This window comes from Tenrec ecaudatus, chromosome 16 (assembly GCF_050624435.1).
Source record: "Tenrec ecaudatus isolate mTenEca1 chromosome 16, mTenEca1.hap1, whole genome shotgun sequence".
Taxonomy (NCBI): Eukaryota; Metazoa; Chordata; class Mammalia; order Afrosoricida; family Tenrecidae; genus Tenrec; species Tenrec ecaudatus.
The window spans coordinates 18,865,071-18,926,244 of record NC_134545.1 but is presented as its reverse complement, the minus strand read 5'-3'; the positions used below and the strand labels follow the sequence as shown (position 1 = coordinate 18,926,244).

The 61,174-nt window shown below is 44.4% G+C and overlaps 2 protein-coding genes across 7 annotated transcripts; one reads left to right on the top strand and one right to left on the bottom strand.

The window, feature by feature from the left end:
- Positions 1–1,542: 1,542 nt before the first annotated feature.
- Positions 1,543–33,295, bottom strand: LOC142429745 (zinc finger protein 77-like). Of its 6 annotated transcripts, XM_075534819.1 has the most exons (7): positions 33,229–33,295; positions 29,282–29,523; positions 22,706–22,781; positions 18,449–18,575; positions 13,338–13,488; positions 12,067–12,509; positions 11,218–11,459 (listed from the first exon to the last, which is right to left on the bottom strand). In XM_075534819.1, the coding sequence occupies exons 3-7, from the start codon at positions 22,724–22,726 to the stop codon at positions 11,356–11,358; spliced, it is 846 nt and encodes a 281-aa protein (XP_075390934.1). In that variant the 5' UTR covers positions 22,727–22,781; positions 29,282–29,523; positions 33,229–33,295; the 3' UTR covers positions 11,218–11,355. The 6 variants fall into 6 exon arrangements, with proteins under 6 accessions (XP_075390933.1, XP_075390929.1, XP_075390930.1 ...); XM_075534814.1 differs by having other exon boundaries at positions 1,546–12,509; XM_075534815.1 differs by having other exon boundaries at positions 1,546–12,506.
- Positions 33,296–47,804: 14,509 nt separating this feature from the next.
- On the top strand, positions 47,805–48,245 carry LOC142429460 (small ribosomal subunit protein uS12-like). The gene has a single exon (XM_075534557.1). The coding sequence runs from the start codon at positions 47,805–47,807 to the stop codon at positions 48,234–48,236; it is 432 nt and encodes a 143-aa protein (XP_075390672.1). The 3' UTR covers positions 48,237–48,245.
- The last annotated feature ends 12,929 nt before the right edge of the window (positions 48,246–61,174 follow it).

Below are 61,174 nucleotides of genomic sequence, written 5' to 3'. Positions count from 1 at the left end.
CACCTATGAAAGTTTATAAGCCAACCACTTCATGCCATTATACCCCCAATTTGGGGTATCCAATTTCTATACTACCCACTTACATCAACCCAGTTCTCTGAGAAGACAATCCTATTTTTTGACATGAAGAGTCTTCATCCCAGTTGGAAGCTTGTGAAGTCTGCATCCATAAGCAAAGTCAAATCCGGACAGGCCATCCCATGAAGTCAGCAACAATATGCACCAGTTCACAGGCTCAAAAAGCTCCAGCTGGTCAGGTTCTGGTCAACTCAATTTGGGCTGCCCCACTCAACCTTCACAGGGTGCCCATTGGTCGCCTTGCCTTTAGACCATGGGGTCTCACCAACTCAACAAGCCTAGCCCCCTCATGCTAGGTCATGAACCTTAGATCAGTCAACCCGCTCTCATCTTCTCCTTTTTTCCCCTGTAAACCAGGTCCTCAGGTGTCAGTGACCAAACTCTACCTTTCTCTTTATTACTGCATTTCTCCACTTCCACTCAACAAGTAGATCCAGGTGGTCACCTACCAAGAATTTCAGCCTGTTCTCAGGCTCCCTTTAACATTCAGTCCCAGAGAGTTTTCTTCATGGTTCCAGATTTTCTCCAGCTTCTGACAAAGACTACTGGTTCCTGAGTATTCCAAAGCACTGGGTGGGCCATATCTTTTCAAAGCTTTTTTATACCCACGAACTAAACCCATCTAAAAATCAAATTTTAATAGTGGAAAACAAGTGGGCTTAAAAACTTTCTATTTTCCTACTTCCCATATTTTCATCAGAAAACAACCGAATAAAGTGTGGCTTTATCTGACCTCTGGATAGATGAAGGAAAACACCACGGGGAGAGGTCAAAAAAACATCTACTCTCCATCTTATGATTTGTTTCTCCAGTACCACACTCCTGGTACCATCATGTATTAGTCTGGCTACTTTAGAGAAACAAATACACAGAAACTCATAATAAGAGAGTTTTATATGAAGGTTATACGAGCAATAAGAAAACATCCCAACCCAGTGCTTCCCAAGCCCACAATTCCAACATTAATCCATATGTCTGACATCAATCCACAAAGGTCTCCTCCATCTCACAAAAGACACTATAATGCCGATTGCAGGAGGAAAGCCGAGTCAGTGAATGTGTCAGCATCTCAGCGCTGGCAGGGGTTTCCGCACGGGTGCTACAGCACTCAGGGCTGCATCGGGGTAGGTCCATGCGGCTTCTCCTCAGGGATGTCTTGCAGGAAGTCATTCCTTGCCAGCTGAAGCAGAGAACTGGCTAATGCAGCTGCACCCTGGTCCGACCATCCCAAAGCAAGAGACCCGAGAAATCTAAAGGCGAAGCTCACTGAGTGACTATACCTCTGCCCTTCAATTAATCCTACATGTGTTTATCGGCCAGATTGGCACAATAAATTAACTAACTCAGCTTGGGGGTGGGATCTGCATGCACACTCGCAATTCTGTGGAGACATGCCCTGCTCCCCCAGTGCCATTTTCGCCCCAACCCCTTTCCCCCCCCCATCCCCCTGACCCTTTCTGTGTGTTGAAATGGCATGTCCATTCTTCGGTTTGGCCTGCCCCCCACCTGACTGCCTATCTCTCAACCCACATTGCTATTTTTAATAGGTTGACACCATGACAATTCCAAAAAGTTCATTGACGTCTATAGGTCTTGGAGATTTAATGAAGACATTGACTTACCATCTTCAAAATGACTCCAAAAGAAATGCTTCAAAGCAGCAAAATCAGATGCCCACTGGTGGCCCTACTGGGCGGTCCATTGCATTTGAGCTTAAATTCTACAACTCTTGGTGGTAAAAAGATGTGATCCATATTTGGAAGTAGCCTTAAATCCATATGGAAGGTTCAAATAAGTTAATATACCATTTGATTTCTTTTTGATTATGCTTAAGCTTGAAGAACATTCACTTCAAAACCATTTTATTGAGAGTTAATATCGATATCATATCATTCCACACTTCAACCCCATCAAGCAGTATTGCACAACTGTTACCACAATCAGGTTGAGAATGATTTCTTCCTTCTTGAACTCGTTGATAACAGCCCTTCAGCCTCCCTCCCCCACTGGACCCACAGCAACCCTTACTGGACTCTTGTCTCCACAGCAGAACATTTACATGCAGCCAAGTTGCTACGCTTAGCTACCGCTCTAGAGCAGTCCCAGGGAGAAGGCCCACTGGTCCACCGAAGTGGGGAATATGGGGAGATTATGCAAAACATTTCCAGACAACTGAGGAACATGTTTGGCATTTCAGGAAAGTAGCCAAACATCCTGTGAAGCTCAACATCTCTTTAAATAGTGTACCTCTCAGGGGGACATGACTAAGGCAACCTGGCTTCTTTTTTTCTCCAACATTTCTATTGGCACACAATTTACGTATCATACGATTGAATATTTCAGTCATTCAAACATGTCAAAGGGAACTGTACGAGGACGACATCTGTCTTAGAGGGTGCCCCTGCCCGCCATGGTTAAATCACCCTTTCAATGAATTGAGCGATCACTATCAGTTCTAGTGCTCCCTCCCCTCTCCAGCAGCATGGGGTTTTAAATCTCTACTACAGACACCACAAAAACAGCCGGAGGAGAAAAAAAAATAACCAGCATCAATCTAGCCTCTTAACAGAAGCCTTGGAGAACACATTGTTCTGTTAAATTGGTATTCCAGGATGCACACCTTCCCAATATGTTTGCTAAAGAAAAAATATGTGCATAAGCAAATGTGGTGAAGAAAGCTGATGGTGCTCGGCTATCAAAAGATATAGCATCTGGGGTCTTAGAGGCTTGAAGATAAACAAGTAGCCATCTAGCTGAGAAGCATCAAAGGCCAAATGGAAGAAGCACATCAGTCTGTCTGACCACGAGGTTAAGAGGGACAACTTATCAGATATCAAAGAACAAAAAAATTATATCAGTGGATGCCCACCTTCCTGATATGATCACTGAAGACAAAAGTGTGCAAAAGGAGATGTGGTGAAGAAAACTGATGGTGCCTTGCTATCAAAATATATAGCATCTGGGGTCTTAAAGGCTTGAAGATAAACAAGAGGTCATCCAGCTCAGAAGCAACAAAGCCCACATGGAAGAAGCACACCAGCCTGTGTGACCATGAGCTGTCAAAGGGATCAGGTATCAAGCATCAAAGAACAAAAAATCATATCATTGTAAATGTGGGTGAGTGCAGAGTGGAGACCCAAAGTTGATCCGTAGGCAACTGGACACCCCCTTACTGAAGGGTTGTGGGGAGGAGCTAAGCCAGTCAGGATGCAGGTTAGCAACGAAGAATCGTATAACTTTCCTCCAGTTATTAAATGCTTCCTTCCCCTCGCACCCCACCCACTATCATGATCCCAATTCTACCTTACAAATCTGGCTAGACCAGAGGATATACATTGGTACAGATAGCAACTGGAAACACAGGTAATCCAGGACAGATTACTCCTTCAGGACCAGTGGTGAGAGTGGTGATGCCTGGAGGGTGGAGGGAATGTGGGGTAGAAAGGAGAAACTGGTTACAAGAATGTACGTATAGTCTCCTCCCTGGGGAATGGACAGCAGAGAAGAGGGTGGGGAAAGATGTCAAAGAGTGTAACATATGACAAAATAATAATAATTTATGAAATATGGAGGGTTTATAGAGGAGGGAGAAGTGGGGAGGGAGGGGAAAATGAGCAGCCAATATTAAGTGCTCAAGTAGAAACAAAGGTTTTCAGAATGATGATGGCAAAAAATGTACATATGTACTTGAAACAATGGATGGATGGATGGATTGTGATAAGAGATGTATGAGCCCCCAGTGAAAAGATTTAATAAAAAAGGGGAGTGGGGGTAGGGTTAGGGATGGGGTGGAAGAGAACTGGATGTAGATAGCAAAGGAGAACATGAGGGATCCTTGTGATGCTGGAAATATTCTGCATTTGTATTAATGTCAATATTTTGGCTTTGAAATTGAACTATATCTTGCAAGAAGTCAGACAAACAATATAGAGGGTTGTTCTGAATTACGGTCACAACTGAATATGAATCTACTATTATGTCAAGCATAAAGTTTGAATTTTAAAAGCTACAGAAGATGAGAAGGAAGGAGAAGAGAAAGAAGTAAAAGAAGAGAGAGAAGAAGGAGAAGAAAGCAAGACAGTCTTGTGATCTTCAAAAAAACACCCCCTGAAGTCCCTATGGAGCACAGCTCTACTTGGACACACGTGTGGTCATCTTGAGTCTGGTGGACTCCAGGAGAGCCCATCCCCTTTGTTTATACAGAGCTGGTTTATATATAGACACAAGCATAGACAAGACAGACATATTGTACACACAGAAATGACAGCCCATGAGGTAAGATGTTAGCAGTCAGGGAAATGGTTAATGGGATGGGAAGGATTTCTACTCTCCCTGCTCTGTTTCTGAACTTTTGCAACCATCTCTGAATGGACAGATTCCCGTTTATGCTCCTCCAGGCCAGTCACCAAGTGAGGATACTGAACTGAGTAACATTCAGGTAAGGAAAAGTTAGGGCTAAATGGGGGAAGGAAGCCACAGAGGGCCAAAGGAACTGTGAGTCAGTGCCGAGCAGAGAATGTCCCAATGGCCAGGGCTTCTGGGGGGACCATCAGCACCAGAAACCTAGCACAGTCTGGATTGCTGACGCACTCTGACCTAGGGTCTCAGTGAAGGCGAGGAGCTCTGACGAAGCCATGGCTCTGGAGACCCCGCATGCTGTCTGCAACACTGGACTCTCACACAGCACAAGCTGGCGCCTGGCCTCTTGGGACCCTCGGCAGGCTGAGGGCAGAAAGGGAGTGAACTTTCATCTGCTGGGGCCCAGTCCCAGGTGGACCCTTGCTCCCCACCTGGAGCCCTGATCACTCTATCCAGGATTGCAATCAATTCCTTCTCCCAGGACCTTTTAGTGGAAGTCATGGTTGGGGTCCTTAGAACATCCTCAATGGAATTTTGCACTCATCTGTCTCAGGGCGCCATTCTGGGGATGAGCCGTGTTTTGTGTCCCGTGAAGCCTAGTTGTGGGCATGTGTGATTCATGTGTGACAGCTCCAGGGAGTGATGCCTGCTATAGAAGCAAGATCGTGCCATCTGCACATCACAGGTGGCGTGGCAGCAACATAACCTCCTGTCAACTTGAGTGGAGGGGTGGAGTCTAGCCTGTGCACAGGTCCTAGCCCATGAGGCCTCTGGATGGAAAATGGCGTCATCCTGAGCATTCTTACACTCCCATCTTATTCCTCCCGGGGGTGAGACACACTCTCCCTGTGAGGCATTCCTGTTGACAAGACAGGGGAGCAATGCTGATGCAGCCAGAGCCTGGAGCCGGAGGAGCCACGTGGAGACCCACGCCAGCGCTGACATGCCTCCACCACCACTGCATCCACAAGACTTTCCACCCATTGGCCTGTGATCTTCCTTCATTTGGCATTATTGCACGTGTTGTCTGAATGTGAAGAGGAATTCATAGATTGGTAACGGGCATTTGGAGTAATATCGGACCTACGGACTTGATCTGGACTGAGCTGGGATGTTTTCTTAATATACAATTGCTTTGATATAAACCTCTTTCTTACACACATCTGAGTGTCTTATCACTCTGTTTCTCCAATCAACCCAGGCTAACACGGGTGGTTAATAAACCTACCTCCACTACAGCTGCCAAGTCTTCTTTCCCCTCTTCAACAGTTTTCTTCACATATGATTGACACATCATGCAACTGACTAGTTCAATCGCATCAAGAAGAGTTGTACAGTCAGCACCACAATGAGTTTGGGAAGATTTTCTTCATTCTGGTATTAATCGTTATTAGCTCCCTATTTATTCCCCCACTTCCCCTACCACACCTGACAAAAATGTTCTATACATTTGCCTATTCTAGATTTATATACAAAAGCATTTAAAAAAACTAACTCACCAACTAACAAGAAAAACATAGTAAAAGAGATAAAAATCTCAATTGAAAGAGAGCAGAAATAAGAAAAAATCTTTTCAAAATGATGATGGTTGTGAATGAGGGGAAGTGCAGATTGGGGACCCAAGACCCATCTGTAAGCAACTGAACATCCCCTTACAAAAGAGTAGCTGGGAGGAAACAAGCCAGTCTGGGTGAAATGTAGCAACAATTAAGCATATAACCTTCCTCTAGTTCTTAAATGTTTCCTTGCCCCCCAACCCCTCTATCATGATCCCATTAGTAATTTACAAATCTGCCTAGGCCAGAGGGTGTACACTGGTATAGATAAGAACTGGAAACACAGGGAATCCAGGAAAGATGATCCCTTCAGGACCAGTTCTGAGAGTTGTGGTGCTGGGAGAGTGGAGGGAGGGTAGGGTGGAAAGGGGAAACCGATTATAAGGATCCACACATAACCTCCTCCCTGGGGGATGAACGACAGAAAAGTGGGTGAAGTGTGTAAGAAATGACAAAATAATAATTTATAAATTACCAAGGGTGGATGAGAGAGGGGGGTGTAGGAGGGAGGGGAAAACCGAGGAGCTAATACCAAGAGCTGAAGCAGAAAGCAATTATTTTGAGAATGATGATGGTAACAAATGTACAAATGCATTTGAAACAATACATCTATGTACGGGTTGTGATCAGAGTTGTATGAGCCACCAATAGAATGATTGTTTTAAATGATGACAACATGCACAAATATGCTCGACACAGTGGATGTTCGCATGGATTATGATAAGAGGTGTATGAGCCCCCAACAAAATTATTAAAACAAAAATAAAATATAGAGATGATAAAACATTCAAAACTAGAACAGATTTGGATGAATCATAAGCTACTATGGTAGGGTACTACATTTTAATCTGCCTGCATCGTTATCCACATTCCAATGTATTCTTCATGTTAGCAAAACTGTTCACATCCCTAGCCCATGGCCAGAGGGAATTCACCAGGGGCTTAGTCCCCGATCACTTAAAAAAAAGCAAACACTGAAACAGCTTTAAAATGGGTCCAAAAGGAGATCATGTAACAAGATATTACCTTTAACCTAATGCCATCTACCATAATCAACTTTACAATGCTCTGATTAAAGGTCCATTCACAGCTCTCGAATATGGTCGGACTAGGAACCCGTCTCAGCTGCTGCCTCTACAATGGTTCTCGATCTTCCTAATGCCACGACCCTTTCATACAGTTCCTCATGTTGTGGTGACCTCCAACCATGAAATTTTCATTGCAACTTCATAATTTTGCTAGTTTTAAATCATCATGTAAATATTTGATATGCAGGATATATTTTCGTTACAATTTGAATGTAAGGAAGGCATAGTGATTAATCACAGAAACAATATGTAATTATATATTAAGTATCTACTTATATTGACAAATAAATGGAATTTTGTTGTGTGGCATGGTGTAGCATGGGGAACAGTCTTCATGCCAGGTACTCCTAAGTGGGCATATCTGCAAGTGGGTGGGCCACCTAGAGACAGAGGAGTGCTGTCTTGGTTCCTAAGACCAACAGAAGTGTTTTTTCCAATGGCCTTAGGCAACCCCTGTGAAAGTGTCATTTCACTCCCAAAAGGTCGGGACCCACAGGTTGAGAACCGCTGTTCCAGAGCTTGTGGACAAACGTAAAGGTCCATGACGTTGGCACACTTCTAGGTTTTGATGACTTTGTCAACATGGTAATAAGAGGTGTCACTGCATTTGAAGTCACACCAGAAGGATGATTACTAAATTAGATCCGATTTTGCTAAATGGAGATAACATGTCTGTTCCTGGGGAAGGACCTGAAGTATGAGTGGATTTTCTTGTCTTATGCCTGCTTTTGTTTAGTTTTCTAAAGTCAAAAAGATGGATTTTTTTTTAAGATGGATTTTTTTTAACATTTCAATTTTGAGATATTTTGCTGCTAAGTTTCCCATTAAAGGGAACTATTTTAAAGATACCTTGTAAATGCTAATTTCTATGTACGATAATCATTATTATCTTGGGAGAATAAAAAGTCAACAGTTTGTTGTTGGAAGATGAAAACAAAAGGTGTCTTTTTCTTTTGGTTAAAAAAAAAAAAAAAGGAGTCCACCATGGAGTTGACCACATTATGTTAGATCCTGTGTGCTACCCAAGTTGACATGAAACTATCACAGTGAGTCTCTAGGCGATGTGCTGATCCAGTTCAATTCAAATCAGAGGCATCAGCTCAGAAGGCTACGGAGAATATTTTTTAGTGTCAGGATTAGGCTTGATAAAGATTTTGGAAGGACAAAGAACAATCAAGAATGCTTATAGGAATTCTACTCAAACTGGAAAGCACATTGGTCAAAGGGCCAGAAATGTTCACGTTAAAGAATTTCACTCGTTCTTTCTCATCTTTTCTCATCCCAGGTATACAACTGTTCATTCTTTCCATCAATTAAGCAAGGACTTTTTGAGAATTTCATGGGTAAACCTTGTGCAATCCACCTGTCCTGATCTTATCACTTTACACAATTTGACCCAGGGCTCAAAGAACCCTGAAAGGGGGGGAAAAAAAACCCCAAAAAACCCAGAAAGGGAACATAAATTGAAATCTTCAAGAACACCAGACTTGCTGAAGTGAAAATGTACAGAAATGGCTAAAATTCTGTGCATGGTATGCCAAGGGGGAGATCTTCAGTCAGGTATTTCCTACAAAAAGGTGTCTTCACACAATGGATGAATGTAGGGATTGTGATAAGAGTTGTATGAGTCCCCAATAAAGTGATTAAAAACAAACAAACAAACAAACAAAGGTGTCTTTAATTTAGTAGGTATACTTCTGGAGTTACATATGACTCGGTGACAGGACTAACACTGCATGTTGTTCAATCGCCATTCTTCTTGCCCGGGATTTGACCACTGTTAGAAACTCAGTGAAGCTAGTTTGTTTTCTAACTTGCCCACACCCTTTTCTCCCTTTCTAGTAGGCCCACCTCATCACTAAGGAACACTGGTCTCTATTCACTGGCTTACTTCTACAAGGAAAATTTCTTGAGCTCATGATCTACCTATGGATAATGTAAAAACTTTACTTCCACAGACTCCTTTTTTCATGTCTTTCAATCACTACCTAAACATCTCCCCACCACCACCATCACCCACCACCCACCCCCATGTATGTCTATGAGCTGCCACAGTGAGGACAGCTATCTATAAAAATGCAGCTGGGGCCCCTCTCCAGACAGTGCCTGCCTCAGAGGTACAGCAACTGGGATGCAATCTCTATTGTAAATTGCATGATGATGAGTGCAATGTACAAAACATAAGTTTAAAACACTTAACCCCACACAATCAAGTGGTGAGCTTGCCCTGGATGAGTTAGAGGGGGAGATTTTCCCCCCAACATATATTATTATTTTTTAATAAATCATTTTACTGGGGGTTCTTACAGCTCTTATAGCAACCCACACATCAATTGTTTCAAGCATTTGTATTTTTCCATCATTTTCAAAAAATCTTTTCTACTTGAGTGCTTATCAGTTTTTCCCCATTATCTCCCCCACACTTGTAAATCCTTGATAAATTATAAATTATTTTTATTTTCATATCTTTTGGGGGGCACGGAGGGCTCATAGTTTTAATTGTTGTTCTGAAACATCCCCCAAGGGCTTCCAATCATGATCTCTGCACACATCAGGAACACCAGGCAACAAGTCCAGGCCCACGAGCCAGCTAACCCGGTGATTGTCTGGCATGCACACTGTAGTCCAGGCTCAATCGACAGCGGGTCTTAGACACTGTCCACTGTCTCTCTTCAGCCATGTTTCTGTGTTCGTCTCCCTGGGGAGGGGGGGTTTGCTAATATGCTGATCACTGTGATTGGCTCCCCCTTTCTACCCCCTTCTCAGAAAGAGAGATTTATAAAAACCACTTTTTTCTATGCAAGAGGCTGATTTTTGAGACCAGGATTAAAAATGTTTAGTCACCATCCTAATAAAACCACTTCACGTGTTTTAATTCTCCCAGAGTTTCCCACGACCTTAGTCATTAGACCTCTCTCCACTGTGAGTTCTCATGTATTTAGTGAGTATGAAGACCAAATAAATGCGTTCCCACATCTTACATTGGAAAAGCAACTCTTCACTGTGAGAAAACCTATCCCTTTGCTAAATTCCTTACATTCTTCAGGCTTCTTTCCACTGTCAATTAACACACTTTGAAAGAGGACTGAGGAGTCACTGAAATCTTTGCCACACTCCTTACATTCTTAAGATCTACTTACTGAGTTCTGTTCAAGGATGGTTGAGGCACGACTAGAGGCTGTGTAGCCCTCTTAGGGTCATAAAGTTTCAACTTACTGTGAGTCCTTATGTTAGTGCGGTGGGATGATTGATCAAATGCTTTCCCATCCATGCTAGTCATAAGACTTCTCTCCACAGTGAATTCTCCTAGGTTCAGGCTGAGCACGGGGTGCAGGCGTGGGCCCATTCATAAGACCTCTGTCCTCTAAGTTCTTCTATGTGGAACGAGGTCTGATGGCTACGTACAGGCCTGGCCTCACGCCTTAATCATAACTTGCCCTCACTGTGAAGTCGCACATGTCTGGTGAAGGATGAATAGTGCTTAAAGCCTTTGCCACAATGCTTACATTCATAAGGCTTCTCTTCACTGTGAGTTCTCAGATGTTTCGTCAGGGACGTAGAGTACCTGAAGTCCCTGCCACACTCCTTGCACTCATAAGGCCTCTCTCCACTGTGAATCCTCATGTGCTTAATGAGGGACGTGGAGTACCTGTAGTCCTTGCCACACTCCTCACATTTATAAGGCCTCTCTCCGCTGTGAAGCCGCTCGTGCTGGATGAGGTGCGAGGCCTGAGTAAAGGCCCTGGCACACACGTCACATTCATAAGTCCTCGCCCCCCTGTGAATTCTCGCGTGTTTCGTGAGGGATGAGGAGGACTTGAAGTCCTTGCCACACTCCTTACATTGGTAAGGTCTCTCTCCGCGGTGAATGGTCTTATGGCGAGTGAGGCTGGAGGGCTTGCTAAAGGCCTTCGCACACTCGTCACACTCATAAGGCTTCTCTCCGTTGTGAACTCTCCTGTGTTCGGTGAGGGAGGCAGTGTCGGTAAAACCTTTGCCACACTCCATGCACTCAAAAAAGCCCTCCCCGCTGTGAATTCTCATATGCTTACTCAGGGCGGAGGAGTTGCTGAAGTCCTTCCCACACTCCTTACACACGTACGGCTTCTCCCCACTGTGAATCCTCTTATGTCGAATGAGGCTCGAGGATTGAGTAAAGGTTTTGCCACATTCGTTACATTCGTAAGGCCTCTCTCCACTGTGAATTTTCTTGTGTAAAATGAGGGATGATTGACGAGTAAACGCCTTGCCACACTCTTTACATTCATACGGCTTCAATCCACTGTGAATTCTTCTATGTACAAGGAGGTTTGAGGAGCGAGAAAAGGCTTTCCCACACTCCTTACATTCAAAAGGCCTCTCTCCACTGTGAATTCTCCTGTGTGAAATAAGGGGTGAGTGATGAGTGAAGGTTTTGCCACACTCCTTACATTGATAAGGTCTCTCTCCACTGTGAATCCTACAGTGTGCAATGATATCTGAGTAACTAGTAAAGGCTTTGTTACACTCCTTACATTGATAAGGCTTCTCCCCACTGTGAATTCTCCGATGTCGAATGAGGCCTGAGGATTGGGCAAAGGCTTTGCCACATTCGTTACATTCAAAAGGCTTCTCTCCACTGTGAACCCTTATATGTCTAAGGAGCATGTAGAAAAGAATAAATGTTTTCCCACACACCTTACATTCATAAGGCCGCTCTCCGCTGTGAGTCCTAATGTGTGCAGATAGCTTTGAGGGATAAGAAAAGGTCCTGCCACACTCCTCACATGCGTACGGCCTGTCTCCACTGCAAGTTTTCCTACGATGGATGAGAGATGAGGAATAGGGCCTCTCTCCACTGTGAGTTCGGAGGTGGACAGTGAGCTGTGAAGAATCACAAAAGGCTCTGCCACATTCCTCACATTTGTGAAGGCTCTCTTCGCAGTGAATTCTTTTATGCGCAGCGAGGTCTGAGGACTGACTAAATGACTTTCCACAGAGCTCACCTTCCAAAGGCCTCTCGCCACTGTGGGTTCTCATATGCCTTGCCAAGTGTGCAAACAGAGGAAAGACTTTGCCACATTCCTTACAATCAAAAGGCCTCTCTTCGTTGTGATTACTTGAGGGTTTACCAAAGGTGTTTCCATAGTCCGTCCAGTCCATCTGTTTCTCTCCAATAAGAGTTCTTGGCGTGTTGGAGTGAGGAGGACAACTGCAGCCTGCTCCGTGTTCTCCATCCTGATAGGTGTCATAGTCAGGGTGAAAACTACTGTGACGCTTCAGTGATGGTGAGCGGTCCGTAGAGGATTCTCCACAGTGAGGGGACCTTGAAGGCTGCAGTTCATTAGAACTTGGTTGGAGCAGGTGAAGGTCTGGAATCCAGCTGAGGGTCTGTCCACGCTCATTGTCCTTACTCATTTCACAGACATTCTGCTTGATGTGTCTTCTGCTAACAACAGTAGCACACCATTAAACACATATTGATTACCATGTCACATGACCATCACAATACACGTGTACTTTTACTCTGCATTGCTTCAACTCTCAAAGATTAAGTCAGCTCACAGAGAAGCTCCTATTCCTTTCACTCTATTTCCATCATACGGGGTTTTCTCATTGTACATAAATGAACTGTTTTAAATATTCAATATTCACATACACGTAACTATGGTGTGGAAATTAATAGAATAGATAACATTAAGAGCGACTATATACGAACACAAACACTTGTATATGTATATATTCTTAAACGTATCCATACACACTCACAGACACGGAGTCCATGTCCACTCAAAGTGACCCTGGGGAACACTCTGTGTTTCCGAGACTGTAACTGTGACAGAAGTAGAAGGTGACAGTAGACTGTAACTGGTGACAGATAGAAGGCCCTGTTTTTCACCCAAAAGGTCGCTGGTGGTTTCGAAAGGCAGACGGTGCTTTGAGCAGCCATACTGGGAACCCCTATGGCACCAGGCCCCTCTACAGCCATTAAGCTGAACTTCGGCTGCTCACCAAAATATGATCAACCCATGGCTCCGAGACATTGGGTGACACTGCCATGATTATTCAACAGTGCACAGTTTCAAATCTACACTATGATCCCTACTGTCCATATCTGTATGTGGAAATAGACATACACACATATGTACAAGTACTTATATACACATATACAAGGGTACTTCCAGAAGCTTGTGGGTAATATTAAATTTTCCCACAATTTTAAGACCTAGGGGACAGAAACAGCTTAAAGCACTGCTATCTAGTGAATGATACTCACCTCCCATGAGTGTTCTGCTTGTTATCCTGATCTTCCATGACATGAAATCCACATATTTCTCCTATCATGGAGGACAAGGTGCCATCTTTCAGGAATTGTACTGTTGTATTTTCAGTGGACAGTTTATCTCCATCATCAAGGCTTTGTGAAACTGAACAATGATACAAGTTGTAGTTTAGAAAGTAAACAAAAAGGAAGGGCATTACTCAGAGGACTGTGAGAAAAAGCAGTACAAAAGCCAATTGTTGTTTTAATACTTTGGCAGAGATCAAAATGAAATTGTCTAGGCAATTCTCCCATGAAGACTGAGATTGCCTCACACATCAGTAGGGGCTCATAAGAAGAGCTACAGAAAGGAGTGGGCGCCCTCCACACGGAATGCTCAAAGAGGGACACAGGGAAGATTCTTCTCCAAGAACCGAGGCGTGTTAGTACAAGGGGGACTTAAACAGTCAGTCTGGTGTTCATCCAAACACTAGAAATATAAAATGGTTTTAATTAGATTTCGTTTACTAAAAATCCAAAGGTAACATGGCTACCCTGGCACAAAACTCTGCTCCTATGCTCAATCTGTAGGGATGTGGGAACTCAAGAAGGCAGAGTGGCCCTTAAGATAAAGTAATGCCCATTCAGAAGCTTCACAGGCGGTAGTCTGTTGAGGCCAGACATTGAAGCATGGCCCAATTGAGCTTAGAGAAATGCATGAAGCTTCAAGGGGTGTTGGCTTCCCAAGGATCATTGCAAAAACTAGCTAATCTCTTCCCGCCATCCCTTATCTATCAATTTCTCCTACTGTGCTGGCTTCTCAGTGGCTGTGATGGGTAAGCTATCTCAGTGGTATATCAAATTCCGGCAGGGCCACCCAACGTATCAGGTTTCAGTGGAGCATCCAGGCTAAGAACAGACAATGATAAAGAATTCACCTGCTCACTTAAAAGGAAGTAGCTGCTGCAACCTTATGCATAGCTGGCAAGTACTGTCAGATACTGAAGGCCTAAAGATTGGAAGCAGCACATTTTGGGAGACAGTGCCTGAGGAAGGGCTGCATTCTCAAAGTAGTATCTGCCACTGTGACGTAAACGGAATGAAGCCTAAAGGATTGGCACTTTCAGAATCTTCACTGCTGATTGGCATGACTCAATTCAAGAAGAAACAGTGGTGAAAAGCTGTTAATATAAAGAAATTAGAATACGCTAAATGTGAACCTAGTACAATTAGGAGGGTTCACGTGTAAAATGGAAGGCATAAAGACCCTTATCGTAGGTTTTAGTGAGCAGAAATATACTGATATAGGACATTTTGAATCAAAAAAGCTTGATTAGCTATGCTGGGAATAACACAAACAAGAGGAATATCATGGCATTCAGTGTCACAAAGGACATTTCAAAATCGACTGTGAAATGCAATGCTGTCTGTGATAGGATTACGTCTATCTATCCACCTTCAGAAGATAGCCACAGATACAACTGTTATAAAGTTAATAACCAGGAAAACTAGTAAAGCAAAAACCGAAAAACTCAACAGATGTGTTCAGTCAGAAATCAATGAAACATGCAATCAACATGAATAGAAAATTATTGCAGATTGGAATCAAAGAGTTGGATACAACGGGGAGGGGAGAGTAGTTTGAAAATATGGATTTGGTGACAAAAAACTGGAGATCACAGGATAGAAGTTTGCGCGATCAATGACTTGTACATAGAAAATATATTTTTTCACTAGCAAAAAGATAACTATACACATGGACTTTTGCAGATGGATGCACACACACACAAAAAGGACAAGTTTGAAGAGACAATAAAAACACTGTTCAAGGGCTGACCATGGAAGTGCTCATATGTAAGTTCAAGATAAAGCTGAAGAAAATTAAAATAAGTCCTCGGAAGACAAACTAAGACCTGAGTCTTTTCCATCTGAATTTTAAGAACATCTCACATAGATCTGACAGACTGAACACTAAAGACGACGACGTGAAGAGCTGTGAGAGGACATTAAAGCTATCGCCCATGAAGGCAGCAAAATGTCATGGATGAGACCATGAAATATGCTCTTAATCGGCGTGTAGCTAAAGCAAATGGACGACGAATATGACTTCAAGGGGATAAATTAAAAATGTCAAAGGGCAGATCGAGAACACAAAGTAAAACATGATAATCATACATGTAAAAACCTAGAATGAGATCATCAAAAGGAAGGGGGCATTTAGCATATCTTAAGCTGAAAGAACTCGAGAAAAATCGATGCCTGAAGTTGCAATACCGAATGATTCTATGGGCAAAATATTGAGTGACGGAGGAAGCATTAAACAAGGATGGACAGAATATACACTGTACCAAAAAGTAGTCGACATGTCACCATCTCAGGGGGTAGCACATGAGCAAGGATCACAGGGTCTGAAGGAAGAAGTTCAACTGCAGAGGGAGCACTAGCCTTAAAAAAGCTCCAGGGTTGATGGAGGGCCAACTGAAGAGTTTCAGCAAGCTGATGACGCTCTGGAAGCAGTCACTTGTTTATGCCAGGAAATCTGGAAGACAGCGACTTGTCCAACTGACTTGAAGAGATCTGTGTACCCAAGTGAAAGAAAGGTGGCCCAACAGAAAGCTCAAATGACACAGCAATGTCACTGACATCACATTCTAGTAAAATGTTGCTGACGCTCATCCAACAATGTTTGCACCAGTGCCCCGACGGGGAGCTGTGAGAGGGTCAGGCCAGATTCAGAAGACACCTTGGAAAAAGAGCTCCCATTGCTGGCGTCAGATGGAACTTGGCTCAATGCAAGAATACAGAACACGGTTGACTTGTGTTTCCCTGACTATGCAGAGGGACTGGACTCTGTAGAGCATAATAAACTGTGGATGATAACCTAGAGGAGAATGCAGGGAGAGAGAGAGGCAGCTGTGAGAACACAACAAAGGGATACTGGATGCACTAAAATCAGGGAAGGTCGGGGTCAGTTGTATCCTCTCACCACACTTGATCCATCTGCCTGCTGAGCAAATCATCAGGGAAGCTGGATCCCGTACAGAAGACTGTGGCATCGGGATTGGAGGCAGGCTTATTAACAGCCGACCATATGCCTGTGACACAACCTTGCTTGCTGAAAGTGCCAAGGATGTGAAGGACTTGCTGATGAGCATCAAGGACTGCACTTGGTGGTACGGATTCCTAGTCTAAGGACAGACCAAAATCCTCACGATTGGACCAATATGTAACATCAGGATCATTGGGGTTTTTTTTGCAATTGCCCAATATGCATGTGAAAGCTGAATATTGTATAAAGAAGACTGAGGAATAATCGATGCATTGAAATTGTAGGTGGGTAGAAGAATACTAAAAGTACCCAGGACTAACTGTTAAGAGGACTAAGTGATCTGTTCTAGAAGAAATATGGGCAGAGTGCTCCTTAGAAGCAAGGATGGTGAGCCTCTGAAGACATCATTGAAAAGTCCATTTCCTAGAGATGGCATTGTGCTTTGTGAAGTGGAGAGACAATGAAAAAGAGGACGGCCCTCAAGGAGATGGACTGACACAGAGGTTACAACAATTCTGAGGATGGTGCAGATGACGTGACATCGGTTGTGCACAAGGTTGCTAGAGGTGTGAGCAGACTTGATGGCGCTGAACAACCACAAGTATCTTTTGTTTTTTAACAATAATCTTTTCCTGTGGTCACTGTGAGAACTTGCTTCGGTCATACAGTTGAAAATATATAATTTTCTCTTCATTGAATTTTTTAAGAGGTTTCTAGGTACGAAAACACCGTTTCCTCCTGTCTCTCCTTTCTAAATAAACTAAGAGTTGACTTTCTCAAGTCCACCGGGACAGAAGCTAGCACACCTCCCTGGTTTGCTGCTAACATTCGGACTGGTTAAAGTCAGAAAGGCAGGATGAGATATCTGGGAAACAAATCTGTCTCAACACAGAAGTAACTTTTCTCCAGTTTGTTCAAAGCTCATCCCCTTCATTCAAAATATCCCTTCTTCTAGAGCCCTTGTGCCCCCCGCCCTTAGATTTTATGTAAACTTGACTGTACCTGTGTTTAGGTAGTAGCGGAATCAAACTTTCAATTGGGTGGCAGTTGAATGATGTCTCTTTGGGGTGTGGCCTTTTGTATGAAAGAGACATGGAGTAGAAGCAAGTTCTCTTTTGGTCTTTGTCTTCTGCTTGCTGGGACTCTGGGCGTCCACTTACAGGTGGCCCTGCTACAGTCTGCTCCACACAGAGCTCTGCTGCCAACCTGCCATGTTTCCACCGACTATGTATCCGTGCACATCTCTGTATCACCAAGCCTGCGGTCTCCCTGCAATTTGCTTCACCATTCTGCACAATCAGCCTGCCCCACGTGAGTATAAACAGGGCTCCCGCTAGCTCTGGGCCAGGGACTTCAGTTGGATTGGACTTGGATGCCTTCTTGATGAAAGATTATTTGTTATATGATTAACTCCCAATTAGCAAGAAATTCAGAAAAAAATAAATTTAAAAAAAGTTAGAGTAAACAAAAAGGAGATATTACTTCTGGATATAAAGCTCTTTTACTTTTTTTTTGTTTTAATAAAGGTCTTTCTTACACATATATAATGTTAATGGTTTTGTTTCTCTGGACAACCAGCTAAATGCAAGCCAACACACTGGCCCAGGGTGAGGTCTAACTGTGTAGGTGACAGGCTGCTCATGAAGAAAGGCACATCGTAAGGCAACACTGAAAGGGCAACACCACTCCCCTGACGCTGAGACAATGCATTGTTCCTCAAGGGCTGAAGTTCGGGCAGGGGTAAATTCACTGACAGCAAAATCATCATGTCAAACTTGTCATAAACAGTCTTCACAAGCCACAGCAAAAAAAAAAAATCTTCTGTGAGTCAATGAAATCAATGTTATATTTATTACACATAAATTTAAGGTTCTCGGGCACAATTGAAATGAGAAGTTAGTTTAATACTAAGCTTTATATTTAGGGGGAAGCCATGACAGGCATGCTGCTGAGAGCAAATGGCTACAATGTCTTCTTTATCAAGGTATTGCCATTACTTGGACCATATACTGGAGTAATGTCAATGGGGACGACTTATTGGATCACTGTACGTTTGAAAGAAGAAAAGCATCCATACCCACTGAGGCCAGGTTCCGGAAAGTCTCCATCATCACGTGTTTATAGAGCTTCCTCTGAGAATGATCCAGCAAGGTCCATTCCTCCGGTGAAAAGAACACAGCCACATCTTCAACAGCTACGGCGTCCTAAAACAGCCCACACATGCTAGTTCAACAAGGCACCGTGAACTTCAATAGGGGAAAGGAGGGGGAGGTGACAGTCCTGGAAACTGAGACTTCATGGACATTACACACAATTGTGTGGTAAGGATGGCCAGCAGGGGTGAGCTATCAGCCTCATTCCGTCACTGCCTGACTCACTTCCTCACTCATTAATTACACGCCATCCCACAGACCGTACATCTCTTCTGGCACAATGTGGTGATCTCTCCACAGTTTATCTGACCAACTCAGTATGATTCCTCTCTGTCTTTTTGGTCCAGATCAGTCAGAACACATAACACAGAGCAGGGGAAAGTGCTCTAAAAGAAAAACTTCATTTTTACATTTATCACTTTGGTACCAGGAGTGCTTTTAGAGAAATAAAACCATAAATATGGGTTTCTTAAATTGGCTCTCCAACCTGATTAGTCTTTTTTTTCCCCCTGATTAGTCTTACAGCACTAATAATGCTACTTCAACACCCAAAGCAAGGATAAGTCTGCTACTCTTCCTAATCCATGGTGTGAAATAGCAAAGATAATACCTAAAGTAGCACCACCGATAGATGAGGTGCTGGTTAAAGGAGAGTCTCCGAGTGATCGTATGTTTGACATTTTCCAGTTTTGTAAGGATGTCAAGTATAGGGAAGCTAGTTGGCTGGTCCTTCGTCCAATGGAAAGTGTGATTAAGGAGAGGGATGGTCTCAGGTGTCGACTAATGGATTTGAAAACTTCCATCTGTGCTACAAAGGAGAGCCTTCTCTCCTCAGTAAAAGAGCTGACATTGCTGAGAACCAGGTCCAGAGTCTCATTATACGAGTGGCTGAATTACAACGGCAGCTGAATTACAGATCTAGAGCAGTGTCTGAAACCAAAGTAAGGGCACTGATTGGGAAAAGTTGGGACCCTGAAACATGGGATGGGAACATATGGGCTGATGATCCAGAAGAAGAGGATATTGAGCCCTTAGAAACACCTGAGCAGATTAGCCAAACTATTCCAGTTGATATGCCAGGTGGGGCTGCATCAGTAGCATTACCTGAGGAAGATGCCTCGCAAGATATTGCTAAGAGCACCCAGGAAACACCCTCACCACCCATTATTTCCGCTAGACCTGTCACTAGAATTAAGTCTCAGAAAGCTCCTAAAGGTGAGGTTGAGATGATTCCCCAAGAAGCTCGCTATATTCATAAAGATCTGCTCGAGTTTTCAAATACGTACTAGCAGAAGCCTGGGGAATATCCCTGGTAAAGGTTACTAAGGGTGTGGGATACTGGTGCACGAAATGTAATATTAGACCGGTCAGAGTTTCTGGATATGGGACCCCTAAGCACAGACTCTTCTATCAATGTCTCTGCGAGAGAGGCTAAGAGAAGATCTAATTCTTTATTTGGCTGATTCGCTGAAGCATTGACTGCCAGATGGCCTATATTAGACCAACTTGAAGTACCTGACCTACCTTGGTACACTGTAGAGGAAGGCATCCAAAAGCTTAGAGAAATTGGTATGTTAGAATGGATCTATCAAGATATTCCTATAGACCCAAAAAGGGGGTGTCCTGAGGATATACCCTTTATCACAACCATAAGGTACAAGTTTGTGAAGTGGGCCCCAGCATCTCTTAAGACTCCTATAATTGCTATTTTATGTGCACCAGGATTAACAGGGGGCACTGCCCTAAGCGAACTGCGACATTTGCCCACAATGGGGCTGATTGGTCCCCGTGATGGTAGAGGGCAGGTGTCAGCACTGAATCAACAGAGACAGGGTGGGCGTGGTTATAATAGACAACAAGGTTTCAATAGTAATCAAAGCAACCTGTCTTGTGTGGAATTATGGCATTGGCTACTTAGCCACGGTGTCCCTAGGAATGAAATAGATGGGAAACCTATTAAATATTTACATGAGCTATAAAGGCAAAAGAATAGATCAGGTGAACAGCAGTATAGACAGTCACGATCGCTTAATCAATTCCCAGACCTGAGAGTTTACAGATCCACAACCCCTTAAATGAGGGGGAGGCCGGGTCTCTTGTAAGGATGACCCTGCTACATCATCGAAGGTCTATACTGTTAGTCTTTCTTCTAGCCTTCCCAAAAGGGACCTGCGGCCTTTCACAAGAGTGACTGTTCACTGGGGGAAAGGAAAGAATCAAACTTTCGGGGATTACTAGACACTGGCTCAGAACTGCCACTAATTCCAGGAGACCCAAAATGTTTGAAGGCCCACCAGTCAGAGTGGGGACTTATGGAGGTCAAGTTATCAATGGAGTTTTAGCTCAAGTATGCCTCACTGTGGGTCCAGTGGGCCCCCGGACCCATCCTGTGGTTATTTCCCCAGTTCCAGAATGCATCATTGGAATAGACATACTTAGTAACTGGCAGAGCCTCCATATCGGATCCCTAAAATGTGGAATAAGGGCTATCATGGTAGGAAAGGCCAAGTGGACACAATTAAAACTGCCATTGCCTAGGAAAATAGTAAACCAAAAGCAGTACCGCATTCCTGGAGGGATTGCAGAGATCAGTGCCACCATCAAAGACTTGAAAGATGCAGGGTTGGTGATTCCTACCTACTACATCCCCATTTAACTCACCTAGTTGGCCTGTGAAGAAGACAGATGGATCCTGGAGAATGACAGTGGATTATCATAAACTTAACCAGGTGGTGACTCCAATTGCAGCTGCTGTCCGAGATGTGATTACATTGCTTGAGCAAATTAATACTTCTCCTGGTACTACTGGCGGCCCTCAAGACTTGAAGGATTGCTAGTGTCTCACAACTCTCTCAGGGGAGTCGCACTGAGCCATTTGTACTGCTTTGTAATTTAACTGTTCATTTCTTGTATTATATATCTATCTGTATATAATTTAACAGTTCATTTCTTGTGTTACATATCTTTATAAATAAATAAATGTATACACACACACACACACACACATATAATTACTAGCAATCTGGTTTTGTCTCTCTAGAGAACCCTGTCTAACACATTGGAGGGAGGGGAGAGATTCACTTTCTTGCACAAGACCAACCAGAAAATATATCAAAACATGAAGCAGTGAAGAATTTGCATTTCTCCTTTAGTAAGCAGTGAAGAATTTGCATTTCTCCGTTAGACTCTCACTGGGCGGAGGAGGCCCACTGACTTGAACTAAGAAAATGTCAACCCAAAGCCTTGACCTCATGGTGTTCTCTTCAAAGATCCAGCTGATAAAGAGCTGGCATTTCACCTGCTGAAGAGATGCTTATTTTGAGGAAAGTGGCATTTTCTACAGTTTCTATGTTAGACCTCTGCACATGTGTAACTCTACAAATGTACTGCTGTGCATCCTGCAGCTTCGTGAAGACAGGCCAGGGAATTGAAAAGCACCACGGGTGACAAATAATTACTGAGCGCTTTCAGAGGTCATCACGGTTTTTACACTCTGAGGCACAGAGCTACTGTAATGCAGTTATTACTGACTGCTTCCCTGGACAGACACCTGGACAAGCACATAAGCACACACTAATAGTATTTGTTGATGAAGAGCACACTATGTGAAGTATCGCAATAGCAAGCACCCCTGGTGTTTGCTGATTGTGAAAAAGTAGTTCAAATGCTGAAAAGTTCACCAAAATACAGTGGATTTAACTGTTAAACCAGGGGTCCTCAAACTACAGCCTGCCAAGGACATTTATCCGGCTCGCTGGGTGTTTTTGCCCATTTGTTTTTTCACTTCAAAATAAGATATATGCAGTAGACATAGGAATTTGTTCATAGTTTGTTTTTTTAAATCATTTTATTGGGGCTCATACAACTCTTATCACAATCCACACATACATCAATTGTGTAAAGCACATTTATACATTCATTGCCCTCATCATTCTCAAAACTCGCTTTCCGCTTGGGTTCCTGGAATCAGCCCCTCATTTTCCTTTTTCCCCTCTCCATCCCTCCCCGCTCCCCTCTCCCTCATGAACCTTTGATAATTTATTTTATCTTATCTTACACTGCCCAACATCTCCCTTCACCTACTTTTCTGTTGTCCATCCCCCAGGGAGGAGGTTATATTTAGATCCTTGTGATCGGTTCCCCCTTTCTACCCACTTCCCTCCCGGTATCACCCCTCTCACCGCTGGTCCTGAGGGGTTCATCTGTCCTGGATTCCCTGTTTCCAGTTCCCATCTGCACTGCTGTGCATCTTCTGGTCTAACCAGGTTTGCAAAGTAGAATTGAGATAATGATAGTTGGGGGAAGCAAGTGTTTAAGAACTAGAGGAAGGTTATGAGTTTCATTATTGCTACACTGAACCCTGAGTGACTCATCTCCTCCCACTACCCCTCTGCAAGGGATGTCCAATTGTGTACAGATTGGCACTGGGTTCCCATCACGCGCTCCCCTCATTTACGATGATATGACTCCCCACCACCTTTGGTGCTTGAAACCAGGTTCCCTTGGCCCTTCATGCAGCACAGTTGTTTTTAAAACTATAGTCCGGCCCTCCAACGAGTCTGAGGGACAGTGAACTGGCCCCCTGTTTAAAAAACTTGAGGACCCCTGTGTTAAACCGTGCAAGAATCCTAGGAAACAGAGGCATACACACTAGGGCTTGAGGTGTTCCTCTCCAAATTATCTCACATGTGCAAATCTTAGAAAGCACGTCAGCTGGACTATCTGACTGGGATGACCATCGGCACCCTCTGGTCTGTGGGCCTGGCCTCTTTAACTTTTTTTTTAATCATTTCATTGGGGGTTCTTATAGCTCCTATCACAATCCGTCCATCCATTCATTGTGTCAAGCACATTTGTACATTTGTTGCCCTCATCATTTTCAAAACATTTTCTTTCTACTTGAGCCCTGATATCAGCTCTTTCCCTCCTCCCCCGCCAAGAACCCTTGTTAATTTATAAATTATTTTTTTCATGTTTTATACCAACTGTTGTTTTGCTTCACTCACTTTTCTGTTGCCGATCTCCCTGGGAGGGGAGAATATGTCTATCATTGTGATCTGTCCCCCTTTCTCACTCCACTTTCCCCTTCCCCTCCTGGTATTGCTACTCACGTTATTAGTCCTGAAGGGTTTATCTGTCCTGGATTCCCTGTGTTGTGACCAGAGTGTACATGCCCTGGTCTAGCCGGATTTGTAAGATAAAATTGGGGTCATGATATTGGGGTAAGGAAACATAAAGAACTCAAGAGAAAAGCGATAAACAAGCGCCATCTAGCTGAGAATCAACAAAGCCCAGATGGAAGAAACGCTCCAGCCTGTGTGATCAAGAGGTGTCTATGAGATCAAGTATCAGGCATCAAAGATCAAAAATCATAGCATTGTGAATGAGGGAGAGTACGTGGTGGAGACCCAAAGCCCATCTGTAGGCAACTGGACACCCCATTACAGAAGGGTCTTGGGGAGGAGATGAGCCAGTCACGGTGCCACCTGTGGCCTCTGAATGCAGTGAAAACACCGAGTTGAAAGACGTGCTGGAATTAACCCAAGGGCAGTTGAAAAGAGATTGTACCTGGAGGAGAGAACACCAGACGACAGGCCGCAGGTAGGTATGTTTTGAAGACAGTGAAGTCCTTGCTCAAAGCTTGAGCAAATGAATTTTAATAAGGATAAAAGGTGTCAGACAGGTGTGTGATTAAGACTTAAAGGGAAATTAATATCCAAATCAGCTGAAGTCAATAATCCATAGCGTGCTCCTCAGCAGGTGTGCGCCACCAAGAGATGACGGTTTCCAATAGTCACCTTCATGGTACTTCCCAAGAGTCCTCGAAGAACGTGTATCTAATGACATTTAGTCACAAATAACCAAGAAACTGGGAAGGAGGCCTGCACTTATCGTTCCATAACTCCCTTCCAACACATCTAGTTCAACGCACAGCAAACCTGCAGACCGAGGAGAACTGCCCTATCGGATTCCCAGGACTGCACATCTTTTTTTTTTTTAATCTTTTTATTGGGGCTCATAAGGCTCTTATCACAATCTGTGCATACATCAAATGAGCAAAGCACCCCAGGACTGCACATCTTTACAGGAGCGGGCATACTCTCCGTTTGCCTGCACATTCTGGGTGATTTTGAAACAGCACCCTTTGTGGTCAGCAGCCCAGTGTTCAACCCACTCTATACAAGGGCTTCCTTGTTCACTTACACAACATACACAACTGCATTCCGATTAAGTTAACTTATAACTTAATGGAGCTTGATTGTATTTGACAACAACACTATAGGAACACGTGAAAGACTAACACAAACAGATAAAGCAGCCCGAGAAAAGGTCCAACAATTCTTGAGAGAAGTTATTCACAACAGGGAAAGCAATGATAGGAAGCACTCACCCTTGTAGATCCCTAAATGGACTCCCTGAATTGTGTGAAACATGGAGTGCTCAGCTATCAAAAACAAACAAACAAACAAAAACCATGGAGGCTGGAGGTTGAAGGTGTGGTACCATTGCCTGGAAGAAGGATGTGAGACGAATTTCTGAAAAGTCAGAGACGGAGAATCCTATGGCGTGTAGTTTTCTCAGAAACACTCTGGATCACCGTATGGAATTCGGTGGCAGGGTTACGGTTTCATATACAGAAAGCTCAAAAAGCCAAAACTAAACCACAAAGAGTTTAGGGATCAAGACTTGCCATAAATTGCCATTAAGCGTGTTAAACAACCGCAAAACACATGAAAGAGAATTCAAAAAGACTAATTTACAATCATGTGCCAAGTCTGTCATGCCATAGAATGTGTCTGATTTCAGAGGCCTTGAATATCTAAATTTTGGAAACCTCAACTGGAAATTCCCATTTCTATCACTAGAGGAGCCTTGTGGCTCCTGCACTGAGCTGCCAAGTGCAAGGTCAGTAGTGTCCTGCAGGGTTGCTATTAGTTGGAATCAACTTGAAGGGAGTGATTAAGAAGTATTTTGAGAGCAAGTTTGGACAAACCAAATAGTGGACAGAATGCAAATATCCGGGAAAAACTACAAACACAGATCAATGATGAGCAGTCATGGGGAGTTTTCAGGGCCACAGATAAGGTCAGCAATTTGAAAGCTCCAGCCAGTCTGAGGCAACAAGACGGGGCTCTCTTCCCCCACACAAAGTCAGTCTCAGAAGCCCACAGGGGCAGTGCCACATTGTCCTACAGGATGGCTATGCGGAGGAACCGATGCAAGGACAGTGAGGTGTGATGTCCTGTTACCAAAAGTCCAGGCAAGTATGGAAATACCAAAGTACCATTTGTGTAAGGCATGCGAAATAATGGGGTTCCTTGAATTGTCACTCTTCCAGTCATTCAAATAGGTGGTTTCCTGGATTTGAGAACTTGATATGTAATCAATTGAAAATGCCTCAGTAGAAACAGCAGCTGCTGGGGAGGAGGTGGGGAAATAAAAATAAAAGGACGAATATAAGGAATAAAAGGGGAGTGGGGGCATGGGGCACTAACCCACCCAAAGGGAGGGTATTGTTTATATCTCCACAGGGAAAGAGGGACCAGACTTCAACCCAGTGCCTCACGGTTTGAATGCAACATTCCGGCGTGGAGTAGGGAACCACTGGAGAGGTCTGGGAGGCTGGCCCCAGTACCAAAAATTAAGTGAATTCCTGCCCCTGCCCCCATAATTTGTTTCAAAGGACGATATTGATTCTGCAGCTCCGGGAGAGGGACATATCTGATCAAAGCACACAGGAACAGATGAAGCGGGAGGAGAGAGTGGAGCACAGCCCAGCCCACTAGGCCATGAGGATGATGTTCCTGAGTAGAGCAACCAGTCCACAGAGAGAACAACATGGCTGGCCCTACGATGAGACATGATGCCCCTCAGTGACCAAGGGCGATACAGGGGACAGCACCGGAGACACAGTGTGGGAATTGCACCTGACCTGATCCCACCACATCGAGGCAAAGCACTGGGGGAGTGCAGCGGAACAGCAAGGGAATGGAGGGCAAGGCCCCCAGGGAATGCTGAAAGTGGACTTTGGGGCCAGGGCGGGGTGCCCCAACAGACTGGACTGGAAAACACTCCTAAAGGCCAACAAACAATCCTTGAACTAACTACAAGCTTTTCTTTCTTGATGTGTTTTGTTTTGTTCTTTGTCAGTGGTTTGTTGTTATTGTTTTGTTGTATACTGTTGCCTTGTTTTCCCCTGTCTTGTTTTTGTGCATGTTATTATCTCCACAGGTCTGTCTAAATAAGATAGGCTGGATGAACTATCTGGAGGAAAAACAACGGGACCGACAGTTGCGGGGACAGTTGCGGGGGGACTTGGGATAGGGGAAGGTGGGGGGCAAGGAAGTGGTGTTAACTAACCCAGGGACAAGGGAACATGGGATCCAAATTGGTGGTGAGGGGGGAGTGGCAGGCCTGGTAGGGAATGATCAAGGGTAAGGTAACGTAAAGAAGAGGTATAGCTATAACCCAGGTGGGGACGGAGCATGATAGTGGGGCAGAAGGAAAGTAAAGGGAAATAGAGGAAAGAGCTAGGAGGCAAAGGGCATTTATAGAGGTCTAAACAAAGACATGTACATGCAAACATATACATGAGGATGGGGAAATAGATCTATGTGCCTATATTTATAGGTTTAGTATTAAGGTGGCGGAAGGACCTTGGGCCTCTACTCAAGCACTCCCTCAATGCATGAATACTTTCTTCTATTAAAATGGCATTCTGTGATGTTCACCCTCCTGACACAACCGCTGAAGCCAAAGCGGGTGAACAAGTAAATGTGAAGAAAGCTGATGGTGCCCAGCTATCAAAAGAGATAGTGTCTGGGGTCTTAAAGGCTTGAAGATAAACAAGCGGCCATCTAGCTCAGAAGCAACAAAGCCCACATGGAAGAACACCCCAGCCTGTGCGATCACGTGGTTCCACAGGGATCGGTTATCAGGCATCAAAGAACAAAAAATTCTATCATTGGCTGCACACCTCCATGATACGATCGCCGAGGACAAATGGGTGCATAAGCAAATGTGGCGAAGAAAGCTGATGGTGCCTGGCTATCAAAAGAGATAGCGTCTGGGGTCTTAAAGGCTTGAAGGTGACAAGCGGCCATCTAGCTCAGAAGCAACAAAGCCCACATGGAAGAAGCACACCAGCCTGTGCGACCACGAGGTGTCAAAGGGATCAGGTATAAGGCATCATCAAAACAAAACAAAACAAAAAACTTACCATAGTGAATGAAGGGGAAAGTACAGAGTGGAGACCCGAGGCCCAAGTGTCGACCACTGGAGATCCCCTCAAAGAAGGGTTTAGGAGAGGAGATGGGTCAGTCAGGGTACGATATAGTACCAATGAAGAACACAAGCTTTCCCCCAGATCCTGGCTGCTTCCTCCCCCCAACTACCATGATCCAAATTCTACCTTGCAGGACTGGATAGGGCAGAGGTTGTACACTGGTGCATAAGGGAGCTGGAGGCACAGTGAATCCAGGGTGGATGATACCTTCAGGACCAGGGGTGTGAGGGGCGATACTAGGAGAGTAGAGGATGAGTGGGTTGGAAAGGGGGAATTGATTATAAGGGTCTACATGTGACCTCTTCCCTGGGAAGAGACAACAGAAAAGGGGGTGAAAGGAGACGCCGGATAGGGCAAGATATGACAAAATAATAATTTATCAATTATCAAGGACTCATGAGAAAGGGGGGAGCAGGAAGGGAGGGGAAAAAAGAGGACCTGATGCAAAGGGCTTAAGTGGAGAGCAAATGCTTCGAAAATGATGAGGGCAAAGAATGTACAGATGTGCTTTATACAATTGATGTATGTATGGATTGTGATAAGAACTGTATGAGCCCCTAATAAAAAAAAAGAAGCAGCAGCTGCTCCAGACATGTTCTGTGAATGGCAACTGTGAACCCAAGAAGTGCAAGGCAGCATCTCACATGATGAGCGCACCAGCAGAAAAGACCGCTGTTGTGAGAGATGTCTGTTCCACACAGTGGAGAGCAGTGGAAAAGTGCAGGGCTTGACACCAGCTCTAGCAGAGATGGACGGCCGGGCTAATACTCACATGGGGAAACAGGCCTCTCCCACGCTGGAAAGCCTCCAGAATATAGCATCCCTCCAAATCAGATTGTGCTGGAGAGCCCACATGACCCGGCTGGACTCACTATCCCACCTGGCTCACTCACTGAAGAATTCATAGGACGATCATGCCCCCCGGGACCCCATGAACAGTCTGCACCTTCTGCTACTAACTCTAACGCTTCCATTTTCTCCACACCCCACAGCGGGAGGGGTGGACCTGCTGTTGCAGAACTGCTACAGAAAGGGCTTCAGGGTCAGGGTAGGGTTTGGGGGAGCCAGCGAAATGACTTGCAGAAACGGGACAAGGATGGCTCTGGAGAACCTTGGGCTCAGCTTCCTCAAAAAGTGTAAACCTGTGTTGGGACTGCTCACACGTTGTTATTACACGCAGAGAAGCAAGAGCCAGGACTCCCTATGATGCAGCTCAGAGGGGCACACAAGAGCTGCCTAAAGAAGGTAACCGTCACGTCGGGCTTGTAAAACCCACTTATGTCCACAGGAAGGCCGGGTCCCAGTTAAGCTAGGACCCAGGATGCCTTTGAGGACTCAGACCCATGGGTTCCTCTGCCACCTTTTCACCTTACTGAGGAACCTCAGAGCCAGGAATAAAAAGCACCCCCACTATGTCCAATAAGCCTCTACCCTTAGTTACAACTATATGTCCATTCTGTGTAGGACTCACCATGGCAGCTCCACCTTCTGGAAGTCTCCTTGAATGGGCTCTCGGAGTTCAAGAGCACACGTCACAACGTGGACTGGGAGTGGAAGCAGAGCCAATAGGCAGTTTGGACACAGGTGAATGATGTTGGTCCACAGTCAGTCAGGGGGGTTAAAACCCTTACTCGGGATGCCTGGGTGAGCAAGAATGTTGTGTTCAGTCTCCAGCTTCCTAAAATAGACCAGGTCTCTTCACCACACTGGGACCTAAAATGGAAGAACACACAATTCAGTAAGAAGGAAATGCCAACATCTTGGCCTATGACTCTTGCCCTGACTAGAGCTTCCTCCTAGGTTCAAGGTCATGTTCCATTGTGAGGGTGTCTGCATATAAGGCAGTGCTGATTGAGGATCCCAGAAGCACAGGCTTGCATTGTTCATGTAGCTCCACCTGGCCTTCCTCTGGCAATAATGGCAAAGTCTGAGGAGTTTCCACATACCAGCCCATCAGGAACATCAAGGCCTGCCCGGGCTAGAACTGTGAACCACCTGCTCCACAGAGACCTTTGACATGAGAGGAATGGAGGAGGTGCAGTAGCAGAACCAGAAGCAGGATCTGGAGCATGAAACAGAGTGGTGGGCCCAAGAAACACAAAGTAAAGCTGAGTCCATTTGGACAGGAGGCTAGCATATGGAGGGGGCGACTCTAGGTCCTCAACTGGGGGAGCTGGGTTTGCTGGCCTACGCGGGCTGGAAATTAGTATCTTAGGGCTGACGCTTAAAGCCAAGAGCCAAGCCTTTTGGCTATTTATTAGCAACCCCCTCACCTGCTGGGCTGTCCAGCACTCCCAAAGTATTCTGTAACATGCACCAAAGGAATAACTATCCTGTGCATTTCTCACCTGTGTTGCAACCTGATGACATCATCAATAAACACCTTAATCATCAATCTTGCCCCATGAGTGGATTTGTAATGAACTCAATGGCTAGGAAGTAGAGAATGTTTGGTGACAGAACAGGTACCCTTGGAGAGACGGACAGACCCAGGGCTGCACCTGCAATTGAGAGGAAGGTGCAGAATCAGGCCGTCTTTCCTTCTGGCGTCGAGAGGGTAGCTGTAAGATACAGGTGCTATGGACTGGAACCGACACTGAGTGTAAGAGATCCAAAGTATGACCCTTGAGTACATCCCATCTACATTTAAAGACCATCTCAAGAACAGCTTTGATCCGTTGAACACCAGTGACCACAGAACTGCAGCGCTGTAGGATGGCATCAAGCACATCACACAGGAAGAGCAATGCCATTTGTAAGACTGGTAAGAAAGAAAAAGACCGAAGTGGGTGTCAGAAGAGACACTAAAATGGAATGTGCAAAAACCAGGAACACAATTTCAAGCTTCAAGAAGAACCACACAATTCAACGCTCAAGTTGGAATCTTACAGTATTTGGCAGTGTAATGCTGGATGATTCAAGAAACTCCAAAAGAGAGAAAAGAGGAAACCAGTCCCAATACCAAAAGATGTAGTCACCAATGAACATTTTCTAGAGGGACCATAAGATCAAGAACAGAGTGCAAGGGACATGTTCAAGTTGTATTTCTGGGCTAAGGAACCGCTCATCTAAAGGCCTGGCTGTGGCCCCTCAGGGGCACAGTGAAGTGCTTGATGGCCAAGCCCAGAGGAGGCCAGTGTACATCCACCTCAAGGGTCCCTGAAAAGGCACCACCTGGAAGACCCTAAGGAACAGTTTGAGTAGACATTAAATCTCTCTCTGTTGTAACAGCCAAGAGGGCTAGTGGAGGGCAAGGAGGGGAGTACCCAATGGTAAAGGAAACGGAGTCGACAGTAAACTCAATCTCTGAGGTGAAGTTTAGTCAAGGGGCTAGCCACCAGGGGGTCCTGCACATCCCGAGTGGAGAAGCCCAGTAGCAGCAGAGATTAGGAGACAAATCTCGGGAGCTGTATTATTACAGTTTAAATTCTGAGCATCCCGGTTTCCCTAGGGCTATGGAAGGCTGCTATGGTTTGGAATCTACTGCTAAAAGTGAGTGAATTTATGCAGAGTAGTGACACCCTAATCCATTTGTGGGGTTCCCACACAGATTAAGCCTTCTGGATTCTGATCACTAAGCAAGGAGGAAAATAACTTTGCCAGGTGGTAGAGGGTTCTGGAAAGTGTATTACCTCCACTTCACTCAGGTCAGTCCCAGGGAAGGGGTCAGTCATGAGTCACACCCTATCAATTGTGCCCTGACTGCCTTGGTGACCTCTCAATCCTGCACAATCTCATAAGACCTATCTGACAATGTACTGCCCCAGTCATGGCTCTGTTCCTGATTCTTAGTCCCAAATTTAACTGTGATGTATTGATCTGTCAAGGATCATAAATTTTCAGGCTTCCTTTATTTTAAGCCTTATGTAACTAGATCACCAATTTAAATACCCAGAAGGTATTTTGTACTTGTGCTAATGGTTGCCCAATCCAGATAATGTGTCTCCATCTTTTGTCTCTTTTCAGACTGAACAAAAGTCTTCTTTAAATTGCATTGGAGACTGGAGTCTTTTGCACCCTCAAACAGGCACAAGCTGTTCTGATGGGCAGAGGCCGTTCAGATTCCACACAGCCAGGATCTTAGTGAACACTATGAAGGGTGATGACTGCATGGTTGGCCTCCCTTTCAGTAATGTAGTAACCCAGCTCAGCATGAGAAGCTCCGATTTATTTGACACTGCCTTCAACCAACTGCTAGCAGCTAGGCCCCTTTCTTCCTCCTTCCCTCCCTGCTCTGACAGACCTTGACTCTGGAGACTGTCAGGACAGGGTCTGGGCTGTGCCGCACCTTTCCCCAGCTCACCTGGAAGATTGCTTGCTGGACTGTGCAGCCCCTCCCAACCCCCCCTCTCAAGGTCAGAGCTGAACTGTGCAGCCTCGTCCCCCACATTCCAAGAAGCTGGTCTGTGAAAGGCTCAGACTCTGCAGGTGAGGCACCGGGAAGCAAGCCACCCTTTTCCTTATCAGTGCAAGCACCATCAGCTTTCTTCACCTCATTTGCATAGTTCCCTGACCCAAATCCTACAAACATCTCACCACCCCACGGACAGACGCGATTTCCCTGACGATTTCCCTGACCTAACTCGTTGGGTCGCAGAACCCACCCAGGTGCTCAAGATGCTCCTGCTCCCATACCTTTCTCTGCTCTCCCTTGCCCTCCCGGGAGCTCTTTCCCCACCGTAATAAAGCCGCTCTTAACTTCACATTCTTTGTCTCAATTCCACCTTCGTTCCGTGTCTCAGTTTTAACCTCTCAGACATGTCTCTAAACTTTGCCCAATTACCAAGCTAGATAAACTATCCAGTTAGACCTTGAATTTTTACGTGTTGCTGTGCTGTTCCCCCTTGGACTCCCATATCCTTCCAGTCTGATAAGAACGTAGCTGCTTGAATATCCCTTCAAGCCAGCCCTCTACTTTGAACCATAACAATATTACACTTTCTTTGTCCTGGGTGGTGCTTGCCAGGAACGCAAAGGTCAGTTTCCAACCCCCTCTCGAACCAACCCTTAATAAAAGCTTTTCTATGAAACGGCGTGTGATTAATCTCCTTTGGGTACAAGAGGAAAGGGCCAGCCTGGGGTCGGGCCCTCTGATGGTCCCGATTCCACCCGCAAGGATGAGGTGAAAAGTCAGAACGCACCGCGCGCTGGCCTTTCCAAGATGGGAGCAAGGGTCCGTGAGGACCTGCTAACGGGAAAACAGCAACAAGAGAGTCTCCTGAGTCCAAAGTACGAGAGGTCGGCGAACGGCCGGGAGGGATTTTAACCTGAAAGATTACAGGGACCGCGAGACCCAGGAACGGGGAGGACGGGGCGCGGGCGCTTTAACGTCCGCTGGGACCCCGGAAACAGCTGCGGGCACAGGGTCCGCAGTGCACGCCGCGCGGCCCACTCGATAAAACACAAACAAGCGCCTACCTTCCGGGGCCCCTCGCCGCGAGCGTTCAATTCCGGGAAGAAGTGCGGTCGACCGGAAGTTGCGTCATCAACGCGGGACGAGGCGCTACGTCGGGAGGGGCGGGCTCCGTACGTAATGGGCGGTCCGGAAAAGTCACCTGGGGGCGGGGCCAAGAGGAGGGTGGAGTCTTGCCGTGCGGAGAGCTGCAGGCAGTCTGGAGATGCACCTGCGCCCCCACCTGGTTTAAAGATCCACGTAGAGATTTGACAGCAGAAATGACTGACAGTTTAGAGAGCACACGGTCAAGCGCTCCACACAGCAGCTCTCAGGAGTGGGGCGGAAGGAAGAATCAGTCAGAGCTCCAACCACTCTATGGAGGCCTGTACTAAGAACCTGGGTGCAGTTTATTTTCCGTCTGTTCTTCCAAAAAGAAGACAATTAAGAAACACAAAAAGAAACTCACCGCCATCGAATTGATGCCAACTCAGCGCAACCCTATGGGAAAAAGTAGAACTGCCTTTGTGAGTTTCTAAAGAATGTAACTCTTTAGGGACTAGAAAGCTCAGTCTTTCTCAAGAAAAGCCGCTTGTGGTTTCAAAATGTTGGCCTAGGGGTTAGAACCACAGCATGGGGGGAGGCTTGTCTCCGGGAGCCCTTCCAGCAGGCCCAGGATGACAGTACCTGGGGAGTCCTTCTAGAAGGCAACACTGACTTAGGACACTCGAGAGCCCACCTGAACCATGGCTTCTGGTCCCAGGTCTGTGTCCTCACACCCAGGAGATGGCTCAAGAGGAGCTCACGATGGGTGGGCTGCGCGCCCCATACCACGCCGCGCCCATGCAGTCCACCGTGATCAACATCCAGGGTGAGTCCCACGTGCCCCACCACGTCGCCTGGCCCCTCTTCAACGCGCTCTTCCTCAACTGCTGCTGCCTGGGCTGCCTGGCCTATGCCTACTCCGTGAAGTCTAGGGACCGGAAGATGGTGGGAGACATGACTGGCCCAGAGCCATACGTCCACCTCCAAGTACCTGAACATCTTCTCTATGGTCCTTGGCCTCCTGGGAATCCTTTTTCGTCATTCTTCTCCCCATGGGCACAATGAGGAGCTTCCAAGCCCTGTCGCAGATGATGGGACAGTAAGGCCACTAGCCACTGCACCGTGCTGTGTTCTGAACCCTCCAGCCCTGCCCTGCTGGACGACCTGCCCCCTGGCCTGCCTGCCCCGCTCCTGTCCGCAGCTGTTTGCACATGTATCTCCATCTATCAGCAAGCTCAATAAAGTTCCCAGTGTGTAAAAAAAAAAGGAACCACAGCATGTAAACCCTACAGCAGGGGTGCTCACACTTTATCAGCATGCGAGCTACTAATAAAATGATCAAGTCAAAATGATGTACCAACTACAAAAATGCAAAACATGCATTTATTTGTACTTATTACATTTATTCATAAATGCATTGAGATTTCTTTATATGTACAGTGTATGTTTATGCACCTTGTACAACCGCCTGAGTCCATAGTGCACAACACAACACAATGAACTATGTATACATTTTTTGTCATGACCTGAATTCATTCTGACGACTTGCACTGAATGGAATGAGCCAGGGATGCATTGTCCGGACAGTAGCTGCTGACAGCCAGCCTCAAGCACACTTCCGAATGATCATCTGTCATGGTGGAAAGGTCCTTGGACTTAATGATCTTGATGTGGGGAAAGGCTGACTCACATGAATAAGTAGAGCCGAATCATGCAGTCAAGGAGGTAGCACATGTTCTCATGTTTGGACACTTTCCTTCTGTGAGTAAGTTCCAGAACTGTTCGTGTACTCTGGACTTCAGCTGAATGTAGACTTGTAGTGTCAAAATCTCCCATTCTGTATGAAAGTGATACGTTTTTGTCTTCTTACTTGGTCCAGCTCCCCCACTCATTTAAATACCCTTCCTTATGTTTAAGAGAAAAAACCCAACATCTAAAAATTGGCAATAACTTAGTAGGTCAGTTTTGCTGCACTTAGCGCAGTTGTTTGCGCATGCGTTTGACACCTATGTAATCACCTGATTGGCTGCGATGTATATCAGTTAAGTGATGGGATTGATGATAGTCTATTTTTTAATGCCATGCAATCTATCCACACTACATTTACTATGGACTAGTAGATCGCAATCAGCATATTGACCACCCCTGCCCTACACCATCAGGACAACTGCTTAGGGACTAACAATTTCTAAAAAGTGGAAGAACTGGGAAGGCTGGGGCAATGAACTTGGCAGAGAGGACTAGAATATTTAAGTGTGATCATGCAGTGAGATATAAACAATATTAAACCTGTGCCAATATTGAGAACGTATGTTATTTAATTACATTAATACACAATATCAAAACTCAAAACGATTGAGTCAATTTGGCCTCAGCCACCTTATAGAGCAGAGTAGATAGATCTGTCCACTGTGGATTTTCACAAGTGTAAATTTCACCTGGGAAGAAAGGCTCATCATTTTCAGATTAATACACACAAGGACCTGGAAATCCAGAAAAATAATTGCTGGATTCTGTGTCTCAGATGAGCTCCTTACCTCAGATATCTTGACTTCTCAGGCCTGGAAATCCCATCTCAACCATGGAGCCCATGGGAACATGCCAGTGTGTAACCTACTAAATGACCGCATGGTGGCTCCAGGGAACATCCTAAGGCTGCAGGAACACAAAATCCAAAAAGCTGAGGACCTATGCATGAGCCATAAAGGGTTATCTGGACCCATTGTTATAACAAAGGATTTTAGGAGGAGGTCTAAGTCAAAAGAGCATCAAGAAGGGTTGGCAGGAATGCGGTCTTCCAGGCCAGTGGCAAGAGATCAGAGCAGAAATCAGCAGAGGCCCAGGGCATGAAGTTCCCCCAACAGCTTCCAACACAGAAGGCACCACGTACTTGCACAGAGAAGGGAATACTCCTCCAGGGGGCCCCATCAGAAAGAAAATGAGTTGTTTCCAAAGAATTTTCCTGAATCAAAGGGTAACTATTAAGTTCACCACAAAGATAAACCGTGGCCAGGCCCAGGGAAAGAAAAGGGGAAGTTTATGCTGCGCTTCCCCGGAGGGATTCACCGACTCCAGCAGGGGAGGGAGAGGAGAGAAGGGAAGGGAAACGGAGAGACTGGAGCGAGTTTTAAGCTAGTCAGGAGGGGAGGAGGGTAAAGCGTTACGGCAATGGGTAAAAATTCCGGGTCAGGGTGATGCTTTGATCCTTTGTTTTTGCTCAGAGGCAGTCGGCTCATTGATTGGCAGCCCCCCTGGAATTATTCGCCTTGGCCCCATAGGAAGGCATTACAATACAAAGTGGTAACAAATGAAAAGCTCTCTTATGACTTTCTCAATTTCTGTGACTTCTGGGAGTTTGTAGGAAAGATTCAGGCTGCAGTGAGGACTGAAGTGGCCTGAGGTCATGAGGTGGGACTGCCATCCAGCAACTAGATGCTCCTCTGAAACTCTGAGCATAGCAGGTGGGGGGTCATCTCCCTAAGAGAATCAGCATCTTTGGTCTTTGAAAGGCAAGACCCGTTGCCCAAATTAGACTCTGAAACAATTATGGACTTCAAACATCCAGATTACAATTGGTGAATAAGGGAGCAGACAAGCCAGTCAGGGTGCAGTGTAGCAACGATGAAACATACAACTTTCCTGTAGTTCTCAAATGCTTCCTCCTCCCCCACTATCATGATCCCAATTCTACCTCACATATCTGGCTAGACCAGAGGATGTACACTGGTACAGATAGGAACTGGAAACACAGGGAATCCAGGATGGATGATCCCTTCAGGACCAGTGGTGAGAGTGGCGATACTGGAAGGGTCGAGGGAGGGTGGGTTAGAAAGAGGAAACCAATTACAGGGATCTACAAATAACCTCCTCCCTAGGGGATGGACAACAGTAAAGTGGGTGAAGGGAGACGTCGGGCAATGTAAGATATGACAAAAAATTTTTTATAAATTATCAAGGGTTCATGAGGGAGGGGAGAACAGGGAGGGTGGGGGGAAAATGAGGAGCTGATGCCAGGGGCTTAGGTGGAGAGGGAATGTTTTGAGAATGACAAGGGTAATGAATATACAAATGTGCTTTACACAATTGATGTATGTATGGATTGTGGTAAGAGTTGTATGAGCCCCCAATAAAATGACTCAAAAATATCCCAAAATTGGTGAATAAAACATTTCACTTAATTTAAATGAACAGGAAAAAATACAATTCCTTAAAATAATTTTCTTTAAAAGAGATTAGAAAAAAATGTAGGTTCCACTCTATATCCATGTCCCTAATTGTATTGTTTTACCCCTTGAAGGAAACCCATGGGTGTGGGGTACCAGCCCCCACAAGCCAATGGATCCAAGGCATGGTTGTGAAATTGAAGGCTAAAATTAAGAGGCATCAGACAAGATGAAGCATGCAAGTGTCCCCTCCGGGACCACCATGACTTCAGGAGCCAAGTCCATGCAGAGAAAGAATATATTTCCAACCAAGGCTTATATACACTCGGGGGGCATGCAAGCCCCCATAATTACAGGTAATCACATAAGTAATAAAGTGGGCTGTACCCTAACCCTAAAGGCCCCTGAGTCTATGGGAGGAGTAACCTAAAAAGAGCCTAGAGAGCAATTGCACATGTCTGCCTCGATAGTTAAGCTGCCCTGCTGGCTACATAGAAATCAGCCATGTGCTTGTAAGAGGTGACTTTAAGGCAGCACTACTATGGGAGGGTCTAGTGGGGAACAATATTATGAGAATGTGATTGGGACTCACCACCCACCTCACTCACAAGGGTGAAGGCCTCCCTCCACCCCAGAAACCCAGCCTGCCCGGCTTCTTACTATATGAGAATAAAGGATTCGTCTGTATACACTCTCTTCCCGTTCTTGCCCACCCCCCGCCCACATACACAGAAAGCTAAATAAGAGAAGATGTTGATTTAGAAGACATTATATAAAAATGAATTTTCCTTGGATTGTAATTTCTAGAAAGGCCTCTTGACAGCGGGCTTTTTGTGGCTCACTTGTGAGAGAGAGGGGCCCTGTGTGTTTGTTTCTGGCTCTGTCACCAACTGGATGACCTTGGACAAATTGCTGACCCTCAGACTCAGAATCACTCACCTCAGGTGGTCCTGCCCACCTCCCAGGAACAATGTGTGTGCTGGCACCAGGCCCTGGAAGTTGACTAGTGGACAAGGCACCTTTAGGCTACTGCTTACCAAATTCTCAGACAATGCTAGGCGACAATACCTCCAAGGACTTCTCCCTGTTCACACTGGAAGCCAAGCAAGCACATGGGCCTCTCCTAGGGCCCAACCAGACCCTTCTCAGAGGCTGCCTCACCCCGCCCAAGACAGGAAGGGAGGGTGGGAATCAGGCTGCACATGCTCAGACAGGGCCCAGAGGAACCGTTACCAGAAATGCTCCCCCAAATCAGGGCACATTTCCCAGAAGTCAACGTGACCAGGTCAAAATTTCTGACCTGTGACTGAAGCTCATGGAGACTGGTTCCCCTTACTTAGTGTGTCAGTTTGGGTACATTAGAGAAACAAATCCATATAAACTCATATGTATAAGGGAGAGTTTTTTTTTTACACTTTTTATTTTATTTTTTAAAACATTTTATTAGGGGCTCATACAACTCTTATCACTATCCACACATATACATACATCAATTGTGTAAAGCACATCTGTACATTCTTTGCCCTCATCATTTTCTTTTTTTTTCTCCTCTTTTCTTTTTTTACATTTTATTAGGGACTCATACAACTCTTATCACAATCCATACATATACATACATCAATTGTATAAAGCACATCCATACATTCCCTGCCCCAATCATTCTCAAAGCATTTGCTCTCCACTTAAGCTCTTTGCTTCAGGTCCTCTTTTTTTTTTCCCCTCCATCCCCAAGGGAGAGTTTTATAAAGAGAGTTTATAAAAGGTAAGTGTACATCAAGAAAACATCCCAACCCAGTGGTGCCCAAGCCCACAAGTCCTAACATAACCCTATATGTGCGACACCAATCTACAAAGTCCTCCACCATCTCACAAAACACACACTATGATGCCAACTGCAGGAGAAAAGCCAATTCAGTGAATGTGTAAACATATCAGCGCTGGCAGGGGTCTCCACATGGCTGCTCCAGCACCCACAGCTGCATCGGGGTAGGTCCATGTGGCTTCTCCTCAGGGATGTCTTGCAGGAAGTGAGCCTTGCCACCTGAAGCAGGGAACTGCTAAGGCAGCTGCACGCTGGTCTGATCATCACAAAGCAAGTGACCTGAGAACTAGAAAGGCGAGGGTCATGGAGTCATTTATCACTCTGCCCTTCAATTAACCCCACATGTGTTTATCGGCCAAGTTGGCACAATAAACTACCTACCTCACTTGGGTTCCCTCAGAAATCATGAGATAAAGTTAAATTTACCTCCAAATGAAGTGTGTGGCCCTTGATCAACTCCAAACTGAAACACCAACAGCTGACACACCCATTGGGACAATTGGGTAAACTTGGTTATGCTTTGGGAATTAAAAATACACCGCCCCCCAAAAAAATACACTCCCCAACTCCTGTTTGGTTGCACTCTAACTTGAATACCTCTTTTTCACACTTCATATTTCTTGTCCTTTGTTACCCAGTTTCTTTATAAGTTAAGCCTGCTTTGATTTTAGATATGGGAAACATTACATATAACCTCACACATATATTTTAAGACTTACAAAGGAGCATTTTAAAATTAAGGCATTGGAATAACTAAAGATACCTAGCGTCTAGTTTTATTTTCTTGTCATAAATAATTCCAGTTCAATCAAAGCACCACCTGTACTTTTATCCTTCTTTTTGCAAAAATAATTCACATAGATATAGGCCATTACGAACAGAAAAGTATGGCTTTGCTTATTTAAATTACATGTTATGGTTATAAATTACTGATATTAAGCTTTGGGCTGCTAACCACAGGATCAGTAGGTCAAAATCACCTGGGCCTCCTTGGGAGAAAAACAAGGCTTTCTATTCTCATGAAGAGTTAAAGCTTCTGATGGTGCCCGGCTATCAAAAGCTATAGCATCTGGGGTCTTAAAGGCTTGAAGGTAAACAAGAGGCCATCTAGCTCAGAAGCAACAAAGTCCACATGGAAAAAGCACACCAGCCTGTGAGATCAGGTGTCGAAGGGATCAGGTATCAGGCATAATCAGAACAAGAAAATCTTACCATAGTGAATGAAGGGGGAAGTGCAGAGTGGAGACCCAAAGCAAATTTGTAGGCCACTGGAGATCCCCTTGCAGAGGGGTCTAGGGGAGGAGATGAATCAGTCGGGGTGCAATGTAACACCGATGAAGAACACAGCTTTCCTCCAGTTCCTAAATGCTTCCTCCCCCCCTCCCCCAACTATCATGATCCGAATTCTACCTCGCAAGTCTGGATAGAGCAGAGGATGTACACTGGTGCAGACAGGAGCTGGAGGCACAGGGAAACCAGGGCGGATGATACCTTCAGGACCAGGGGTGTGAGGGGCGATACTGGGAGGGTAGAGGGAGAGGGGGCTGGAAAGAGGGAACCGATTACAAGGATCTACATGTGATCTCCTCCCTGGGGGACAGACAACAGAAAAGGGGGTGAAGGGAGATGTCGGACAGGGCAAGATATGACAAAATAATAATTTATAAATTATCAAGGGATCATGAGGGAGGTGGGAGAAGGGAGAGAGTGGGGAAAAAAAAGAGGACATGATGCAAAGGGCTTAAGTGGAGAGCAAATGCTTCAAAAATGATTAGGGCAAAGAATGTACAGATGTGCTTTACACAATTGATGCATGTATTGATTGTGATGAGTTGTATGAGCCCCTAATAAAATGTTTTTAAAAATGTTTAATAAAGAGTTAAAGCCTCACACCACACCAGACGGGCTTTACGTAGAGACCCAGTTGAATGAACTGAGCCCTGCCTCAAGTTGCCTGGACACTTGAACTGAGGACTGGGATTCTCCAATGGGACAGGAAGCAGAGAGTGGCAACCCTGGGGCTAAGGAAGTGGTGACCATTGGACCTTGGGAGGAAACAAACCCAGCATAGTGCATTTCCAAAAGAAAGGAGCCCAGAATCACCATCCGTATACATGTTAACACCTCGATGCCCTCCTTGCTGGGATTTGAAAAGTTTTGATCTGTTGAGCATGGCTTTTCACCAGAAAGAATTGATCTGAGAAATTTCCACCCTGGCACCAATCCCCATACTTGGGATAAATAGAGCTCAATCCAATGGGAGAAAGAACACTGTAGGGCAACAACTCATGGTATGTGGCCCAAAGTGGAACTGTACTCCCATAGATTCCTCATAGGGACAGTGTTGGGAGTGCTGTGTGACTGATGATGTTAGCAGCGCAATCGCCTTATATGTCAAGGGGATGATTGAAAATGTTTCTATGGGTTTTCGTTTTCTGCCTTTGTTTTCTTTGCTGGCTGGTTTGCTGTCGCTGTGGTTGGAGTTGGTCTTATGGGGTTTTGATTTTGTCATAATAAGACCACCCAAGGAAACCTGAGGCATATATATCCCATGGACAAGCAATGGATTCTAGACTCCCACTCACTATAGTCCCAATCCAAGAAGAGTTACTTCTGACAACACGGCCCTGCTCTGTACTCACCTTCATGAAACGATCACTGAAGATCAGGGTGCTTTAACAAGGTGTGCTGAAGAAAGCAGATGGTGCCTGGCTATCAACTGCAAAAAAGGAGCCATAGGCGAGGATCTCCAATAGGTTACTATCAGATATAGAGATCATTATCATCTTGGTTATGCTGGATCAAACTTGATACATGGTAAGTTGATCTCCCTCTTCACCCCCAACAGAATTTGTTCCATGGGCAAGTGTATTTCTTCTTCCATGAAAAAATTTCTTGCCTGTTTTAAAAAATATATATTGATGGTCTTTTCTTACATACGTATTATTTGCATTATTACCTTTATGTAATTCTTACTATGTAATTATTTTATCCTTAATACTTAATTTTGTTTTCTAGTTTCTGTTGGGGTTTCCGGTTTGTGACGCATAGGAGTAGATGCACAGAGATAATACAAACTGCTGCAAGGGTGTATAGGGGAGGGAGGGGTGGGAGGGTGAGGGTGTTTGGGGAGCAAACAATGTATGCTGGAATGGGGAGGGAGCACTAGAACTGACTGATTACACAACTTATTGTAAAACATTTTAACCATGAAGCAATGTTCCAAAATTGATTGTGGTGATGATTGTACAATTCTTCTTGTTGTGATTTAACTATTGGATTTTATGATACGGGGGTTATGTGCCAATATAATTGTTTTTTAAAAAAAGTGTTAACACCTCAGAAACTCACAAGGGGAGATGGAGCAGGTCCTATAGGGTCACTATGAGTGTGCCTGGATTACAGTAGTGAGTAACCATATTTCCTAGAGAGCCTTACCCTACAAGAAGGCCCTTTTCTGTCTCCCTTCTAATTCAGCTGTAAGAAGATATGGTTCTGTGAATTTCTGAGATTCTTGATTTATTATCCTATTGAATAAATAAATCCTATTGACATTGAGGGAAAAAAATTTTAAGTCATATTTTATATGGCTTGATTACAATAACTGGCAGAAGGCAAAGATAGGCCCTTGTAATGAAGATGACAAGAAATCTTCCTCTAGAACTAACTCCCCGCTCAACGTAAACAGAGCTCAGTGAACGAAGAATTAACCTGTAAAAAGCAACCACTCATGGATTCCAGTTCCAGGTGGGACTTTACTCCCATAAACCTCTCATATCAGCAGTACCTTAAAGTCTATGCCAATGGTAAAGTTATTGATGTCGTCAAAATATTTACTTTATGCCCCAGGGGGATAAATGTCCATGTTTTATTTTTGGGTTTGTGATTTTGTTTTAAAATGGTCACATGCTGATGGTGCCCGGCTATCGAAAGAGATAGTGTCTGGGGTCTTAAAGGCTTGAAGGTGAACAAGCGGCCATCTATACATACCATAGTGAATGAAGGGGGAAGTGCAGAGTGGAGATCCAAGGCCCAAGTGTCGACCACTGGAGATCCCCTCACAGAGGGGTTTAGGAGAGGAGATGGGTCAGTCAGGGTGCGAGGTAGTACCGATGAAGAACACAGCTTTCCCCCAGATCCTGGATGCTTCCTCCCCCAACTACCATGATCCAAATTCTACCTTGCAGGACTGGATAGGGCAGAGGTTGTACACTGGTGCATATGGGAGCTGGAGGCACAGGGAATCCAGGGTGGATGATACCTTCAGGACGAGGGATGTGAGGGGCGATGCTGGGAGAGTGGAGGGTGAGTGGGTTGGAAAAGGGGAACTGATTAAAAGGATCCAGATGTGACCTCCTCCCTGGGAGATGGACTGCAGAGAAGTGGGGGAAGGGAGACGCTGGATAGGGCAAGATATGACAAAATAACAATCTGTGGATTATCAAGGGCTCATGAGGGAGGGGGGAAAGGAGAGGGAGGAGAAGAAAAAAGGGGACCTGATGCAGAGGGCTTAAGTGGAGAGCAAATGCTTTGAGAGTGATTAGGGCAAAGAATGTATGGATGTGATTTATATAATTGATGCATGTATATGTGTGGATTGTGATAAGAGTTGTATGAGCCCCTAATAAAATGTAAAAAAAGAAAAGAAAAAAAAGAAAATGATTAGGGCAAAGAATGTACAGATGTGCTTTATACAATTGATGTATGTACATGTATGGATTGTGATAAAGAGTTGTATGAGCCCCTAATAAAATGTTTTTTAAAAATGGTTACATGACTGATAATGTAAACCAGAGTGGTTCATAATCGATGGACAAGCCAATGGACTCTAGGGTCCTGCTCAAGTCTAGCCCCAAACCAAGAACTGTTAGCTCTGTAACATGGCCTTGCTCCATATTCCCCTTCATGAAGAAATCACTGAAGATAAAGGTGCTTTAACAAAGTGTGCTGAAGAAAGTCGATGGTGTCTGGCTATCCATTGCAAGAGTGTCTGGGGTCTTAAATGCTTGCACTCAAACAAGCAGCCATCTACGTGTATCGCCAACCTAGTCCACATGGATGCAGCACGCCAGCCTCTGGGAGCCAAAGAGGACACGAACAAAATCCAAATATGTGGGGTTCCCCACAATCAAATGGGTCCAAGGAGCGGTTGTGTAATTGAGGGGTAAAATTAAAGAGACATCAGACAAGATTGGGCACGCAATTGCTCACCTCCTGGACGCCATCACAGCAGCAAGGTCCGTGCAGAGAACCCAAATATATTTCCAAACATGGCATATATACATTTTGGGGATTTGCAAGCCCCCCTAATTACATCATAGCAAGAAGGGAGTCATATCCTAGGAATACATGCAATAGGAGGGGGACAAGCTAAGGATGTACACGCAATAAGAAGGGAAGGAACTAGAGGTACACATGTGACAAGATGGGCTGATCTTAGATTCAAGATGGCATCCCATCCTTGGTCCTCCATGAGGATTAGTCCTTCAAGGGAATAATCCACTATCCTTATAGTAGGGATGGGCCCTACTTAGGGTGGGGCAGACTATGCAGTCTGATTGCTCTAGATGGCTGATAATCCTCAGGGAGATAACCTTTAAGAAGCTGATATTGACCTCCAAGTGTCAAGCAGTGTCTTAGTTTTGGCATATAATCTGGGGGCACAACCTGGGGGAAAATCTGTCAGTATCCCACGCAAATACGATGAAGGGAAAGGTATCAGAACTTAAAATTGTGAATACCCAATTTGTAGAAGGCTGAGGAGGCCAGTGGGAGCCCAAAATCCATCTGTAGAGTATCCAGTCAGAGTAAACGTCTGGCAGATCCCAGTGGGGGAGGGATGCAAACTTGATTAGGGTAAACTTGATTGTGGCGGCTCAAATGACTGTATAATGTACTTGGTCTGTTGACCACCCTCTTGACCCAAGCTCAAGTCACTTTAGATGTAAGAGTTTCTTGATTTTTCCACAACAAAAAATTTCTCTTCTGTGTTTTTTTTAACATGGTGGATTTTTCTTTTTTTAAATTTCTGTCCCGTAATTAATATTATGGGTTTTTCTTTCAGTTTCTTTTTTGTGTGTATGTGTGGTTTCTGTTAGGTTTCCCAGTTCATGGGAGTGGATACGCCAAAGGAGTGGATGCATAGACTTAATAACTGAGGCAACAAAATCATAATAGTTTATAAATTAGTAAGGGTTCATGAGGGAGGGGGAGGGGGGACGGGGAGGGAGGGGAAACAATGAGGAGCTGATATCAAGGGCTCAAGCAGAAAGCAAATGTTTTGAGAATGATGATGGAAACAAATGTGCTTGACACAATGGATGGATGGATGGATTGTGATGAGTTGTACAAGCCCACAATAAATTGATTTTAAAAATAAATAACTGAGGCAATGGTTTAATAGGGATGGGTGGTGGGGACTGTGAGGGCATTTGGGGAACAAATAATAAATGTGGGTGTGGGGAGGGAGCACTAGAACCGATTGTGATGATGAATACGCAATGCTACCTTAAAGTATGTTAATCATGGAAGTGTATGATGTGAATTTTATATTAATAAAATGATTAAAACAAACAAAAATTATAATCAAGAAACACCCACGACGTTGCAGACGCAGTTAGGTTAACATTTAGCACCCTATCCTTTGATGTCCTTTAGGATCCAGCTACATTGGTTCCAGTTTGCAATATTTCCTGCGCTTTTCAGTTGAGTTTTTCAGTGTTTTGCTGATTATTTTTTGTTAAGATTTTTCTCTATGTGAAATACAGAATAGGTAAATCTATAGAGACAATAATTGGATTAGCGGATCCCTGGGGTGTGGCAGGGGAATCGGACAAGGAAATGAGGAGTTAATAATGATGAGCCTAAGAATGAAGAAAATATCCTTAAATGAATTATGGCAACGACTGTAGAATTCTCGATGTGATCAAACCATTGAATCAAATAATATGTGAATTATATGTCAATAAAAATAGTACGGGAAATAAAAAAATAGTTGGAGAAAAGGTTTAAAAATAAAATACTTGTCATAGTCCACTTTGGCAACCAATTTCACCATATTATTAATTGGTATAAAGAATTTTAATGATGAATAACAGAAACAAGAAGCCTAAATCATATCTTTCTAAACTGATATATTGGCTAAAGCAAGTTCAACCTTTGGGTAAAATCAAAAGGATGAAATTGTGAATGTTAATACAGTTAATTTTTTAATCCAAATTTCACTTATTGCCACAATAGCCACGCTGAACTCAATTTGAGCAGCTTCACTGACTCTAACCTTCAAATGCTTCCAAAGTAAAAGGTAACTTAATTTACTTTTAACACTAAAAGAAGCCTGTCCGAAATGCCAACCTTCTTGGAAGACAGCATCTCCAGCCTGGCTTAATTGTGGTAATGTTTATATACATAAAAATATCCACTGGAGGCCTGTCCCTCTATGTACATAGTAATCCCATTGTGCAAGATAAATGTATAAATTACTAGAACATCACTATATATCTGTGCTCGTCTGGGTTGACCAGAGAAACAAATCTAAGGCCACTCCTATACAAGGGGGTATCCCCTTGCCGCCCTCCACATACAAATGGAAAAAGCTCCCTTGGGCAGAGACTTGGTTGTATGCATTTTACCCTCTAGGCGAGCATTGAGCAACTCACTCTATGCTAATGTACCAAGTGGCATCCGCTGGAAAGGCTCTCTCTGGTCACAGTAAATTTTTTCATACAAGCAGTTTTGCTCAAACCTCGTTTTTTGTGTGTGTGTGTGAGATGGATGATTGAAGAGAACAGCGTGCAGTTGTGGAATTTTGTTTCCTGTTCATAAAAAATGCTGCAGAAAGTGTTGTGATGTTGAACACAGCTTACAAGGACAGCGCTAGGAGAAAAACTTGAGTTTACATGTGGTTTCCTCATTTCCTAAAAGGTGAAATGTCGGTTGGTGACAAACTTCATTCTAGAGGTCCATCAAGTTCCTGCATGGATGAAAACATGGACTTGGAGTTCGTTTCATCAGGTCAGACTGTTATTCATGCTTTCTATTGAGAGGTTCTGAAAAGATTGCGAAACAGTTCATGACAGACCTGATTCTTCCACCATGACAATGCACCTGATCACCCAGCCATCTTAGTGTGCCAGTCTTTGGCATAAAAACAGCATGCCTCTCTTGCTCTATGTACTGTACTCACCTGACCTTGGTCCATGTGACTTCTTGTTTCCATGAATGAAGAGGAACATGAAAGGACAGCGGTTTGATGACATAGAAGAGGTGAAGAAAAAAATGAGGGAAGTGCTGTCACCCATCCCAACAGATGGGTTTGAAAAAAATGTTCCCAAGAATATAATCGCAGACTTAGAGAGTGAAGAGTGTATTAAGTGGAAGGGAGAATATTTTGAAAGTGAAAAAGCTGTTTTGAAAACCATTTAAATGTATAGCTTTGGGGGAAAAAATCTGGGTTTTTTGGGGGGTACACCTTAGCTTTAGAAAGAGCTTTATATAAAAGGGATTTGTCTAATATAAATTGTGTATCAAGAAAACATCCTGCTCTTTCGCTGGGAGTCACGGCATCACCAACATGGGCAAGTGCCGAGGTCTTCATACTGCTAGGAAGCTCAGCAGCCACCGACGGGACCAGAAATTGCACGATAAACAGTACAAAAAGGCACATTTAGACACAGCTCTGAAAGCCAACCCCTCTGGAGGCACTTCCCATGCAAAGGGAATTGTGTTGGAAAAAGTGGGAGTGGAAGCCAAACAGCCAAATTCCGCCATTCGCAAGCGTGTCCATGTCCAACTGATCAAGCACGGCAAGAAAATCACAGTTTTTGTGCCCAACGATGGGTGCTTGAACTTTACTGAGGAAAACGATGAAGTTCTGGTGGCTGGATTTGGTCGCAAAGGTCATGCCATTGGTGACATTCCTGGAGTCCGCTTTAAGGTTGTCAAAGTAGCCAATGTGTCCCTCCTGGCCTTATACAAAGGCAAGAAGGAAAGGCCAAGATCATAAGTTTGATGGTGAATATGTAATAAATTTTCTTTGCCAGAAAAAAAGAGAAAACATCCTAGCCCATTCCAGATCAAGTCCATAAATCTGATATTAGCCCATAAGTCTGATACTAATTCATAAACATCTCTTCAGATGTACACAGCCATATGCCATGATGCAAGAATTCAGGAGGATCACAGGCCGGTGGGTGAGTCTTGTGGATCCAATGGTGATGGAAGCATCATAGGGCTGGGGCAGGTATTTGCTGCATGGATCACTGAGGTCATAGTGTGGTTCCACATGGCTTGTGAAGAAGAAGAGGAAGAGGAAGGGAGAGAAAGAGAGAGAGAGAGAGAGAGAGAGAGGAAGTTCTCCTGAAAAGGCCATGGCTAGAAGGTGGCCTTATCTGGCTAGGACCTGATTGACAGGCTAGAATCCACCCCTTCACTTGTAATATTCTCAAGCGGCCATGAAATTATGTAACTACCTGTGGGGGGGTGGTCAGATGCTTACAGACATCCTGCCTGAGGGCAGCTAGTCACCAGACTACAGGGTAGGCCTCCCTCCCTGAAGTGGGGGACAATAAACTATTCCTCCCTGAGGCCTGCGACCAAGCATTCACACCCTACCAATAATGGTCTCTATCAGTTGAGCCAGGGAACAGTCCAAACTGGCTCTGTGACATCCAAAGTTAAGTTGCCATCCTAAATCTAGGATCTGCCCATCTTGTCACATGTATACCCCCAATCCCTCTCTCCCTATTGCATGTATGTCCCTAGACCACCCCCTCTCATTACTGCATTACCTATAGCACAACCCCTTCCTGTGACGTTTGTCCTCACCTGTAATTAGGGGACTTGCATGTCCCCAGAGATTATAAAAAGCCTGGGCTAGCATTAAAGTCTCTCCCTCCACGTGGACCACCAATCAGGGCTGAGGTAAAAGCATACTACCACGAATTGTGACTGACTCCATTTATTTCAATACTTCTCTTCTATCTCTCATGCTCTCTATAACTTTACTATGATCTTTACTTATTATCACTGTACGATTGCGCCTACCAGACCCGTAATGATGTGGTAGAGGCTGATTTCCCCTGACACCTACCATATCATCTTTCAGAAATTTCCAAACCTCTGTTCCAAATGGTTTGGGTACATCTGTGAAGTACTGAATTTATTCAGAAAAACAGTAATTAAGCATACAGCCAACGCTGCAATGAAAGCATTTCCAAAAAAAAAAAAAGAGAAAGCATTTCCATACTTGAATAATTTGCAGATACAAAATTGGAATTAAAAGTTTTTTGTTAGTTTTTTAAAAAAATCTGATTGATAGAATCATATTTTCCTGAAACAAAAATTGACCTTAGCGCTAGGATCTGTTCAAAGTTAAAGTGGTGTATATTCCAAAGTAAGGATTCCTATTAGGATATGATCATATGGTTTTCTGAGGAAAGATAACCATTGCCGGTTAAGGTGTGAACATTTCAGAAAGCAAACAACTTAATGAAGAAAATAGTATTCAATTAAAAATGGTTATCAACTCCTAATAGGCCCATGAACTTTCCAATTCACCTGGCAGTATGTTTACACCTGAAATTTCTAGGAAAGGTATGAGCTTTTTGCAAAAAAGGCAGCAATTTATTGAAAAATCTTTTACTTTTATATAGGAACAAAATAATTACTCCTCAAGATATTGCCAACAGATCAGAAATGGACAGAAACACTGGCTTCAGAACTAGGCTCAAATATGGGGACTACTTGGGGACAGCGCAAACAAAGACAGTATTTCCTTTCACTGTTCACAGTGTCACTACAAGTCAGATGATCTGAAGGAACTGAACACACCAACAGATACAGCTGACATTTAGAGCTGGGGACAGACTGATAGCTAGGTTTATTGTGCCAACATGTGGCACTAATCAGGTTGCAGTTTGACCGCAGGGCAGAGATAAATGGCCCTGCAAGTCCCCCCACCCTCACCCCACTCCCCAATCTTGCTCCTGGTGATCTGACCAGCATTCTGCTGCTTTAGCTAGTTCTCTGCCTCTACCTGTGAGCTACAGTACCTGTGGGTAAAGTCACCACATGGATGGTGTCACTAGAGCTTGAGGCTCCTTTGAAATTTGCTTCGCCATGCTGCTGGTGCGTACATTGCTTAAGCTTGAGGCAGGGGGATTCTGTTCCATTGCATTGCTTGATTTGATGTCCACTCTGGACCTGCTTCATTAATCTCCCAAGCTACTGACTGTTGCTTCCCCACCCTGCTTGTTTGCGGCCTGTGGCAAGACTCTTGCCAAAGGGAGGACTTTGCTGTTGGCTTCCTTGACCTTGGACCTGGCAGCCCACATTGAGTTGAAGGACTTCCAGTATAGTAACTGTTGCATGAAAGCGAGTTGAACTGAGCCTTCTATACCGCTGTGTGGACTAATTAGCTGCTATATTCTTTCTTGCTGTATAAATTTGTCCTCTTATACACATATAATCATAAGTGTCCTGGTTTTGTTTCTCTAGAGAACCCTAACACATAGACACTTCACTTTTGCAGAGTAGATAAAGTGTACACTAGCCATTGTCCCATCTACTATAATCATTGCCGTCTTGGGAATAGGTGTCAGTATGTTTTGCATTATTTAATATCTTGAGTGAACAAGGTCAGAGGTTGACACCCGGCAGCTTTTCTGGGGGAGAAAAGATGGGGTGTTCTGCTTCATAAAGATTTGCCATTTGGAAGCCTCGTGACGTGTCAAATGAAACTCAATAGCGGTGACTTGCTGATTGTTCATTATTAATCAGTAGTGTTGCGACCCAAAGATGTGCCCCTCTTTCAGTCTTCAACGTGCGTGGGACTGCTCCCTGTGCTCCCTCTCACACCCTTAAGGAAGTGTCTCTGAAAAACCTCGCGAGAATAAGTAGCAAAATGAGATTTGGCTGGCAATTGGAGGTCAGGTCTTTGCCATCTTTTTCCTCCCTAATCATTTTATTGGGGGCTCCTACAACCCTTGTTATAATAGGTCTTTGCCATCTTTATCACACACTTTAGGTTCCAAACTTATTTTACCTCCCACTCCATCTCAGAAAAATAAATTCTCAACATCTCCTTGGCAATTGAAAAAAAGTATTCTGCACCACATAAACCAAGATAGAGCATAGGTATCTGTTTGTACAGTTTCTCCCCCTGGAACATTTCACCACCCCAAGCACACAGCGCCACCCATGTTGCAACAGCGATCACTACAGAAGCAATAGCATGTGTTTACATGTAATCATATGTATTCGCTATATAATGAGAGAAGCTGGCTTATATGAAGAAGAATGTGGCAACACACTGGAGACAGGCTTATCAACAACCTGTGATGGGCAGGTGACACAACCTTGCTTGTTGGACTTGAGAAAGTGAAGCACTCGATCATAAGATCAAGGATTGGTGCCAAGTGTGGATTGCAAAGCAATATGAAGATAAAAATCTTTACAACTAGACCGATAAGAAAATGGAGAATAGATTGAAGTTGTCAACAATTTCCTTGTGCTTGGGTCCACCAGAAATGCTCACGAAAGCAGCATTCGAGAGATCAAGACACAGTGCACCTCTAGAGTATGGAAAAGCTTCGATGTTGTTGTTGAAGGTCTAAGTCGCGCCTGATCCAAAACATAGTACTTTCAATAGCATGTGAAAGATGCATAATGAACAAGGAAGAACAAAGAATGGAGGCATTTGACTTGTGGTGCTGGCAAAGAACACGGAAAGGACTGTGGATGGGCAAAAGGACAAACCCACGGGTCTTGAAAGCAGTACAGCCACAGGGTCCTTCAAGACATGGGTGGCAAGACTTTGTGCTAAATTGTTGGACATGGTGTCAGCACAGACCCGTCTCTGGAGAAAGACAGCATGCTGGGTAAAGCAGAGGGGAAGCTAAAAAGAAGAAAATCTAATCAGAAGGCTTGATACAGTGGCTGCAGCACTGGGCTGAAGCATAGGATTGTGGAGAATGTGCACGACCGGGCAGTTATTTATTCTGCTCGGCATTGGGCAGCTATGGGTCGATAGCACCCAATAGCCATCATGTGAATACTAATTCTTTCTAAAGTTCATGCCAGGTGAAAAAATGGCACGCGACTGTTTACACTGTAGAGGCCAGAAAATGTACCTTGCCAGGAAATGCCTGACTTCCATAGGTCTTGGAGATTTAATGAATGCCTTGCATGGGAATCTTCATAATTACTTCAAGCATATCATAGCAGTGAAATCAGATGGCTACTGGTACAGCTATGGGATTCTCCATTGCATTTGAGCTTAAATTGTAAGGCTCTTGGTTGAGAAAAGCTGTGACACAATTTGGATGGAGCTGTACCCCCATGTTGAATATTCACATGTTAACATGCCATTTATTTGTGATTAACCCTAAGCTTAAAGTTTATTTCAAAAACATTTTGAGAGCTAGTACAGACATATCATTCCATACTTCCTTCACATGAAGCAGTACTGTACAATTTTTATCACAATCAGTTCAGAACACTTTCTTCCATCTTGAACTTAATAGCAGCTCCCCTTTAACGCATCACCCCAACTGTACTCCTCCAAACCCTGCAGGACTCTTATTTTACTTTTGTCTCTATAATGCAGATTATTAACAGGCAACCAAGTTGCTATGCTTAGATACCAGTCTAGGGCAAACCCAGAGATCAGATCCATTTGGCCACAGGAAGCGTGTAATTTAAGATCAGGCAAAAAATTAGCAAAGAACTAAGGAATGTTTGGTAATTATGAAAAGTAGGCAAACATCCTGTGAAGATTCTAGTCTCTTTGAATCATATCTCTCTGTGTGTGTGTGTGTGTCTCTGTCTTGCAAAGATTAAGGTAACATGGCTTTTTAAATCTCGACTCCACACACCACAAAAACAGCAAGAGGGAAACAAACCAAGAAACCAGGACCCACCTGCTTCTTAAAGAAGCCCTGGGAGTGCTGACAGGTTAATTGTTGGACTACTGACTTTAAGGTGGATGGTTCAAACCCACCAGGTGCTGATTAGATTTCTATTGAAAAGCACTTTGGTGTAAAGGGCCAGAAATGTTTGTGTCAAGAATTTTCACTTCATTTCCAATCTTATCTTTTCTCATCCCAGCAATGCACACTTGCTCATTCTTTCAATGGAGCAAGGGCCCTGGGAGAATTTCATGAGTAAACCTCGCCCAAGCTACCCAACTGCACTACCCTAACACTCCCTTCAGACGATTTGTGTCCCAAGACTCGAAGATCAGTGACAGAAAACACTGATCGACTCCTTCAAGGAGGTCAAACTTGTCTTTGGATGTGAACCACATTTCTTTCAGGAAAGGTGAGAGGCTTGAAGACCCCAGTGGAAGAAGTGTATGAGAGTCTGGGGAGGATGTGCCAAGGAAGGCCTTCCCATTTTGATGTTTTTCTTACAGAAAGGTGTCTTGAATGTCTTGGGCCATTACGTCTGGATGTACACCCATACGGCTCAGGGATGACGTTTCAGCATGTTGGCCCCTCACCTGCCCTGATGCCCAGGATCTGACCACGGTTGAGAGAGAAACGAAGTGATCTTCAGCCGTCCCTTTTCTCACTTTCCCTCAATCCTTTCTTTCTTTCCAATGGTTGAGGAGCGCTGTCCTCTAGTTGTTGACCTATTAGAATGCCCCCCAAACCCCATTTCCCCCCCACGTGTCTGTGAGCAGCCACCACCAGGACAGCCCTGTGCACTGCACGCAGCTGGGCCCTCTCCAGGCACCGCATGTCCCTGAGACACAGCAATTGGGAAGCAACCTCTATTGGTAAAATGTTCAATGACATCAGTGCACACGTACAAAACGTGAGTGTTCCCATAACACACCAGACCCCAGGAAGACAATGAAGCGGGGAGTTGACCTTGGAGGAGTGAGAGGGGAGACTTTCATTCTCTGTTTTACACATACACATTTGTAGATCACTCAGTGAGTGTTCACTACTGCACATATATTTTTGTCACTGGGTCAGTCAGGGTGCGATGTAGTACCGTTGAAAACCACAGCTTTCCCCTAGATCCTGGATGCTTCCTCGCCCCAACTACCATGATCCAAATTCTACCTTGCAGGACTGGATAGGGCAGAGGTTGTACACTGGTGCATATGGGAGCTGGAAACACAGGGAATCCAGGGTGGACGATAACTCCAGGACCAGGGGTGTGAGGGGAGAGGCTGGGAGAGTGGAGGGTGAGTGGGTTGGAAAGGGGAAACTGATTACAAGGATCCACATGTGACCTCCTCCCTGGGAGATGGACGGCAGACAAGGGGGGGAAGGGAGACGCCGGATAGGGTAAGATATGACAAAATAACAATCTATAAATTATCAAGGGCTCATTAGGGAGGGGGGAGCAGGAAGGGAGGGGAAAATAAAAAAAGAGGACCTGATGCGAAGGGCTTAAGTGGAGAGCAAATGCTTTAAGAGTGATTAGGGCAAAGAATGTACTGATGTACTTTATACAATTGATGTATGTAAATGTATGGATTGTGATAAGAGTTGTATGCGCCTCTAATAAAATGTTTAAAAAAAGCACTTTTTCAATGCAAGAGGTTGAATTTTGAAAGTAGCATTAATAAAGGTTAAAAAGGCTTCATCCTAAACATCGTTTGGCCAGATGAGGACGCATGGACAACAAGCAGGAACCTCTGTAGTGTGGGCGGTGTGAGGACTTTCATGACTGCATCAACCCAGGCCAAGGAGGGAAGGAAGGGGTGAAGGGTGTGCTGGCAAAGATGGGGTCTGAGCTGGAGAGATGGGAATTCAAGTGGGGAAACTGGGGTCTGAGAAGTAAGCTTGAGTCAGAGGAAAACTGAGAATGAGGCAGTGGCCAGGCAGTGAAGAGCAGAACATGGGACATGTACATGCCTGTGAAGGAACCCTGTTAGAACTAGGTGGAACCAACACACATGGTGACGTGTAGTCAAGATGAAGACCCTGACCTTTCATGCCCCCTGCATAGGCCCCCTTACCCTCATGGTCTGCCGGTCAAAAAATGCAAATAAATTTGAAGCTCAATCTTTTCATAATTATCAATTTGCTTTTTTCTCTGGGTCTCAACAATGCATCTCAATCAATTTTGGGACAGAGAATGCCTTGCATACGCCACATATATTGGAAGCTTTCACATTTCCTTCAAAATAGGGGAAGTGAGTAAAATCAAAAGCCCTTAGGAGGGCTACATCCAGCATGCCAGGGGTGCTCGGATATTGGTGTGCTGGTACTTCGTGTGAGTCTGACCCAGTACAGGGATGAGATACTAGGAAGTCCTTACCAAAATGGCACCACTGTGGAACTACTCTCATCTTCAGAACTCAGGCCACTCTAAGGCACAGTGGCTGTGGCATGGCTCTTTCACCAGTCACACAGAGCTGAGGCGGTTACCCTTCTTCCTAACACACAGAAGGTAGGGGCTGAGTGATGGGATAAGGAAACAGTGTTTGAGAGCTGGGTCGACCATGTGGAAAACACACATCATTCATTCATTATTTACAACAACAGGGACAAATAAGTCCCAAAACTTGATCATGTCGCTGAAGACAAATGGGTGCATAAGCAAAGGTGGTGAAGAAAGTCGATGGTGCCCGGCTATCACAAGATATAACATCTGGGGTCTTAAAGGCTTAAAAGTAAACAAGCAGCCACCTAGCTCAGAAGCAACAAAGCCCAAATGGAAGAAGCACACCAGCCTGTGTGATCACAAGGTGCTGATGAGATCAGTTATCAGGCAACAAAGAACAAAAAATCATACCGTTGTCAATGAGGAGTGCAGATTGGGGACCCAAGACCCATCTGTGGGTATTTGGACATCCCCTTACAGAAGGGTCGCGGGGAGTTGTTAAGCCAGTCAGGGTGCAGTGTAGCAATGATGAAACATACAACTTTCCTCTAGTTGCTAAATGTTTCTTCTTTCTCCCCCCTCTGCCAACTATCATGATCCCAATTCTACCTTACAAATCTGGCTAGACCAGAGAATGTACATTGGTACAGATAGGAACTGGCAACAGAGAATCCAGGACAGATGATCCCTTCAGGACCAGTGCTGAGAATGGTGATACCGGGAGGGTGGAGGGAGGGTGGGGTGGAAAGGGGGAATGGATTACAAAGATCTACATATAACATCCCCCTGGGGGATGGACAACAGAAAAGTGGGTGAAGGAAGACATTGGACAGTGTAAGATATGACAAAATAATAATTTATAAATTATCAAGGGTTCATGAGGGAGGGGGTAACAGGGTGGGAGGAGAGAAAAATGAGGAGCTGATACTAAGGGCTCAAGTAGAAAACAAATGTTTTGCGAATGATGGCAACAAACGTGCTTGACACAATGGAAGGATGTATGGATTGTGATGAGTTGTACAAGCCCCCAATACAATGATGAAACTTAAAAATAAATAAATAATAATTTGCTCATGGTCGCACCATTAAGAAAGAGCTAGGAACCAGGCTATCTAAGGTCTTCACCAAGAGTAAGGCAGAGGTCCCCAGAAAAGAAGACTTAACAGTGAAGAAACAGAGCACCGAGATTCACATCTCACCCAAGGATTCTGTGTCCACTCTGCTATCCCAGGACAGAGATCTGAGGAACACCGAAGACCAGGGACCTCTGTCCAGGCTCCACGACATCATCACATCTCTAGTGCTTTCAACTACCTACCCAGACATGGGGTCGTTTCAAGACCAGGTTAGATTTGATTCTCAGACGGTCACAGTTGCAAGTTTAAGATGGATAATTGCACGCAGGCAGCAGAAAGACCTATGTGAAAGTACTTTGAGTTTGTTGTCATTACTCCATTTGGGCGACCAGAATCAGGGATTTAACATATTTCAATAGGTCAGTTGAGGTGCCCTTGCCAGATATTCAATAAATAAAACACCTTGTAGAAACAGAGGATGGAAAAATGTTGATGGGATCATTAGCATCCTTTAATGGAGCCGCTCAGAACTGCAGATCTTCGGCATGAGAGCTTTCACCTCCTCTGTCTGTATCTCTTTTATGCACTTTTGGTTACGTGTCTGTCCACTGGATTCCAACGAATGCTGACCCTTTGCAGAGCACCATGAAAACCTGCCCACTTCAAAGCCATCCTCACGAACAATCCTTTGCATTTCTGAGACGTGTAGGAAAATATTATGTTATGATCTACAGAAGCCTCATTTGTTAATTTCAGAAGTAGATCAACAGGCCTTTCCTCCTTGACTATTTGGAGCCTGGCAGCTCCACTGAAGCCTGTTCACCAGGGTGACCCTGAGGAGGTTGGCAACACCCTGGCTAAGCTTGGAGCGTCACAGCAACATGCAACCTTCCAAAGCATTACAAGGTGACAATCCATTACTGTTGTGTCCATTTTTCACTCACAGCAACTTCAGAGGACTGAGGTCAATTGCTCTGTAGGCTTCCTGAGGCTTTGATCTTTATGAAAGCCGACTGCTACATCTTGCTCCTACGGGGGTCCCAACCATTCCCATCCAGTAACTGGCCAAGCGCTTTACTACTGTGCCCCCAGCGCCATGGACATGTGCATATTTGAGGTACAATGAGAACCCACTTAAGGCACACAGGGAACATTTTGAAAAATAAGTACAAGGGGCTAGTAGAAAAAAAAAAGAAAAAGAAGTACAAAAAGTGATGGCAAAGGAAAGTTATCCTTTACAGTGCAATCTCAAGCAATATATACAAAATAAATGCTAGAAAAGGGAAATCACCATTTGTTAACACTGGGTTGAACAGTGACAAGTGTATTTGTGTTTGCACATCAGCAAATGGCTGATGGGTTATGAAGTAACTCATGTTTCCACTTACATTAACGCATGCAGTAGAGGCTTGAAAGGAGTATAGGTCTTTACAGGAGTTGGCAGTAAGATAGTTATGGCTTTATTATTTTTTTTTTAGTTAAGGCTTTAAGTAGCAGGTCAACAAAGGGTTTGAGACACATCAATAATAATTTCTTATAATATTTATCAATGGATGTACAAGATACAGACTAAATAAGATAGGAAACATAGGAACAAAGTTTCCAACACATGAACACAAAACAAAACAACCGATTATCCAAATACAAATCCAGTACATTTTACTGGATGGAACTTAACACCAATTTCAAAATGAAACTACACTTGCTCAGCAGGCTTATTGTTAGTACTCCAAGACTGCATGAAGGCAAAATAGATCATGGACTAAGAAAGCAACCATCTACAAAGCTGTTCATGGACAGCACGGTGATCATGTGCTGTCGCTTCTCCCTTAAACACAATGTAACTCTGATCACACCTACATCCAATTAGTGGTTTTCTGACTCACTGAGATACTAAAAGGCTGTCACGCTCCTTACACTGTCACCTCCATGCTCCACTGTGAATTCTTGAGCGTTTAGTGAAGTTTGAGGACCAACAAAAAAGCCTTGCCAGATTCCTTACATTCATTAAACCTCTGTGAATTTTCACACATATAGTGTGAGATCTGAAAAACAAAAGGTTTGGGCACATGCCCTACATTCATTAGTCCTCTCCACTGAGAAATCCTATGTGAACTCTGAGCTGCGGAGCAAACAAAGGCTTTGCCACATTCCTTACATGTATCAGGCTTCTTTCTATTGTGATTTATCGCATGTTGAGTGAGAGATGAGGAGTAATTCAAGTCGTGGCACACTCCGTACATTCAGATGGCCTGCTTTCTGTGAGGACTATGACAAATGGGGGTTGAGGCATGAATAAGGCTTCGCAACATTTCTTACATTCATAACATTCCTATCCACTGTGAATCCTTCTGTGTGTCATGAGATTGGAATTATTTGTAAATGACTTCCCACACACGTCACATCCATAGGGCTTCTCCCCACTGTGCATCCTCCTATGGATAATTAAGTCGGAGTGATGAGTGAAGGCTTTGCCGCACTCCTCACTCATGCGGCTTCTCTCCACTGTGGCTTCTCCTATGTCTGGTGAGGGATGAGCCATCCATAAAGGCTTTCCCACACTCCTGACATTCATAAGGCCTCTCGCCACTGTGATTTCTCTGATGTATAGTGAGGGATGCCGGGAACATAAAGCTTTTCCCACACTCCTTACACTCATGAGGCCTCTCTCCAGTGTGAGTTCTCCTGTGGCGAATGAGGGTTGACATTTGAGTAAAGGCTTTCCCACACTCCTCACACTTAAAAGGCCTCTCTCCACTGTGAATTCTCTTATGTTGAATGAGGGCTGATTGATAAATAAAGGCTTTGCCACACTCCTCGCATCCATAAGGCTTCTCTTCACTATGGATTCTCCTATGTCGAGTAAGGTAATAAAGGTGTATGAAACTTTTGCTACACTCCTTACACACATAAGGCTTCTCTCCACTGTGGATTCTCCTATGCATAGTGAGGGATGCAGAGGTCTTGAAATGCTTGCCACACTCCTGACATTCATAGGGCTCCTCTCCACTGTGAGTTCTCACATGCCTCCCCTCACGATCACTTTTTAAATGTACTTGGCCTTGAATGGCCGGCGCCCCGCTGTCCCCACGGCCACTTGCGCTCCCGTCTTGATGGTCTGCATGTGTGTTCCAGCTGTGGGGGGTATCCCTAGTCCCAAGAAATGGGGCACAGTCAGAAAGGCAGCCGCCCCCACCCCCGTCACCCACCTCTGAGGATTCACCAAAGGTGTTTCCATAGTCCATACATTCCTTAGGTTTCTCTTCGGTTAGCGTTCTCACAGGACGGTGGGAGTAAGGACACCTGCAGCCTGCTCCATGTTCTCCATCCTGATAGGTGTCACATTCAGAGTGAAGACCAGGAGGACGCTTCAGTGATGATGACTGGTCCACGGAGGATTTCCCACAGTGAAGGGACAATGAAGGATATGGTTCATGGTAAGTTCTTTGCAGCATGTGAAGATCTGGAATCCAGCTGTAGGTCTGTCTATGCTGTTTCTTCTTATTATTTTCACAGATAGTCTGTTCAATATATCTTCTGCTAAAATAGTTGCAAGCAGGTAGATGCATATTGATTACAATTTCATCATAACCATCACAATAAATGTGTATTTTACTTTGAATTGTTTCAACATTAAAAGACTAAATCATCTCACAGAGATGTACTGATTCATTTTACTCTATGTCAGGTATCCTCAAACTACGGCCCGCATGTGGCCAAGGACATTTATCTGGTCCGCCGGGTGTCTTTGCCCCATTTGTTTTTTACTTCAAAATAAGATATGTGCAGTGTGCATAGGAATTTGTTCATATTTTTTTAAAAACTATAGTCCAGCCCTCCAACGGGTCTGAGGGACAGTGAACTGGCCCCCTCTTTAAAAGTTTGACGACCCGTGCTCTATGTCTTAGCATATAGGACATTCCAATTGTACATACATAAACTATGTTTTAAGTATTTAATGTCTGATAGACATTTATGCAAGTATTCTAGTGTGAGCTTTCTTAGAACACATAATACTAGAGCTTTTATAGAAGACACACACACACACACACACATATATATATTCACACATACAAACATACATACTCAAGACCATTGAGTCCATGTTCATTCACAGTTACCCTGTAAACTGTCAGTGTACATTTCCAAGACTGTCACTTTTTACAGGAGTAGAAAGTCCGGTATAAATCCTAAGCAGTCCTTGTGCTTTTGACAGGCAGACCTTGAGGTCAACAGCCATACTTGGAACCACTCGGCCACCAAAGCTCATTACTCATTGAAAAATACAGCAGGAGAGAAAAATAAAAGAACATCAGAAAGGGGTGTACTCACTAAGATCTCAATGGTCAGGGCTTCAATGCACTGAGCAGTACTCCCACGAGTCATAATGTTCAAGAGCACAAGGATTCAGACACCACACTACATATATCACTATCCATATATGTATGTGTACACACACACACGCGTAGGTACATGTACTTATATACATATATACAAATTAACTTTTAAAACCTCAGAAATA

Bases quoted from the DNA above. Each gene is read 5' to 3' on its own strand.
- LOC142429745 (XM_075534814.1), bottom strand. From the start codon at position 22,726: ATGAACCCCTCAGGACCAGCG. The intron at 13,489-18,448 runs GTATGGATGCTT...ATCATTGTTCAG, and splicing joins CCGGAACCTGGCCTCAGTGG to TTTCACAAAGCCTTGATGAT. The intron at 12,510-13,337 runs GTGAGTATCATT...TACTGTTGTTAG, and splicing joins AAGCAGAACACTCATGGGAG to CAGAAGACACATCAAGCAGA.
- LOC142429460 (XM_075534557.1), top strand. From the start codon at position 47,805: ATGGGCAAGTGCCGAGGTCTTCATACTGCTAGGAAGCTCAGCAGCCAC.